General features: G+C 36.0%; 1 protein-coding gene across 1 annotated transcript; it reads left to right on the top strand.

Moving 5' to 3' along the window:
• Nucleotides 1-11,601: 11,601 nt before the first annotated feature.
• LOC150084971 (transcription termination factor 5, mitochondrial-like) lies at nucleotides 11,602-51,224 on the top strand. The gene is made up of 5 exons (XM_090375678.1): nucleotides 11,602-11,834; nucleotides 22,092-22,211; nucleotides 30,195-30,616; nucleotides 39,441-39,783; nucleotides 50,468-51,224. Exons 2-5 carry the CDS (start codon nucleotides 22,200-22,202, stop codon nucleotides 51,149-51,151), a joined length of 1,461 nt encoding a protein of 486 aa, XP_090231804.1. The 5' UTR covers nucleotides 11,602-11,834; nucleotides 22,092-22,199; the 3' UTR covers nucleotides 51,152-51,224.
• Nucleotides 51,225-72,089: the final 20,865 nt, after the last annotated feature.

Below are 72,089 nucleotides of genomic sequence, written 5' to 3'. Positions count from 1 at the left end.
CCTGCTCAGCTTCAAATTGTCCAATAGACTGCCATCCCAAAAGAATGAACTAAATGACGATGATTTGCTATCCTGAGTACTGGAGATGTGACTGTCCCACTGAGCACACCAAAAAAAAAAAAAAAATTGACTGAAGTAATGCACACCATCCCGGTGTGCCTATTATTATATTAAATATTTGCATCCGGGGACAGTGCGAACAGTGTCGCAGAAGGCAAATAAAATGTTCAGAAAAAACATTTAATAAAATGCTTTGTGAAAATCCTTTTGTTCTGTTAATTTTGTTGAGCAGCGTATTTCCTATTATGTATAAAAATCAAAAAAACTTAATATTTAAGAAATTTTTAGAATAGCCCACAAAGGTTAGAAGACTTAAATGTGATAGAACATTGTATTGTAGAATTTGATTCCAGAACGTAAATGGTTCTAGAACAGGCCCGGGCAAACTATGGCCTACGGGCCACATGTGGCCCGCGAGCTTTAATTGTATTTTCTCAAAAAAAGTTTACTTATTTTATGCCTTTTGCGACGCCTTTTTGAAAAATAAATTTGTATATATAATACATTATAGAATTTGTCGACTTGTAAATTGTTTTATCATCTCTGTTGTTCAAATTGAGATAGAATTTGCAATTGTGCACGAACTGGAGCGAGCTAATGGGCGCTTTTATAACGGTATAATTTGCAGTTATAAACTAACCGTGTGAAGCTATGGTAACAGACAACCGGTGATGACGACAACAGCTTTGCTGCGGTGTCGGAGTAATAGGATAGGATTGCTGACCGACCGCAGTTCCAATCTGTTTTCTCTGATGGTCATCCCGCAGTTAGTTTTTTTGCATTATATTCGGTTATATTGGTGCCAGTAGCGATAAAAATAATATTTACGCCCTTTTTAAAAATGAATAAAAAACGAAAAATTCAACAAGAGCATCATGTCTTCAATGAAGAGTGGAACACAAAATATATTTTTCCTAACAAATAACGAGACTATTTGTCTCATCTGCCGGGAGAGTGTCTCAGTGTTGAAAGAGTACTGTATTAAAAGACATTTCACTACTAAACATTCCAAATATGGTGCCAATTTAACTCCGGAAGTGAGAAAGAAAACTGCTGATGGATTGATTCAAAATTTATCTAGACAACAAAATGTGTTTACACGGCTAACTAAGGAACAAGAAGCTACTGTAGAGGCAAGTTTTGTTATTTCCCATATAATTGCAAAAATGCAACGAGCCTTTTTCTGATGGAGACTATATTAAAGAATGTATGACTGAAGCTTGTGGAATTATATGTCCTGACATTAAACACAAATTTGAGAATATAAGTTTTATCTCGGCGAACCGTAGTAAGAAGAATTGTATGTATCGATACAAATTTGAATGAGCAATTATTATCAGTATTAGAATCCATAACATGGTACTCAATAGCTCTTGACGAAAGTAATGACCAAAAGAATACTGTGCGGTTATTAATTTTCCTACGTGGATGTACCTCTAATTTGGAAATTATTGAAGAGCTTCTTTCAATGGAATCTTAAAGACCAAACAACAGGAGCTGATATATTTGAGAAAGTCGAAAAATGCTTGACAAGATATAATTTACAATGGAACAAAATGGTAAGTTTAACAACTAGCGGAGCACCAAGTTTGACAGGTAAAAACGGAGTGTTAAAGAAAATTCAGGATAAAATTTGTGAAAATTATCCTGATTATAATTTAATTACAATTCATTATTATTACACATCAACAAGTATTGTATAAAAATGTGTTAAAAGTTGAACATGTCACATCTTGTATTATTAAACTAGTAAATTTAATATGATCGAGGGGGCCTGAAACACACAATTCATTAATTTTCTTCAAGATATTGAATCCGAGTACACAGATATTCCTTATCATAGCCAAATTCCATGGCTTAGCTTAGGAAATGTTCTTCAGCAAGTGTGTTGTGGCCTCTCTAATCACCTAACTTAAACGCAGTGGGGTTTAAGTTAGGTGATTAGGGGACATTTGTGGGATCATCTAGACTCAAGTCTGCCCAGCTGCACAAAATTTATGAACAATGTTAGTGAGGACACTATAAAATTAATAGTCAGAATGCCACTGCTGTGCAAGACAACAGTGAAATCTTGTGGAGGATATTTTCTATGTTATTACACACTCAGCTAATTAAAAAAAAAAAAATTGAACGAACACTTGTCATACACTGATTTCGAACTTTTAGGTAGAAATGTATAGCTAAAGTTTTTTATCTGAGCAGTTTTGGAAATGAATAATTATTGTTTATTTAGAACTATTCATGTAGATACCTGTCAGATCCAGCTTGACTACGTTACTGTTTTGATTATTGCCTCAATGTAGAAACCCTCGTGGGTAGTATAGTTGGTAGGATTACCACTCTCCCCAACACTGGGTGTCAAGGACCTGAGTTCAAGTCATGTCGATGATGTGAGGATATTTTATGGGCCTTTTTCACAACATGGCTGAGTTAGTGGTCTCAGGCGAGGGAAGCATGGTTTTTTTGTCCCTGTAAACTGGCTTTTTGTTCAATATACATGGAATATGGTCTTAGTCAAAGATTATCCTAAAACCCCCGATTACTGCAACTTTCAACATGGAAATTTCATTTTTAGTGTAGTTCAAACAGCTACAATCTCCCTCCATTAGCTGATGTATGTGCTATAGAAATTCCTCTTATGTTTAATTCAGTGGTGATCTAAGAAATGGAATCTTGTCAGCAAACTAAAATAGAGCCTTATGTTCTGTACTTATGTGTTTATAAAGCAACTAAGGCTATGAGGTGTAAGTATATACCTGTGTAAATTGCATGTATTCTATGATAAATTTCCCTCTTTACTGGACAAAACACCATGGAACCGTTTTGAGACCGACTAACAGCCATAATAACCGATATATGAAGTTCTTTATCGGTTATGTAATCCCTTGGGCTTACATTGTGGTGACAACCACTCTCCTACCTGCGAGGGTTTAAGGCATATATCTTTACATTCTTTAATTTACAACTGGTGTGCCCAAGTTGTTTTTGTTATGAGGGAGAGCTTATATGTTCCACTGTTGTAGTAGGGTTTTAGGAGCATCAGCGACTAAGGCCATATTTCCCTGTATGTTATCTGTAAATTGCTTACGTTCTGAGGTCTGTCTTTCTGGTCAAACTCTTGAATTTCCGGGAGAAAAGACCATGCGTCCCTCGCCTTAGACCGACTAATTAAGCCACTGTGAAAAAGGCCCATAAAAATTACATCATGGATGTAACTCGGGTCTTTGAATGTGGTCTGGGGGAGGATTGTGATGCTACCAACTGTGCTACCCATGAGGGCATATGTTCCGCGTTGATGCTATCACAATCATTGAAAAGTGACTGCAATTATATGTTCTTTGGGATCTGTAATCTCGCCCTCCTGTATTGCACGTATGATTTATGGCATGGTCAGAAGTTCACATTGTCCATTGCTATTCGAGGCAAAATTAGCGAACCATTGACAATTAGTGGTGGGGAACTCAAAATAGTTTCTCAATTCAGTTTAATACTTGAAAGGAACCATAAAACTTAAAAACAGATTATTAGAAACGCAAATTTGAAAGCATAGCTCAGTTTACAAAATATTAAAGTTACTTTGAAACCATTGATTTGATGGACATAACAGGTGCAACCTAAACACATTTGGATGCCACAGGTCATCTGGAAATTGTTTTAGGAGTATACCTTCATGGAACACCGTCGGCTGCCGTAGCCGAGTGACGGGGTTCAAGCCCGTGACTGCTGAATACGGTGCTGTTTGTATTCTCTGTCTTGTGAACTCCTCTGACTATGTGGTTGTCCTGGAGTAAAACAGAAAATTTTATTTCATAACTGCAGTGTACCTATCTGAATGGGTTTGTCCATTCAGATGGGTAAACTGCAAACCCATTTTATGGACAAAATGGTTTCGTGAACATGACAGTGAATTAAGCCTACTGCTGCGGCCTTCCAAATCACATCTGAATCCAGCTAAGCTCCTATGGAGTGAAGATCTGCAACCGTCCAAATTGCAACAATTATGAGATGCAAATGAGCGAAAATTGATCATCCCTATAGCACTTCAAACACTGCTGAATCCATGCTATGATGATAATAAAATTCTTTATTCATAGAAATGTAGGACACGATTCCCGCTACAGGCAACCAGAGGAATCTTACAATTAACTGTACACATTACATTCAGTACATAAAAAAACTACGTGAGTACACAGCAAATACATAAAATATATAGACAGTGCAATATACACAGCTAATATTGGATTAAATAGATTTTATAGTTATTATAATAGATTGATCATAAAGCTTATATTGCATTATATCGATTTTACAGTTATTATATACAAGCTGCAACACATTGAGACAGTCTGGAAACTTTCACGGGGAGTTCATTAGGTCCGCTGACAATTGCAGAAATGCTGACCACTTCACTATGGATTTGCGCTTTTCTCTTCTGTAGGCAGAATCTCTGGACCACATCCAAATCAACGTTTGCGGAGTTCAGCGCGCCGATGATGCTGTTCGGAAAGTGCCGCTTAAAGGTCAAGAGCTTCTGCAGGTTATAACAGAGCACTGGACGGTTTCTGAGGGCTCTACCAGGGATTTTCCAGTCTACGATTTCCCAGATGTTAACCAAGTCGAGAGCAGTGGAGTACAGATTAAGTGCAATTGTGAGCTTCCTCGCATATGCCTAGCATGATAAATCCAAGCTGTCCTCAGGACTTGCTCTATTTACTCAGTAAGTGTATGACTAATATGGCCAGGATCGCTGTGGCCCTATGTGCCGCCAGTAAGCGAAATCAAATTTGTCGCCCCAAAATATTTGAATTAAAAAATAAAATAAGGTGTAAATAATTATACAATTACACGTAAATACTTACGTACGGAAATAACCATATGAAATGAAACAACAAACAAATATAACAAAATCATTCTGAAAATAAACTTTTAAATTCCAAATCATAGTAATCGTACCCACAATAATAAAATAAAAGGAAAGTTATACAAATTTGTTTCCTTGCTTTAAGAGATGCGAATTTATTAATTAGTTCACTTATGTTTATTGATCCAAAAGATCATTTTCTATTGCAATTACAGCAGAGTCTCTCAGTTTACCGGGATATGTTTAACTGGGACACTTCAAGACTCCAAATTAAGCGAACGAGTTGCGCAACAAAAACTTCAAATCATTCAAAAGTTTGAAAACGGTACATCCGTTAAATCTTTAATGAACCATTATAATGTTGGTGACCAAGCCATCGTAAAAAATAAAGGGAAGCATCATATTGGACACGCGAGTAGTGCGTGGTAAGTTTTGTTATCCATCGCCATATTTTTTACGTACGTTTCTGAACATTTTTGGATACAGCAAGTCCCCGACTTACGTAACTTCGAACTTGCGTTAATTTTTTTCACTCATTTTTTTTTATTTTTTTAGGATTGTAAAATTTAAAACAGTAGAATAATAATTATTATTATAAGCAATGAATAACGACGATCACGGCACGCACAAATTGTACAAGTGAGATATGGAGTAACAAGCTTAAAAATAGGAAGAAGAGAAGATTCTTAAAATTTATTTAGGTTTTTTTTTATATATATGACTGAAGATTTCAGCGAAAATCCCACAGAATTCCAGCTATTTGTATTATGGCAAATGCAATACGATCGAGTTTACTACCCGTTTATAATGAATTGCACTAACAGAAAAGCCCAATAAACCAGAAAGTGAAATTTGTTTTTGTTTTATGGCAATAACCTCCAGAAATTGAGCTTTAGTAAAATGTGAGCTCGCATGGGGTGATAATAGTGAGTTTTCGCCTTAACCCTGTGAAGTTCTTTTCAGTAAATTTAATTTTTGACCGTTATCATGGTGCGGACTAAAAGTGACAGCGTACTAGTAAATCTACCAAGAAAAGGGAAGCGATTGAGTTGGATCAGAAAATTAAAATAATAAGGATGCATGAAAATGGTCAAACATTAATAAGTATCGCGCGGAATTTAGATTTGTCAGTGTCAATAGTGAGCACAATAATAAAGGACAAAGACAGAATGCGAGAAGCGAAGGGATCGGCACCAATGAAGTCAACTATGATAACCAAGGCTACAAAATACACTATACTGCCACTTTATTAGGTACACCCCTGTTGTGCACAAAATGGTTTGTCCCACAACGTTGCAAGTCACATGACCACAGTTATGGATATAAATGCAGCAGAACAACCTTTATAGTATAAATTAAGTATGCAAACTGTAGCAAGAATGGGGAAAAGGAGTGATCTTACGGACTTCGAACGTGGCATGGTAGTAGGTGCAAGATGTGCTGGACAAAGCATCGCTGACACGGCAGTTCTCCTGACCTTTTCATGCACCACAGTTTCAAAGGGTGTATCGAGAATGGTGCAACGAACAGAAAACATCCTCTCAACAGCGCTCCTGTGGAAGAAAATCGCTTGTTGATGAGAGAAGTCACAGGAGGATGGCTAGAATTGTGCAAGCCAACAGACGGGCCACAATGTGGCACATCACGTCAGAATACAACCTTGATGGGCAGAGCAAAATAAATATCGCAACGGACCACTACTCGCACTTTGTCGCGAATGGGCTACAACAGCCGACGGCCATATCGCGTACGTTTGTTATCAATGAAAAACAAGAGAGCACGCCTCCTGTGGGCACAGCAACACCAGCACTGGACTATCGAGGATTGGAAAGCAGTTGCTTGGTCTGATGAGTCGAATTTCCTGGTGCATCATGTTGATGGAAGTATCGCGCGGAAGTGTCATGTTGTTTTCGCCAAATTCTGAAGGCTCAGAATTTGGTGAAAACAACATGAATCCATGGACCCGCCATGTCTGATGACTACTCTGCAAGGTGGTGGGGGCAGTGTTATGGTGTGGGGAATGTTTTCTTGGCACAAGTTGGGTCCATAGATTCACGTCTGAATGCCACATCGTACCTAAACATCTTCCTGACCAAGAGCCTCCGTTCGTGTTGACAGTTTGTCATCAGCCAGATGGTTACTTCCAGCAGGATAATGCACAGTGCACAAAGCCCGAATCGCTATGGAATGGTTCCAGGTACGTGACAATGACTTTTCTTTGCTGCAGTGGCCCGCTCATTCCATAGATCTCAATCCTATTGAACATCTTTGGGATGTGCTGGATAGGGCTGTTTGCTGCAGGCCTACACCTCCGTCGAATCTTAAGGAACTGCGTGATACACTCATGTCTGCATGGTAGTGTACTCCATTCCTGCACAACGTTTTCAGCATCTTGTTCAATCCATACCTAGAGAAATTCAGGCTGTTTTGAAGGCTAAAGGAGGCTCAACAAGCTACTATGTAGGTGAACCTAATAAAGTGGCAGCACAGTGTACATATCAGTTTTTACTATACAATTTCTTCGTTTTATGCTTTCTTTTCTTATGTGCCACTCCAGCTACTTCACCGCTGTCCTCGGATAAAGTTTTTAATTGAACTAATTAAAAATATATAACTTTTTCTATATATATATATATATAACTAATTTATAAAAAATATTAACTAAGTAATTGAAAAATGTATAACTATTTTTCTTCCTTCTTCTGAGGATATTATGTGGTTTTTGTAATTTCGGCATATCACGGATATAGGAGTAATATTTTATTGGTCATTTTTTTTTTTTTTTTTTTTTTACCCTGAAAATCCAGAGTCTACTGTATTACCAAATTAGAGTCGCTGTTGAGACATTTCGATTGTAAATTATGTTTGAAAACTCCGTTCACCCGTTCCGTTCCGTGGAAACTGAAACTGGTAAAGTTAGAAAAATTCTTGATGCAACTGCTACATTTAGAGAAGTATTTGTAAAATAGTTTTTAAAAATATATTGAAATATACTAAAAATATATTTGAAGTACTATAAGTTCTTCATAATGCTAAACCATCAATATAGCCATCGATAATGCTAGACCATTAATTTCGGAGTCTTTACTATGGGAGCACTAGTTTAGCAAAAAGCTGTGAATCCTTTGTAAGGGTGGTTTTATTAAACATAAGATAATACATTTTTAATTTTTGGTTTCGACACCACAGGATTTTACAGATGTTCTTTCTAACACCCTTTTCCTCAACATCAGGTGTTATGCTTCTGGGCCTACCTGCTCGTACTCCATGTGCGAATTGCCCATGTTCTCTAATGTACGCCTGTTGGGCTGCCTTCGTCAGGGAAATGCTTCTTGGTACAACGTGCAGTTTCGAGTGCACTGCCGTTGGCTTTACCTACATGAAGTGCGTGTCTGCATACTCTTCGTTGCTGTAACCTCTTTCCATGTTGACTAATCTTTGACAAGTACTAGTATGCCTGCCACGTCTCAGAGCATTGAGAGAGGGGAAACGAAGAGAATGAGTATAACCTAACCTAAACAAACAAGTCAGTGGTGGATCCCAACTCTGTACAGTTCACCTTGTCAGTGGTGGATCCCGGCTAGAAATGTGCAATATTTCGAAAACGATTCACTGAAGGACCCGTGTTTACTAGGCTTTTTTTGCATGTTGTAGTCTGTACAATTCACCTTTAAATTATTGACCATCACTTTTGAAACACCCTGTATATCAGAATCGTTTTTTTTTTTCCGAGCATTTTACTTATCGGATTAATTTTATTTAAAATATGAGGCCAAATTATAATTGAACAAAGAAACTTATAACTTGTAAGGTGTTATATTTAATTGATTTAGCATGATTCCTTGTATCCATATTTTTATTTTCATCTTCAGTGATTATAGCAAAATCGTAGCAAAATACTAGAAATTACTAGCTTCTATATTCATTTCTAGTATTTTATCTACAATATTTTGTGAAATTATTTCAATAATTTCATTTTGTATTTGATCACTCAAATAATGTCGATATTTTTCGATTCAGATTTCGGAATATGGCGAATATGTTCTGCCATAACTGAATCAAATTTCGAAATTGTTTCAGAAAGTTTTAAGTTACCATTCTCATTTTCCTATAAATCTTTTGAAGATCCCCTGATCGCTATACATTGCCTTGCTAAAAGTACTATCGTATATATTATTCTGGCTGAATTCCAGAACATGGGTATCTCCTTTGCGGGCGTGGCAGAAGAATGGAGTTATTGTCCGGTCGAGTTCTGTGATTGGCTGATTATTGGGGATGTGTAATTTACCTCAATATTGCGTCTCTGATTGTTTGATTAGATGCAAATTCGCTTCTGATTTTAGCAGGAAATGCGAAATTATAGTGCTGTTTAGTCGTCGTTGTGCTGCTCTGCTGCCCTCGGTTATGTGTGCTGTTGCTATTCCGTTTGCAAAAGGATGGATGAAAGACTGTAACTGAATGTTGCATCAGTGTAAATTTGATATCTTCAAGAGTGGATGCTTGATGAAGTGTACTGGCATGTGAGGACTGATGAGGTTAATTTTTTTTTTCTTTCAAGTTGTTTCTTGACGATTTGATGTTTTTTCGCAGTACTTTTATGTATGAGTTGTTAGTATTAGGTTCTGTTTATATTAGCGGGGATGTGGGGGCAGCAACCTCCAGAACAAAAGGGGGAAAAAAGGAAGAAACATTTCTGTTGACGTACATGAGCAATTCTCATTGTTAATGCATATGAAATCGTCTAGTAATGTGCGGAGGAAAAGAATCTGTGGTAGCATGTGCTGGTAATTCTTATTAGTTGTTTAAAAAAATTGCCGTTTCTTTTCTTCATTTCAGCTCCGACATATTGTGATGTCACGTGACATACCCAGTAACGTGCATGCGAGGAGGAGAGGTGGGATAACAGTGAGTGGGAATTGCCTTCACGTCATATCTCTGCTTTCTTGTGCTCTTTCCCGCCGAAGAACGGGGCTGCAATCATGTTCTGGAGTGCAATGCGAAATATAAATACGAAACAGACAGCTCGGACCAAGGTATTTCCGCGCCCTGAGCAGAAAGATTTTTTGGCGCCTCTTACTCAGGATATACTGTATATATTTTTGCCTAATTGTTCTTCTGCTTTTGGTGCCTCGGGCAAGATCCTTGCTAGCCCGTACCTTAATCCGGCACTGAACACAGATCCAGATAATAAGAAAATTAACGTAAGTCTGCAATTTCATGTACTGAATTTATTTCAAATGAATTATTTGCCTGTTGTGTTGAATACTGGTAAACGTTAACCAATCAGATGACCAATGCGACTTTTGGGTATGTGGAACAAGGGGCTAGATAGGCTTTACGAGTACCACTGATTTACAGAATAGTAATCCCTTTAACTCTTAATTCGTGCTTAGTAGTAGCACTAATTGTCTCAATTGCCTGAAGGCCAGAGATGCGAACTGTTAATCGTTCCCAGTAAGCCTCTCATAATCCGTCGTTATATGAAAATTTTCTTATCTACAGAAACTATGTAATTACCAAGGGGAAATTGAAAAAATATCTTTAAATAGAAAATTTCGTTTTAAAGAAGTTCGTTAAACAGAGGTCCGACTTGTATATGTCAAAAAAAATTTTGCGCCTTCCTGAACTGCCGCCCGTAAGCGACGCTTACCTCGCCTACCACTTGCCGCGGACCTGGATATGGCTACCCATTATACGGAAATCCCAAGATCCAGAAATGTTAATCTTCAAAGGTTAATTGATAAATCGATTAAGGATTCGGAAAAATTAATCTTTAAATCTGTCACAGTTGGGTACCACAATTGGTAAATTCGCCGTCCTCCTTCACATCTGGTGGAAAAGATCCGAGTTCAAGTACTGTCGATGACGCGAGGAATTTTTATGGACCTTGTTCACAACTTGGCTGAGTTAGTCAGTTTCAGGCGAGGGGTAGCATGGTTTCTCCCCATGAGACTCGGGTTTGTAGTCCAGCAAACAGAAAATCGACAACAGAACACAATTTATAGTTATTGTTGTATTTTAGGAGCATCAACGACTAAGACTATATTGCTTCGTGTATATTGTCTGAAAATTGCGTGTGTTCTGAGATCCATTTTCTGTTTGCTAGACGAAAAATTCGAATTTCCGGGAGAAAAAACCACGCTACCCTTGCCTGAGACCGGCTAACTCAACAAGTTGTGAAAAAGACTCATAAAAATTACTTCCGTCATGGACGGGATTCGAACTTAGGTCTTTTCTACCTGGTGTGCGGAGGACCACGATCGTAACACCTTGGTTACCCAAGAGGGCGCAAATTACAAACAGTATGCACGGAGCAATATGACGTTAGTCGCTGATGCTCCTCAAACCGTACAATAACAACACAGAAATGTGGCTCTAATGATGGTCCTAAAAAACTCAACAACAACAACAACCAACTATCATATAACTGGTAAAATTAAAAATATTAAGCAGTAATGGAGCTGAAATGTTGTTGAAAATCGGAGTTAATGCAGATATTCAATTTGAGTGATGGCGCCACTAGTGTCAAAACACGAGCGCAGTACATACATTTATAATATGTGACTTAGTACGTCTGCTGCAGTTTCACTTTAAATACGTGTGTTTTGGTTAGAGTAACATGCAGTAATGAAATTTTTTAGTAATCTTTTAACTTTAAGATTAAAGTCAAAGATAATCCTTTAATCAATATGATCATTTCTCCCAATTGAATGGCCGATGATCTTTGCCTTCGCTATGGGACCAGATGTTCGGGAGAGTAAATTAATAGCTTGTTCATATCATTTCTAAAGATGAAAGAATAAAATTTTAAATTTTGGTAAAAAAATGAAAAAGTAATACTTGGTATATTTTCATGAAAGAAGTAACTCTCCTTCAGCTGACCGAACAATCACGATTTAGATATTGTAGAACGGTAAGGCTTTTCCCCAGTAACGTTTTGATACACCGAGACTCCAAAAGTTGTGTAACTGTTGTAACGTCTATTGTAACTATTTGTTTACAATGCTTTTTATATAACTCCACCCAAGGGGCTCACATTTGTTGAGTGTGGGCTTGGTACACCCAGGGTCCTGAACTGGATATCATCATTCTTCTCTTTCTTGGTGATTCCCTTCTACTTTTGACTCTCCCTCTCACAGGGTAACTAAGGATTTTTTTTTTTTTTTTTTTTTTTAGCTGGTGGAGCATAAGCCTCAGGCTTCCTTGCATCATATAGCCAATAATAATAATAACGTCCACTGTGATGAGTAATTGTATGCTATTTAGTATTAAACAGGATTATTTATTTAAGTTATTGTTATTATTATTAGTTATGTGGTGCAGGGAAGCCTGCAGCGTATGCTGCACCAGCCAAAAATTTTTTTTCTGAATTACCCTGAGAGAGAGAGAGAGAAAAAGAAAACAAGAGTCAGAAGTACAAGGGAATCACCAAGAAAGAGAAGAATGATGATATCCAGCTCAGGACCCTGGGTGTGCCAAGCTCATACGCACCAGATGTGAGCCCCCAGGGGGGGGGACAGATCCAGCATTTTTCCTACCCCAAGATAATTCCTACTTTTGGAATTATCTTAGGGTAGGAAATGGAATTATCTTGAGGTTGTGGGGAGTGAAGAATGAGTACTCTCCTTGTGGATCTATCCTTGTATACCTTTTTCATTGATACGTGCTTGGTTTCTAGAAGATTTTATCCTTCGTGAATCCTTTACTTTTGGTCTTTTCCAGTAATTAAAAATGAAGGAGTTGGAAAAATATTTTGTACAAACATAATAATAAAAATGACCTAATGAATTTAATCTTTTAATAAATCTGATCAAAAAATGATATTGAATTGTTATCTATTATGTTATAACAGAGATCAGGTGTACAACATTTCGTTGCCACCTGGCACGAGCAAAAAGAAAAGTTTGTTCATCCAGTCCATTTGTAATTTTTTTTTTTTTTTTTAGCCCAAGTTATTTGTTACCAGTTGCTGAGGTTAGGTGCTGACAGGCACCCAATGATTGAAATTAGTAGGAAAAGGAAGAGGGAAGGAATTGCACTCTATTTCAATTAGAAAATACTGAACTGTTTTTAAAGTAGAAATAGGAAAAATTAGTAATGTAACTTTTATGCATAAAATATTTTTAACTTGCCTATAAAAAGAAAAGACCATATATGAGGCTCGACACATTGGGATATGATAAGGGTGATTACTGATGGAAGAGCAAGATGCAGTGAAGGTGAAAATTGGCTTCAAGAATTGTAATTGACAGCTGCTTATCTTTCATTTTAATTTCTTTATAAGGAAATTCCCCGCATACTGCAAATGTCTCTGTTCACAAAATGGATTCAAAGGGTAAAGCAAGTAATTACAAGTTTGACTTCTGTGAGAAGAAAAATAATGGAGTCAGCAGTGAAGGAAGCATACAAATTCATCTTGACAGAATGCAATTATATGGCAATTGCAGCGTGGATTTGTTAAGACAGTGGTTCCAAAACTACCCAGATCTACAGACCCTTCCAGAAATCAAAAAAAGTTTATGGACCCCTTCAAAAATCAAAAAAGGTTTGCGGACCCCTAATATATATATATATATATATATATATATATATATATATATATATGTGTGTGCGGGGGGGACACTGGGTTTTTTGAAAAGAAAATTCAGTTTTATGTTTAAAACAACTCAACTTTATTCTATTCTTATTTTTACATACATATATAATAACTTTATTTATCGTCAATTTACTATACATAGAACGAATAATTTAGTCAGTTTCAGAGGGTCCATTTCACAGACCACCTGCAAGTGGTCTATGGATCCCCATGGGTCAGCGGATCCCAGTTTGGAAAACGCTGGATTAAGGGAAAATCTTGTCAGATCAATTTGATTACTTACTATGAGATAGCCACAAAGGAACCAGGCAAAAAATAATTTTGAGATCATATACGTAGCTTCAGTAAAATCTTCAGTACTGTTCTATATTAAAAGCTCAAGGGAAAATTGGGACAGTGTAGCATTGTGGGTAAATTACAGCTCTGTGATAAAGGGAATGGTTGAGTGGTAGGTAGGAGTCAAAATGGATTTTGGGAAACAGAGCACTTGTTAATAGAATATTTTATTTTAAATAACAGGGCATTAATGAGACAATGCAATGAACTGGAATAGTATTCCAGTGCATTCCAAGCCCTAGTAGTAGGAGATGGGGCAAAACTGCTGCATAGTCTGCCAATGTGAGGTTGATTGGGGAGGCCCTAAACTGTTGGCTTGGTATAATTGTTAAATAACATGGGAGGGGGTTTCATCTAGGAATCTTGGGGTGGGGGAATTTGTATTTCAATTAATGGCCACTGCACTTTGTAATGAGTGGGGCCCCTAACTGTGTTTAATAATTATTAATAATTAGCATTAGTAAAGGGACATAATGCAAGAAAGCAAACTTATATAGCATCAGCCAAAAAAACAAAAAACAAAAAAAAACACCCTTCTCATTTTACCCATCCACTCCCTCCAAATGTTTGTCTAGTTCAGCGTTGAATCTATTTAAATCAACTTCTACAATGACAGATGGAAGTTTGTTCCAGCAAACAACTACCCACTTGTGCTAAAGGCAAACTTCTCAATATCTTTCCTACAACTGCCTTTCCTCAATTTGAATTTATGCCCTCTCTAGCGATTGTTCTGAGCAAGAGGATGAATCCCAACAGCATTGAGCATGCTCAAACCATTCAAGGCTTTATACACCTCAATCAGATCACCTTGCAGGTGCCTAGTCTCCAGACACTGTAATTTTCAAAACTTAACCCTTTTTTCATAAGAGCAACCCTTTGTTCCATTCACTAATCTTGTTGCTCTTCTCTCTACTCGTTCCAGCAGCTCTACGTTCTTCTTAAAATGAAGCCTCCAGAACTGTATACAGTACTCAAGGTTTGGCCTGACCATTGCCATATACAAGGGGATAATCAACTTCTTATCCCTGCTAGAAAAATCCCTGTATATCATTGACAAGACAACATGAACTACTCTTGCAGACCATCTGCACTGCTCAGAAAACTTCATATCTGCCTGCACAATTACCACCAGCTCCTTTTCATTCTCTACCACTGTCAGTGTAGTACCACACAGGTGATAATTTACTCTGGGGTTACTGCTTCCCATATGCAGTACTTTACATTTGTCAATGTTAAACTTCAGTTGCCACCCCTCAGCCCATCTGCTCAACTTTTCTACATCCTGTTGCAGCAGCATACTGTCATTAATAACCCTGCCTGAAAACTTAGACATTTAGCTTGATATACCATCATCAATATCATTAATAAATGCAGAAAACAACAATAGACCCAACACTGAACCCTGGGGGACTCCATTAATAACATTAGTCCACAAAGAGCAGTGTGCATTGATTACCACTCTGTCTTCTCCCACTCAACCATCCCTTTATTTGGCTTCAATGCCACAATGCTCCAATTTGTGCAGCAGTCTTCCATGTGCAACAGTATCAAAAGCCTTTCTAAGATCCAAATATGTGATATCAAAATTATTCTTTGCATCCAGTTCCTCTGTGACAACATCATAGTATCCAATCAAATTGGTTAGACAAGACTTCCCCTTAACAAAACCATGCTGTGTCCGAGCTATAACTGAAGTCTTGTCTAGATGATCCTGCAGTGCTGCTTTCACCAGTGCCTCCATTAATTTCTCTGGAACAGAAGTTTAACTAACAGGTCTGTAATTACTTGTGCCACCCTTTGATCCTCCTTTGTGAATTGGGATCACATTTGATTATCTGCAGTTCATGGGTACCTCCCCTAAGTCCAAGGAAGCTCTCATAATTATGGCTAAGGGTTTGCTTACTTCCTTTGCTGCCTCCTTTAATATAACTGGAAAGATCCCATCCACCACAGGTGCCTTTCTTATGTTTACCGGCTTGGGTAAAGAAAGCCTGCACGAGAACGACGACAAACGTCGGATAACTTACGCGGTAAATTAGTTTGCCGATACGGCACTCTAGCGCTGCTCACTCGGTAAACAGACGGTAGGTGTTATCGGACTGGAGCAAAGTCGAGAACGATATACTGATTGACAGGTAGGCGTGGCAAACAATGAAATGATTTATTAATAAACAATTTATGTGCTAGTCCACTCATGATTCTAAAGAAAAAAGGTTAGGTTACCCCCTCCATTTCGGGAGAGGTTCAAGCTCCCATGGGATTCAAGTGGAGGTAACCTGACCTATTTTCACCATTAGGGCATATTATTGAACGAGAAAATAAAAATACGGTCATAAAAAAATTTATTTTTTTATGAATGTATTTCTAAATATGACTGATTCTAAAGAAAAAAGGTTAGGTTACCCCCTCCACTTCGGGAGGGGTTCAAGCTCCCATGGGATTCAAGTCGAGGTAACCTGATCTTTTTTCACCGTTACAGTAAATGTTAGGGCATGTACGATTAGGACAAGTTACCATTAGTGCTGCTACAGTGATACTAAACCGATGTTATCGTGTGTTGTGTTCGCGCACCAATCAGCACGTCGTTTGCCACGCCTACCTGTCAATCAGTATATCGTTCTCGACTTTGCTCCAGACCGTTAACACCTACCGTCTGTTTACCGAGTGAGCAGCGCTAGAGTGCCGTATCGGCAAACTAATTTTCCGCGTAAGTTATCCGACGTTTCTCGTCGTTCTCGTGCAGGCTTTCTTTACCTTCGCCTGTTTACCTTCAACAATTTCTCCTCCACATTCCTCTCAGTTATTACAAAATCATCTAGCTCACTGCCAGAGATTAATTCACTTTTGACATTCCCCTCCCTAAATAACTAATCATGTGTGAATGTAGATGCAAACTCATTAATTTATTAGCTACCTGAGCAATATCATTAACAGTTGAACCATCAATATCAAGTGGACCAATCTGATTCGTCGCCTTCCTTCTAGAGTTTACATAAGTAAAGAACTCTTTGCTGTTTTTCTTTGCATCCCTTGCCAAAGATTTCTTGTAATCTGCCTTCGCCTGCCTAACCTCCTTTGTAACTTGGTTACAGATCAACTTGTATCTATCATAGGCTTCTGTGTCATGTGTTAATTTGTATGTATCCCATGCATTTTTCTTCTCTGCCATATGCCTCATTAGTTCATCTGACATCCATTTAGGCCTAAACCTTGAACAATATTTCTTAGTATGAAAAGCCTAGTAGCTTCCAAGATTAATTCTTTGAATGCTTCCCATTTTGAATTTTCTGTTGGTAACATCATCAATTGGTCCCACTGTATAGAATTTAAATGCTGTCTCGGACAACCATAGTAACCTTTACGAAATCAAAATCCCTTCCCTTTACTAGTATTTGAGGATGGTAGTTACCTCTTTGAGTAAATCCCACTTCAGTACACTGTGATCACTGCCACCTAGTGGTTCCTTTATCTGTAGATTCTTATTGCATGAAGAATTACTACTGATAATCAGATCAAGAGTATTACTCCCTCTAGTTGCCTCCTGAACATGCTGCTGTAGAAAACAATCATCCAATAATTCCACAAAAGGCTTGCTAGTGTGTGAGTGACCAACCCACAAATTCCAGTCAATATCTGGGAAATTAAAAATCCCCATTATAAGACACTCTGATTTACTGGCTCACTCTATTTCTCTGTAGAGTTGTTCATTGTACTCATTCGAGTTATTAGGCCTATAGCACACTCCTACTCTCAATTTTGCTGTCCCAGTGCTTATGTTGTACCAAACTGACTCGACACTGCACAGTCGATCCATGTCAAATGGCTGTACTTCCTTGGATTTTATGTGTTTCTTAACTAATAGCATAACCCCTCCTCCTTTCCTATCCTGTCTGTACACATTGTACTCCCCAAATTCCAACTCTGCACTGCTTATGTCTGTGTGACACCACGTCTCTGATATCCCAACAGTATCTGCCTTTGATGTCTTGACTAGCACTTCAAGCTCATCAAATTTATTAACTGTACTCCTAGCATTGGTGTACATGTAAGTATACATGCACCTGTTCCTATTTTTAGCTACCCTGACACAGCCCATGTATTTACTTGTTCTGAAATGACCCCAACAGTCTCTGGAAACCCCTGCACCTTGTTTTCCAGGCTGCTGCTCATTCCAGTAGAAGCAGTGCAAGAATCACTTTCACCTCTGCCAGCATGTACTGTTAATCTATTAATCCATGTATCCCCCCAAGCCAGCAGTTTTCTGACCCACCTAACACTTCCTCGATAGCATCAGCAATTATTCTTGCACCCTTTCTATTTAAGTGTATCCCACCCCTGTAGAAGTAGTCCCTCTTGTTAACAAGCACAGACCATGCTGAAAAAAATTCTACCCCACAAGTCTTGCACAATCTCTCCAGGGCCGAATTTATTGACATGGCTCTCATCATATACTCCCTCCTGTCATGTCTGGGCAGAATTGCAGACACTTTCAAATTTCACCCTAACTCACTGCTTTTTTTTCATCATTGACCTGTACCTGTTAAGTAATTCCGCCGGTCTTCTACTTTTAATATCATTAGTAATATGATGTGATATGTTAGTACTGTATATCATTAGTATAAAAAAAAAAACTTCTTTATTGCTGCTAAATACAGTACATGTACTAGTGAAAATAATTCTCATCACAGCAACATGGCCAGGAGTTTTACATTATATATGTGATTAATTGGCAAAAATTATAGTTACATGGGAAATTGAGTTACACAAAATTAAACATGTAAAATTGAAATTATAATATTAGGAAAATATAAAGAGGAACTGAACATCGTAACCCAGTTTGGAGAAATATATCCCAGTTCCACAGATGTAATCCACTCGAGGAGCATGTGACGGTATTTGCAGTTGGTTGCCATTTTCTGTAGGTTGACTCCAAAACGGAGCAGTGCCTGAATTTTGGGGAGTGCCTGGGCAGGTAGGAACTGACTACACAATTTCAACCGGTTGTATTGGAGGATTAGTTTGGGGTCTGACCTAAAGGATGGCAGAGGATTGTGCCACTGACAGAAATCCCAGATGTTTGGGGCATTTATGACTCCTATGTACATTTTTAATGTAGTCATTAAATGCCTGCTGTCAATTAACTTCAGGAGCCTGGGTGTAATTAGCTGCTCAGCCATGTCAGTTGTTCTCAATTGAGGGGGTCGACGATGCTTATTTGTGGCCCATTTCAGGGTCCAGTATTCACACGAGAACACCGGTTTTTGAAGTGAGGGTGACACAGGTGCCCAAATTTCAGCAGCATATAAAATAACCGGATAAACAGTGGTTTGAAGATATCTGGTAGTGGTTGCGGCATCGTTGGAATGAAGTGTTGTTTCGCCCTCCAGCGTAGGGTGTTAAATCGCTTCCGGAGGTATTCTATGATATTAATACAAGCATAATAAAGTTTAATGCTAATGTTTTGTGATGTTGCAAATGTGGGCAGGGTTTTTAATGACAGTAATCAGGGTATGCTACGTAAAAAGACCGGAGAAAATTTGGCAAGATGAACTGAAAAATGGCAGTTGAAATTTAATAGTATACCATTTATGTAGTACCAAACTCAGAGTAGTTGAGAATAAAAAAGACCTTGTGGGGGGGGGGGTATCATACAGTGTAAATTGTGTAAGCAGTGCAAGCAGGCTTCTAGGACTAGTTATGGGGGTTCTGTCCATGATATATGGGCACTTTGCCAACTGTGAAAAAGGATTATCTCATTATATAAGGCAATGGTTAGGCTGCATCTTGAAATACTGTGTTCTAAAATGAGGTTTGCCAAACCTGGCAACCTCATTTTAGAAAGGATATACAGTGGTTGATATGGGTGCAAAGAAGAGCAACATGATTTGTTGGGGAAACTAAATGGTTATCTTATCAAGAAAGACTTGGATTCTGTAAATTGCAGTATCTAGAAACTAAGCATCTACAAGGAGACCTGATTAATGTATTTAAGGCTTTAAATGGGCTGAGTGAACTAACGTTGATGGTATCCTTTCTCTCTATTGCAGCTGTTCCCAAACTACTGAGATCTATGGACCCCCTTCAAAAATCCAAAAAGGGTTTACGGATCCCTTCAAAAATCCAAAAAGGTTGCGGACCCCTATATATATATATATATATATATATGTTTCTGTGTGTGTGTGTGTGTGTGTATTATGTATGAACACTGGGTTTTCTGAAAAGAAAATTCCAAGTTTTATGTTTATGTTTAAAACAACGTTAACTTTATTCTTATTTTTGCATAAATATATACTAACTTTATCATCAATTTGCTATACATAGAATAAATTATTTGACCAGTTCCAGAGGATCCGTTTCCTGGATCCCCCTGGAACTGGTATACGGATCCCAGTTTGGGAAACCCTGCTTTATTGGATGACACGTACATAAGGGAAGGGACATAAATTTTGTTTAGAAAAGAATGGTTGCAAGGTAGATCTGTCTTCGGCCAAAGAGTAGTTTTGATTGTTAGAATAAATTTCCACTTGGTGTTGTAGAGCTGGATAGTTTGAATAAATATAATGGAAAATTAATAGAAGGGATAGGTAAACAAAGTGTTTTTATTTATTTTTTTTTATGACTGATGCTGCATAAGTTTGCTTTTTTTTGTCATTTTGCCAGTGCTCATACTAAATTATATAATAATACCAAATACTGCTTAAATAATAATTATATAATAATACCATGTACTAATGTTTTGGGTTTATCATTCCCACAGAGAATGCAAATCATCCTATATTGAGTATGAGCTTGGTGCACCCAGGGTCCTGAGCTGGATACCATCATTTTTCTCTTTCTTGGTGATTCCCTTCTACTTCTGAATCTTGTTCTCTCTTTTTGTGTGTTTTTCTGGGTAACTCAGAAATTTTTTTTGGCTGGTGCAGCGTAAGCCTCGGGCTTTCTTGCACTATATGGCTAATAATAATAATAATTAAAAAAACCAAGTGAACCAGCACCAAATATGATCAAAGCAGGCAATGTATCAAAAATTTCAAAAACAAGAACCAAAATAAATTTGTCTTTGTGCTAGCACATTTTAATAAATTTAAGAATAATGTAAAATATCAATTAAAACTCTTGATTATATTTTCAGTAGGTCTTATTGTGTGGCCCACCGGGAAATTTATTTGTGTTCCATTGGCTCAACCACCATTTGTCTGAAAGTGCTAGTCACTCAGTTTTATTTATCCCTTTTTCCTTTCTCCCATTGCTTCCTTCTTCACTTGCGTGCTCTTCCCCCCTCATCTTCTCCATTGCTTTCTTTAATAATTTATATCATTGCTCAGCCCCTGTTAAACATTTTTGGACTATAAAATTATCCTCCTGTGTATTTTTGCCCACCAGTATTCTCTAATTGATTATATCATATTTTCTGTTTTCATTTCAATGTACTATGAATTATGAGACATTGAATTTTTGTTTACTATTTAACAGATGCCAGATGAGCAAAAGCATCTATCTTTCTTCTAGGCAACTACCATTCCCGTGTGGCATCTTATCTTGCCATAGAGCTTTGATTTAGCTAGTTAAATATGAACAGCTAACAAAAATACAGATGTTCATATTCAAGGTCACTGATCCAGGCACTTGATTGAAATCCAGACACTTGCATAGCATCTGGATTTCAGTCTGTCGTAACAGTGTGATCTTGAGAATTCTATAAAATATGATAAAACTGTTATTATTATTATTTGTTTCTCTCATTATTTTTGTTTGATATTTTTTAATTGGTTTAGCAAACCGTAATTAATAGATCACCATATTCAGTTCAGTCAAAAGCTAAAAATTAATTTTTATAATTAATTTTTAGCTTTTTAATTTTATTAATTTTTTATAATTAAAATAAAAAAGGGGGTCACACAGATGTCATATAAATATTTTGATTAAAATTGGGATATCAGTGATGGAAGATTAAATAAATAGTTAAATTTTAAAGTTGTCTATATAATTATCTGGTCTTCTTTATTTCCTCCCTCTTTGCCATTGCTTAATTAAATGGTAAAAATATGTCTGGTGGTCATCAATTACATACCAATAGTATAGTGTCATAACCAAAAATCATAAAATAGTCAACATTCAAAAATAGAAATAAATATTTAAAAAAATAAAAATTTATTTATTTAAAAATAATTTTTTTAGCACAAAGTTCTTATCTTCATTCTAATCAATCTTTTTTTTTTTTTTTTTTTTATATTCTAGAGAAGTGTGTTGCTGCCTATTTTCGAATGTAAATTATAGGAGATAATAGCTAGTTTTCCCCTCAAAAGCTTTCATGTTATATGCAGACCATAACTAACAACCTGAAAGATGACTTATCAGGTATGGCATTAGTTATAAGTTTTTTTTTCTTTATAAAATATGAGATCATATAATTATCTAGGAATTATGAAGCATACTTAATATAGAATCTAAAATATACAAAAATATAAAAACCTTAATATAGAATCGAAAAAAAATCTCATTTTCCTTTTTGAAATTTTAAGGAGATCAATAAAGACCACCTTTCTATGAAGTGGTCGGAGAAAGAAGGATAACTATAAATATCAGTGAAATAGTGATCTCCTTTCAGACATTAGCATTAGCATTAGCATTAGTAGAGGCATTTGATGCAAGAAAGCAAGCTTATGCAGCATCAGCCAAAAAAAAAAAAAAAAAAAAAAAAAAACCACTTCCACTTCACCCCTCCGTTCGTTCAAAATACCTGTCCAGCTGAGCCTTAAACTTATTTAGGCTATCAACCTCCACCACAAGGGATGGAAGTCTGTTCCACCAACCAACCACCCGCTGGCTAAAGGCAAATTTCCGCACGTCTATCCTACATCTGTCTTTCCTCAATTTGAATTTATGCCCTCTCAGGTGATTATTCTGAGCTAGAGGAAGAATCCCATCAGCATTGAGCATGCTTAAACCATTCAAGGCTTTATACACCTCTATCAGATCACCTCGCTGGTGCCTAGTCTCCAGACACTGTAATTTGCAAAACTTAAGCCGTTCTTCGTAAGAGCACCCCTTTGTTCCATTCACTAATCTTGTTGCCCTTCTCTGTACTCGTTCCAGCAGCTCTACATCCTTCTTGAAATGAGGCCTCCAGACCTGTATACAGTACTCTAGGTGTGGCCATAAATTATCCTAAATAAATTACAAAACTGACTAGAAGAGAAACAGAAGAAAATATTCTCTTCTAGTTAGTTTTTTAATTTATTTAGGATAAATTTATATGTGAAAGGAGATTTACTGTCTCACTGATATTTATAGTTATCTTCTTTCTCTCGTCTAAAACTTTGGAATGACAACAGTTTACATTACTTTTTGAAATTAGCTATGATAATGTAAGGTTTAATATTAAAAAACACACTACAAAGTATTATAAAATACTGAAATATATTAATAATATGATAATAAAAACATTGAAATGATTAATGATTGAGACAGTTGGGTATGAGAGTAGAAGTGTGTAGACAAAGAATTTTTGAGCTCATGGGAACTGATAAGTTTATTGCAAATTTTTACCATCCTTTTGATTAATTAACATATTAAATTGCATTTGATAGATATTCTCTCTTGTTAGTTTTGTAATTTATTTAGGATAAATTTATGTCTGAAAGGAGATTTACCATCTCACTAATATTTATAGTTATCTTCTTTCTCTCGTCTAAAACTTTGGAATGACAATAGTCTTTAATAGTCTTAGTCATTTTCATTATCTTATTTTTAAATTTAGATTGTGATTTTTTTTAAGTTGTACCACATAACTAGTAGTGCAGTGGAATATTAGGGTTTTAATTGTGATAAATAAGTGGGCTCTAATTACTTGTTAGGCATATATATATATATTTTTTTTTTTATGTTAGGCAGACCTGTTAGCTAAGAAGTTTTATTTTTGGCAAGAATATAACTAATTCAAAACTGTGATCATAACAGTATAGTATAACATATATCTTGAACTTGATAGCATAAGGTATAACGTAAAATTTAATAACATAATACGTATCACTGCATTTAGAGATCTATTAGCTTAGATGATTTATAGAGCTTCTTAATGTACCGCTAATAATCACTTAATAATGAAAATAGCAATAAGAGCTTAATTGACGGTACTCACCTCAATTGGTCTGCTTAGTTACATGTATTGAAGTGGAAATGAGTTAAAACAGTTAAATTAAATAAATATGGAATTGTTAAAACCTGTAATTAAAATTTGCTCAAGGAAGAAGTGCACTACCTCGTCCCTGGTTGTCATTTATAAAATATTAATATATTGCACTTCTTCTTCCTTGAGTAAATTTTAATTACAGGTTTTAACAATTCCTATTTATTTAATTTAACTTATTTTAACTTCATTTCTACTTCAATACCATGTAACTAAGCAGATCAATTGAGATGAGTACCGTCAATTAAACTTTTATTGTTATTTTCATTATTAAGTTGATTACTAACGGTACATTAAGAAGCTCTATAAATCATCTAAGTGTCATAAAAATTGGCTTCACCTGTTCTCATTAATATTTTATAAATGACAACCAGGGACGAGGTAGCGCATTTCTTCCTTGAGCAAATTTTAATTATAGGTTTTAACAATTCCGTATTTATTTAATTTAACTTCATTTCCACTTCAGTACCATGTAACTAAGTAGATCAATTGAGGTGAGTACCATCAATTAAGCTCTCATTGCTATTTTCATTTTTAAGATCTATTAGCTTAGTGCAGTATTGTCAATTAATCGATTAAATTGATTAATTTTCATTTTCATTTATTTAATCAATCATTAATCGTCAATAATTAATCATCAATCATTGATTTAATCAATTAAATTATATTTAAAGGGAAATTTTGCCCCAGACTAGAGCAACAAACCAACAGGCACAAAGTAGCGGGAGTGCTGTGGTGCAGGGAGAACCGAAGGAGGCGATTCTCTTACAAATCATAGCCTAACAAAATGTGCAACTTATGCAATGTTTGCAGACTTTCGAAGTATGATACAGAGAGTGTGAAGACATTAGGTGCCAACTCAGCATTCTTCATGATGGACATTTATGAGAGTTTGAAGAGTAGTGTAGATGCTCTCAAAGGAACTAAAATGGGGCCCACCAAGCTTTCAGCTGCTCAACTCAACACCAGGGCTCACACTTATGCATCAGGCAACACAGTGGCAATCTCTAGGGCAGAATGCGCTGGTTCCACAGGAGGTAGTTATTGTCGGTGACTCTATTTCAAGTATATGGAAAATGTTGTAAAAGAAGGATAGGTGAAATAGCACCAGGGTATGTCTGCCAAGGTCAGAAGTAAATGACATAAAGCAGATATCATCTTTTAAGGGCACAAAAGGTGATATTGTACACATTGGCACTAATGATGTTAATAGTATGAGATCTGAGGGCCTGTTTAACAAGTACACAAAGCAGTGTTGGAAAAAAGTCACAAGTTAGGATTGAATTTGAAAGTGTCTGCAATTCTGCCCAGATACAATAGGAGGGAGTACATATTAATAGTTTTGTCATTCAATTCAGCCCTGGAGAGAATGTGCAAGGCTATGGGGTAGAATTTTTCTCAGCATGATCTATGCTTGTTAACAGGAGAGTCTGTTTTTACAGGGATGGGATGCACTTAAATAGAAGGGGCAGAAGAGTATTTTGCTGATGTTATTCAGGCAGCATTAGGTGAGGCGGAAAACTTCTAGCTTGGGGATACACTGACTAATAGTTTAGCTAGAACTGCAGGCAAAGATAAAAGTGATTCTGTCACTGCTTCTATTGGAAAATGCAACAGCCTGGAAAACAAAGTGTCAGGGATTTCAGGACCTGCTGTAGGTCATCATGGAACAAATAAATACATGGGCTGTGTTAGGGTAACTAAGAATAAGAACGTGTACATGTTTACTTGCATGTACACTAATGCTAGCAGCATTGTAAATAAATTTGATGAATTTGAAGTACTGATTAAGTCATCAAATGCAGACATTGTAGGGATAGTGGAGATGTGGTGTCACTCAGAATAGTAATGCTGAATTTGAATATGGAGAGTGCAATGTATATAGGCGGGACAGAAAAGGTAGAGGGGTTATGCTCTTAATTAAGAAGAATATTAAATTTAAGGCAGTGCATCCTGTTGACATAGGTGACTAATGCAATGTTGAGTCAGTTTGGTGTAATAAACACTGAAAAAACAAAATTGAGATTAGGTGTTATAAGCCTAATGACTGTGATGAGTATACCAAACAGCTATACGGAGAAATAGAGTGGGCCAGTAAATCAGAATAACATATAATGTGGAATTTTAACTTTCCACATGTTGACTGGGATTCATGGGTTGGTCACTCACACACTAGCAAGACTTTTGTAGATTTATTGGATGACTGTTTTCTACAGCAGCATGTTAGAGAGACAACAAGAGGAAGCATCTTGATATAGTTATCAGCAGTGATACTTCATGCATTCAGAATCTGCAGGTAAAAGACTCGCTGGGTGGCAGTGATTACAGTGTACTAATGTGGAATTTAATTAAAGACATAGCTACTGTCAAGGGTAAAGGGAAAGGCTTTTGCTTTTGTAAGGATGGCTACAGTAGTCTCAGACAGTTTTAAATTCTATCCAGTGGGACCAACTGATGATATTACCAACCTCAAATTCTAAATGGAAAGCATTCAGGGAAGTAATCATAGCAGCTACTAGGCTTTTTATACCAATGAACAAATACTGTTCAAGGCTTAGACCTAAATGGATGTCAGATGAACTAGTAAGACATGGCGGAGAAAAAAGTGCACGGATTGCATATAAATTATCAGGTGATACAGACCTATAGTAGATATAAATTAGTCTATAGTCAAGTAACAAAGGAGGTTAGGCAAGCTAAGGCAGATTACAAGAGGTCTCTGGCAAAGAATGCAAAGAAAAGCAGCAAACACTTCTGTGCTTATGGTAACAGTAGAAGGATGGGGTTGAATCTCATTGGGCCACTCGATGTCAATGGGTTAACTGTTGACAACCATGCTCAGGTTGCTGACAAATTGAATAGCTATTTTGTATTTACATTCATAAATGAAGAATTCTTTAGGGGAGGGGATGCCAGAAGTTTATCAAACTCTGACAGGGAGATAAATGACTTTGTGATAATTGAAAGGAAAGTGGAAGAGAAATTGTTGGGGATGGACATAAAAAAGACACCTGGGGTGGAATGGATCTATCCAATCACATTAAGGAAGACAGCAAAGGAGGTAAGCAAACCTGTAGCCATAATTATGAAAGCATCCTTGGATTCAGGGAGGATCCCTATGGACTGGAAATGTACGAATATAACCCCAATTCCTAAAGGGGGAATCAAAGGGTGACATGAGTAATTATAGACCTGAAAGATTATTTTATGCATGGTTACTGCACTTGCATCATTTCTACTACCCAGATAGTATGAATGCATCATTTAATTATATCTCATATTGTGAATCAACCTTCACAAAGGGTTGCTGAGGTATTGCACTGCTTTGAATAAGTAATGCTTTATCAGTGGAGAAGACTAATGTTACTTATGGGCAGATACAAACCACTCAGACAGCACCATTTCGAAGCTTGTTGGCTTACTCATTGGTGGGTGGGCAGGTAGTCTGTCCCACCCATCGATGGAGTTATACTTCATAACTGGGTTGTCACTATTGCAACAACAGGGTACCTGCTGACACACCGATGAGTAAGTCAACAAGCTTCGAAACGGTAACGTTTGGATGGTGGTATCTGTCGAGAATAAGTAACAGTCTTACTTATTCAAAGCAGTGCAATACCTTGGTAACTCGTTGTGAAGGTTGATTCACATTATGAGATATAATTAAATGATGCATTCATACTATCTGGGTAGTAGAAATGATGCAAGTGCAGTAACCATGCATAAACAAATCTTTCATACTCTTAGGCATTTAGCCAAGAAATATTTTCAAATTACAGACCTGTTAGCTTAATGTCTGTTCCATGTTCCAGGAAAAATAATAATGAAGTTAAAGAAGTAATGCAGGACCATCTGGACAAGAATGCAGTTATACTGCAGTCACAGCATTGATTTTTTAATGGGTTGTCTTGTCTAACCAATCTGATTGGTTTTTATGATGCAGTGACCAAGGAACTGGAGGCAAAAAATAATTCTGATTGCTTGTTTAAGACAATGGTATTTGAAGTTTAACAATGTCATATATTTGGATTTCATGAAAGTTTTTGATAGTGTTGCACATAAAAGAATGTGTACAGACTGGAGCAATGTGACTTTAAGGGCAAGTTACTGCTATGGATAAAGGGATGGTTAAGGAAGATAGAGTGATTATCATTGGGCACTGCTCTTTGTGGAATGATATTACCAGTGGAGTGCTCCAGGGTTCAGTGCTGGGCCCATTGTTGTTTTCAATATTTATTAATGATATTGATGAAAGTATATCAGGTTTAATGTCTAAGTTTGCAGTTGATACATAGGTTAGCAGGAGTGGTTAACAACAGTCATCAGGGTGAGCTACTGCAACAAGATCTAGAAAAATTGGGTCAATTTTCTGAGAAATGGTATTTGAAGTTTAACATTAACAAGTGCAAGGTACCTCACATGGGTTGCAGTAACCCCAGAGTAACTTATCAGTTGTGTGGTACTACACTCAGGGTAGTGGAGAATGAAAATGACCTGGTGATAATTGTTCTGTCAGACATTAAATTTTCTGAGCAGTGCAAACATGTGTGCCAGGACATATAATAGTCTAATAATAATCTTGACTAACATTATTTCAACAAACTGCAAGGTTCCCCATAAATTTTGTGAAGATGGGCAGACTTCACAGTCTACATAATCCCATTGCAGTGGCACACCATAATTTGCAATACACCCTACTGTTGATCAGTTGCTAGAAAGTCCCTGCACTGCTTTCAGCTGTGCTTTGGTTCATTGTCTTGTTGTAATATAAAATTTCTTCCACAAAGTAAAAGTCCAGAGGATACGTTCAAGAATGTTTTTATAGCCTTCTTTTCTTAAAATTCCTTTAATTCTGATGTCCTTCACTCCAGAAAAACAAGCGACCCCAGATTGTGATGGAACCACTGTGCTTGACTGTAGACACTAAACAATGTGGCATCAATCCCAAAAACTAAAAAAAACACTTGGAACCAAAAATTTTAAATTTGGATTCAGCCGTCCACAGTATATATTTCCACTCTTCAGCTGTCCAATGTTGATGGCTCTTTGCCAAGAGAGCCATTGCTTTCAATTTTCCAATTTTAATAAGGATTTTCAGACCACTACATGACCATGAAATCCTGCTTGTTTAAGACAAAGTTTTACAATGGATCTAGACACTGGAGTTTCTCTGTTCCTATATAACTTTTCTTGGATTTCAGTTGCAGTTGGATTTCAGTCATTTATTGCATTTAGAACTCAGTGTTATGGTCTTATATTGTACTTCTGTTGTTATGCACAGTTATTCTGATTGTGGTTTGCCCTTTAAACTGCCAGTCTCTTTGAATCATCAAATGGTAATTTGTAATCCTTTAAATGAAGCTCCTAGTTTTTGCCAATACTTCTCATTGGAATAACCTTTTTTATACAGAGTTGTAATACCATTTCTTTTTTCAACACTCAGTTCCTTATTTCTTGCCATGTTTATCACGAAATACAAAAAAATTACACCAGACACTCTTTCTGAATGATGGATGTTTGATTTTATAAGTTAAAGCTCCTATTCCTCAATTTATATAATTGCAAAACACTCTAAAATCATCTATAACATTCTGGAATCTTCTGCAGTGTTCTATCAACCACATTCATGAGTCTTCTAACCTTTGTGGAATATTCTAGAAATTTCTTTAAGTTTTTTGATTTTTATATATAATAGGAAATATTTTAATAAAAATTGGTAAACAAGTTGGTTCTATTTTAATAATAACTTAGAAAATGAAACATGATTCCAAGCTTTTAGGCGGGAGTGTATGTTTAATTTGGTGACCGAGTGAAATTAAATTCTAAGAAATAAGATAAAAGCATCCTTTATTATTGGTTTCTCTCTCTCACTTATTTTTGTTCAGTTTTTCAAATTCAGTTAGCAAATCACAATTGATAGAACCATTTTTAATTTGGTAAAAAGCTAAAAATTAGATTTTTATAATAAATTAATTAATGTGTTATGATTGAAGATGCCACTACTGTTGGGTTAAGGATTTTTTTACCTAAATCTGCAGTATATATACATCCTTTTCAAAATTAACTGCTTCATTCAGTAAGTGAATTATTTAATTAATTTACTGATTTTTATGTAAGATTTTAATTTGTTGAAAATGTTTATTTATTTTTAGTCATTCTGTGTGTGGAGCCAACCTTTTATAATGCTTATAAGAAATATGAAGAAGCATAAATGGAAATTTGTCTGCAACTTCAATCGGATTACATGCAACTTTGTGTCGTCTTTGGCCAATCAGAGATCTATTCTTTCTAAAGTAAAAGTTGAAGAACTTGCACATACTCAGACACAAATGCTTGCAAATGTAATAGGATGTTCACATCTCAGTGCTTGTATACTGTTAATGAAAAATAAGCACCTCATGAATATTAAAAAAGATGAAATTAAAGACACTTGGCACATTTTAAAAGAATTTGATTTTGAAGATGTTTTAGCTTGTCCTAAAATTATGTCCATTCCTTCAGAAATTATTAAAGAAAGAATTCAATGTTTAAAGGAGTTGGGGTTCTGCCTTATTAATTTAGATGCCATAGACAGGTAAGAAAATTTCTTTCTTAAACTATATGATTATGTTAATACACTATCAGATGAGCACTACAGTATTCATAACAACTAAAGGAATCAAACTTTTTTTTAAGTTATCAGTAATATACTTTGGTGTATTGAGAAAATGGAATACAAGGCATGTGATCATCATCAGCCATTTTCAATCCAATGCAGGATGAAGGCCTCTCCAGCAACTTTCCAGTTCCTTCTGTTTTGAGCACTGGCCATCCATTTACTACCCACAAACTCATGAATTTCATCTGTCCGTCTTTGTCTTCCAGGTTTTCTTCTAGCTCCTCTTGGATACCATTCTGTTATTTTCTTAGTCCATCTGTCATCATGTCTTCGAGCTGTGTGTCCTGCCCAAGACCATTTTAGTTCTTTAGTTTTGATAAGAATGTCCTTTACTTGAGTTTGCTGCCTAATCCATGTGCAGTCTGATTCCCAATATAATTCGTTCCATTCTTCGCTTTGTAGTTCTCAGCTTCTCTTCTATTCTTTTGGTGAGTGCCCAAGTTTCACTTCCATAAGTCATAGTGGGAAGTATACATTAGTTCATTATTTTACGTTTCAGACAAACTGGGATATTGCTCTTCAGTATGTGACTATATTTCCTGAATGCTATCCATCCAAAATTTATTCTTCTCTTGACTTCTAGCCATTTATCATTATTACAGCTAATAACTTGTCCTAGATAAGTATATGACTCCACCTTTTCAAGTTGGCGCCTCCGTAGCCAGGTGGGAAGGAGTAGCAGTGCGTAGCACACGCTTCTTGATTAAACCGGGGTTCGAGCCCATTACCACCAAATACGAAGGATGCGGAAAGGTCAGAGAATGACCACCGCATATCCCGGAGCAATATGGCCTTAGTTGCTAATGCTCCTAAAAACCAAACAACAACAACAACAACCACCTTTTCAATTACTGCTCCTTCAATCATTATTTCTCTTTCTGTGGCATACTTGTTCATCATTACTTTTGTTTTAGCCATATTCATCTTTAGTCCAAAATCCTTACTAACTGTGCATAACTGATTAAGATTTTCCTCTAATTCTTTGGGATCGTTGCTTATGACCACAATGTCATCTGCAAATCGTAAATGGTTTAGGTACTCTCCGTTCACATTGACTCCTTTCTGCGACCAGTCTAATCTTCTGAAAGCTTCCTCAAGGGCAGCAGTACACAGCTTCGGAGATATTGTGTCTCCTTGTCGAACTCCTTTCTCGATTTTAAATTTCCTACTGTCTTTGTCTAGTCTAATTAAGGAGGTAGCACTCTCATATATTTTCTTCAAAATCATAATATATGGGGTATCTATGCCTTGTCTTTCCAGTGCCCTAAACATTGCCTTATGCTGTATGGAGTCAAATGCCTTTTCATAATCCACAAATGCCAGGCATAATGGTGTTTTATATTCATTTGCTTTCTCCATTAGCTGTGCTATTACGTGAAGGTGATCCATAGTTGAGAATCCTGTCCTAAAGCCAGCTTGCTCTTTCGGTTGATTCTCATCAAGTATTCTTTCTAATCTGTTAGTAATGACCTTTGTGAACAACTTGTAGATGTGGGATAACAAGCTAATTGGTCTATAATTTCCAATTTCTGATTTATCTCCTTTCTTATGCAGCAAAACTATGATTGCATTATTCCACTGCTTAGGCGTCACACCTTTTCGAATGCACTTTGTGAAGAGCCTTGCCAGTTTTTGTGTTATGTCTCTTCCTCCCAATTTTAACAACTCTACAGTAACTTCATCTTCCCCCGGGGCTTTCTGATTCTTCATTTTCTTCAATGCATGTTCTACCTCATCAGGAAGAATATCGGGTATGTCGTATGTGTTGCTACTGTGCAATCCATCTTCCCCACTGCTGCCGTCATTCCCTTGTTCCTTGTATAATTCTCTATAGTAGTCTTCTGCTATTTGAATTATGCCTTCTCTGCTGTTTATAAGTACACCATCGCTATTCTTCAGTTTCAGTATCATTTGTCTTTCTGTATTACTGCTCATGGTTGCTGATTTAAATCCTTTGTTTTCCCTTAATGCTTGTTCTACTTTTCTTGTGTTAAATCTTCTTATGTCCTCTCTGAGTCTCTTTCTAACGGCTTTGCATAACTCAGTATACTCAATTTTCTCCCTGTCAGTGTTTTTCTTGCTTTTCATTTGTCGTCTTCGGTTCATCATGACAAATGTTTCTTGACTAATTTTTTCTTCTTTGGATTTCTTTTTCCCTATAGGTTTCTTGGGCTTTATCACTTTCAGAAAGTTGTAATATTCCTTGTCGATATCTTGGTCCTGAGCAGTCTGCAGAAGCTCAAACTTGTTCTTAAGTTCCAGTACATAGTGCTTTTTCTCCTCTTCTGTTATCTCAAAGACCTTTGTATTATTTACTCTAGTCAGTTTTTTCCTTTCCTGCATTTATATCAAGTGTACATTCTGTGATCACTTCCAACATTTACCTTATTCAGGACGGTAACATCATTCACAATATATTTTATGTTAGTGAGGATGAAGTCGATTTCATTAGTTGTTAATCCATTTGGACTCTTCCATGTCCACTTTCTGTTCACCCTTTTCTTGAAAAAAGTGTTCATTACTGACAGTCCTTGAGATTCTGCAAATTCCACAAGTCTTTCACCTCTTTCATTTCTTTCACCAATTCCAAAATTTCCTATAGTTCCCCTTTCTGCGCTGTTTTGTCTTTTTCCAACCTTAGCATTGTAGTCCCCCATAATAATAGTGTAGTGGGTTTTCTGCTCATCTAGAAGACTCTCAATTTCAGTTTACATTTCTTCAACCTCTTCATCATCATGGCTCGATGTTGGTGCATAAATCATTATAATCTTTAGCTTGTACCGCTTAGAAATCTTGAGTATTAGTCTTGACACCCTTGGTGATGTACTTTTGAATTCCAAAAGGCACGTGATAAGTGACTCCTATTTCTAAGTTATTGTAATTTCATTATTTTTTGTGATTTTGATGAAACCAGCATTAAATGATTCATTGTTTCCTGAGGTTTAGAAAGTTAATGTTACTTTCTTTTGCAGGTGAATCATGCCTCCAGTTTTGAGTGTGCAAGAGAGGACAACATTGCAGCCTGCTATGAGGTTTAGACCTCATAGCAGGCTGCAATTCAATCTCATACTCAGGAGCAATATCTTAATTTGTCTGAAACGTAAAATAATGAACCAATGTATACTCCCCACCATGACTTTTGGAAGTGAAACTTGGGCACTCACCAAAAGAATGGAAGAGAAGCTAAGAACTACACAGCGAAGAATGAAATGAATTAGACTGTTAGATAAGAAGAGAATCACACGGATTAGGCAGCAAACGTTCTTATCAAAACTAAAGAACTAAAATGGTTTTGGGTAGGACACATAGTATGAATACATGATGACAGATGGACTAAGAAAAAAAACAGAATGGTACCCAAGATGAGCTAAAAGAAAACCTGGAAGACAACAACTTTGATGGACAGATAATTCGCAAGTTCATGAGTAGTAATTGGATGGCCATTGCACAAAACAGAGGGAACTGGAAAGTTGCTGGAGAGGCCTTCATCCTGCAATGGATTGAAAATGGATGATGATGAGGTTTGGAGATCTGTTATAAGAGTTCAAGAGTAATGGAAGGCTGAACATGGGAGTCCATCCAACACTGGACACAAAAGCAGTAAAAAATTACAACATCAGACGTTAATGACAACAGACTGTGTTATCAGTAGGAAGACTATCAATATTATGGACTATAGATAACATTACGGCAGTGACTGAGATGTTCTCGAGAAGCCTACAGAAATTGATGCACGAAGGAGCTCATGAAAGTGGACCCTTATGTAGTTGTGACCATCCTCAAGAAACAACTGTCTTTCAAAGTGTGGAATCGACATCATGTTCAGCAGTTGTTTCTTGATGACTGTGACAGAAGGATGAAATTTGCAGAAATTATGTTGGGCTGGAATGAAGAATGACCAGAGCTGTTTGATAACGTTGTTTGGAGTGATGAGGCTGTATTTCATGTTGGCAGTTTTGTTAACTGACACAAATGACATTATTAAGTAGTAGAAAATCTAGACATGTTGAAAAGGCTTGGAGTAATCCAAAGATAAGTCTAGTGTGGTAACACATCCACAGTTATTGGACCTTTCATTCTGCAAGACACAATGAATGCCTAAAGATACCTTGAATTTTGTGTGGTCAGTTATTTCAGTGGGACAACATCAAAACTCTTAATTTTATGTAGGATGGAGCACTCCCCTCATTTTCAAATGATGTCCATACCTTGCTGCATAATCATTTCTCGGGGCAGTGGATTGGCAGAAGTGATATGCATGAATGGCCAAGCTGGACTTACCCAGCTTGTGATTTTTTTGGATAGGGGAGGTAGGCCAAGGGAAGAGGTTTACTCTGAAAATACATGAACTGGAAGCTTACAAAAATTTCAGTTAACTTTGTGCAGGTTGGAAGTAACGAACATACCAGTTTGTATTGAAAATTCTTAGGCCCATGTGGAATTTTAAAATATGTCAAAAACCTTAATAAATTATGACTCATTTAACATTAGTTTCATTAAAATTGCTTATATAAAGTTACAATTAATTTAAAAATAGGGAGTGATTATCAGACACTCTGTACATTAGGACCTGGTATTGTTATTCTTAACTAACTGCCTCATACTAATATTGCCAATGCTACTCATGGCTACCTATGAATATTTTTAATTGATGTTAATTTTCATGATAAATTATACAGGGAGGTTTTGAGGACTGCACACAGATGTACAATAAAGGACATTCTTTATGTCAGTGAGTGAGCGACACAAATGTCATTGTGTCGCTCACTCATTGGTAGTTTTGCTTGATCAGCTTCAATGATAGCAAAACTGTAGAAATGCAGTATAACAATACTTTAAGAAATGAAAATTTTTCATTTCTGCACTAACTATTATTTTTGCATGGAAGTAATAGTTCTCAAAATTAAATATATACAGGAACTCCCCAACTTACGTAGTACTCAACTTATGCAAATTCAACTTTACGTACGTTTTTGCTGGCCAATGCAAACTGAAAAAAATTTTGGAAACTTATTTTACCATCTGTAGGGATAAATGGAGGTATTGTGAAAATATTGTAATGTGAACCCAATAACATATTGTTTTTTTTTTTTTTTGTAATTTGTTGCAAGTCTTTGAAAGTTGAAAATTTCGCTATATATCTCTCTAAAAGGTCATATTTATAATGGAAATTGCACTGCCCTCTCATATGTTCCCGTTATAAGAATCAATTTTGAATGCCTTTGTGATATTTTTCTAAAGCACGTTTTTGGAGGTCATGACCAAAAAATAATAAAAACAATTTGAACTTTCCGGTTTATTGGGCTTTTCTGTTAGTTAGTGCACTAAGGATAAGTATAGCAAACCCCAAGCCAAGTTCATGGCAAGCAACAGGTGGTTTAATAGGTTCAAGCATTGCACTAGTTTCCAAAACATTAAAGTATGCAGTGAAGTCGCCAGTGCCGATTCTGCAGCTGCAGAGAAATTTTGTGATGTGTTGGAAAAAATTGATGAAGGCAGTTCTTCAACACAGCAAATTTTTAACGTTGATAAGACAGCTCTGTATTGGAAAAAAATGCCGGATCGGACATACATTGCCAAAGAGAAAAAGACAATGCCAGGTTTTGAAGCATCAAAAGATAGGGCCACCCTCTTGCTTGGGGCTAATGCAGTGGGAGATTACAGATTAACACCACTGCTTGTGTACCATTCTGGAAATCCTCGTGCATTTAAGGGCATCAATAAAGCCACCCTACCCATGCATTTCCGATCAAACCAGAGTGCATGGATAACAATATCTCTTTGAGGATTAGTTTAATTGCTGCTTCATTCCCGAGGTTGAAAAATATTGTAAAGACAATGACGTTCCTTTCAAGATTTTGCTTCTGTTAGATAGATAATGCTCCTGGACATCCTACACATCTAGATGATTTCGATTCGAACGTGAGAATCATATTTCTACCACCAAACATGACTCCACTCATCCAAAGTATGGATCAGGGTGTTATTTCAAATTTAAAAGCATACTATTTACGCACATTTGCTCAGGCATTGTCTGCAGTAGATGGTGAGAAAATATATTACGTTAAGAGACTTTTGAAAATCTTACAATATTTACCACGCCATCTTAAACATTAATAAGGACTGGGCTGAAATTACTAAAAGTTGTTTAAATGGTGCATGGAAGAAAATATGCCCACGGCACGTAGAAGAGTTTGAAAAAGACTAATCATATGAAGAGGTCACAGAGCTACTTCAGTTAGAGGTTGTTGCCAAAGACATGGAGGAGTTAATAGAGAAAGAAGAGAAGGAATTATCTAACAAGGAACTTATTGACTTGCAGGCAGCGATAATGAACGAAGAATATGCTGATGAAGCTCAAGATGAACCAGATGAGGAGCTGAGACACTTCATCACCAGAGTGATGGCAATGGCATTTCGTGAAATTGTATCAGCAATGGCAAGGTTTGAGAAGATGAATCCTGACAGCAAATGATTCTTTAACAGAGGGGTGAATGATATGCTTACTTGCTACAAAGAAATCTACGATGAAAAGAAAAAAGTCACCATCCAGTCATCCATTAATATGTTCTTTCGTAAGGTTGAGTGGCCAACCCCTTCTAAATCTCCAAGCCCTCAACCTCCACAGTGGCATACTTATCAGCTGCAGATGTCAATTCTGGCAATGATGCTCAAAAGGTAAAAGTTACTGATGTTATGCCTGTCTCCTCTCTTTTTCTGTAATTTTTAAATTGCACACTTTTGTAATTTTTCTTGCACGTGAGATAAAAAATTGAATAAATACAATAAATAATTCTATTTACATGTTCATTGAATATTTATTTTTTGATTCAATCAATTTGGTGAGCACAGTTGCGAATGCTGCTGCACAAGCATGAGGGAAATTCCGACTTACGTAAAATCCCACTTATGTAGAGTTCTGCAGAACACAACACTTATGTTAATCGGGGAGTGGCTGTATAGTAATATTTCTTAAAGTAAGAAGTATTACTTTTGCACCTGTTATCTTCATTATTTAATAATATAATTAATGCCCCCTCATGTTTGTACTCTCAGCAAGAGGAAAAATGCCATTCACATTCAGCTTACTCAATCCATTCATGGCCTTGAACACCTCAGTCAGATCACCCAGCAGATGCCTAGCCTCCAGATGCTACAATATGCAGAACTGAAGCCTTTCTTGGTAAGAGCACCCTTCACCAATCTGGTTGCCCTTCTCTGCATCTGTTCCAGCAGATCTACATCCTAAAGTGAGGCCTCCAGACCTGTATATAATACTCAAGATGCAGCCTAACCATGGCCTTGTTTAAAGGCATAATCACCTTATTGCTGCTGACAAAATTTCTGTATATCATTAACAAAACCTGATGAGCAGTTCTGGCAGCATGTCTACACTGCTCAGAGAATTTCATATATCTGACTGCACAATTATCCCTAGGTCTTTTTCATTTTTCACTACTACCCAGAGTGTAGTACAACACAGTTGATAAGTTACTCTGGGATTACTGCTACCCATATGCAGTACCTTGCATTTATCGCTGTTGATGCATTTCGTGGACATTTGTCCGAACGGGTCAAAAATAAAATTGTGCAAAATGTGGTGACTTGGTTGCGATTCCTGGTGGCATGACTAGCCAACTGCAGCCACTTGACATTTCAGTCAACAAACCATTTAAGGATTACTTGAGAAAGGAATATGAATCCTGGCTGTTGACCGACCACCTTCCGGAAAAACTAAGAAAGCTTCGGCATCAAAATTGGCAGAATGAGTATCAACAGTTTGGAAGCTGATTCCAGAAAGAATAGTCAAGCATTCATTTAAAAAATGTTGCATCACCAATGCTCTCAATGGCTCAGAAGATGATATATTATGGAAAAATGAAGATAAAGATGGCTCAGAAGAATCTGACTCAATGTGAAGTAGACTCTGATATTGATTCAGATGGAAGTGATGAATAACATACCTACTGATAAATACCAGTACTATTGTTGTTAGTAAATTGAATTCTATTATAATAAAAATATTTGTTAGATATAATTTAGTATTTTATTTTATTTATTTGTTTTTTCTTAGAATCAAAGCTTTTTTTCTTAAATTAAGGTTCACCTTACAATCAATGGAGTCTTAAAATCGAAGAAATACGGTAATTGTAAATCACTGTCTTGGTATGTGAGATTGATGGTGTCATAAGGAAGCCATGAATACTTATATTACAGGAATGTAAGTATTCATGGCTGTCTATTTACTTAAGTTTAATTTAATTTTATTTTATTAAAATTTTAATATTATTAACTGATTTAAAAATTATTTAAGCTGCTAAAATTAATCTTTACCAGATGTTTACTAATAGCTCTGCTGACTAATTCATATTCTGTTAAACATTAAAACTTAAGGCTAAATATTTACAAGTAATAAATGTGTAATCAGATTAAGAACTCTATGTAAATGAAGTCACCATAATTTATCTGGGTCTAAATGGTGGAGGATGCTGACTCACATTTCAATAATAGTACCAGGTAAAAATTTAAGGAACTTCTGACATTCTAACAACAATAATTCTGATCTTTTGTTTTTGGCAACCATTGATGGAGGGACATTCATCAAACGTGTAACAGAAGTTATATATTTGAACTTTGCTGACGTTTTAATGCTTAGCTTCTCTTCAAATATCTTAAGTAAATAAATGTGATGTTTGTATATTTTGTTATATAACACTATATAATTGCTTTCTTTCTTTAGATTTCATTCTTTGATTAAAAAGACACCAAATAAGCTCTCTCTTAATTTTCTTTCTTCACCCTCAGCATTGTATATTGTTAAGCATATGTTGTCTCATCTAGATTGTCCAGTAGAAGTAAAATCACAAATTATGGAGAAAACTAAACGTACTAATTCAAATACAAGTTTAGTGCTTATTAAAAATGTATTCTTGAGTGAATTTTTGTCATGGCAGCTGAGATGTGAATCAACACATTCAAGGGACCTGGTTTTCAAATCTCCTTCATTATCAGGTAGAAGCTTGCTATATTTACAGAGAACCCTCAGAATCTTAGTAGAAGACTTTGGCTTTAAAATTTCTGAGGTAAGAAAAAAGTTGGAGTATCACTTTCTTTTTATTGATACCATTAATATAATTAACACTCTGATGCATGGCATCTGTCAGATGCCACTTTTTATTATTAATAAATGACAGAGCATCAAGGTTCAATATGTCCTATGTTATTTATTAATTTAAAAAATAATGAGGAATTACCTCGATATATATGAATGCAGGACGTTTCTTTACTAACACTTTCCTTGAATTAAATGAATTTTAAAATAACTAAATGAATTCTAACACTCTGAGGCAAAACGTTAGTGATCCAATGCACCTGGAATACTTGGCACCCTATGTAAAAGACTAGGAATCTGAAATAGGGTAGGTGCACCATTTCAGATTCCTAGTCTTTTATGCGCATGCTGCGTGACAATAAATAATCTCTCATATATAAATTCAACAGTTCATTTCATCTTAAGTTTACTATCCTGTGATCACGACCAAAGTCGAAAAGTGTAGTCCACTTAAGGAAAGTAAATTTTTTTTAGAATTTTAGGACATTCAGAAGATGTTTATTTTTAATATATAGACAATGTCTTCTCTTACTCGTTGACATTTGTTGGGATTCGGATGCATTTTGGTGACAGGTTTAGAGCTCTCAAGCCCCAGATTATAGGTATATTGGATCACTAATGTTTTGCCTCAGTGTTAGAATTCATTTAGTTATTTTAAAATTCATTTAATTCAAGGAGTGTTACTAACAAAAATTTGTTAGTAAAGAAATGTCCTCTGTGCATATTTTTGCACTTACCCATTGAGGTAATTCCTCTCATTATTTTGTAAATTAAATTTTATTTTATATTTAGAATAAAAACAAATCTTTGTAAGTGTCCTTCCCCACCAGTATTCTCAAAATGATTACACTATTTTCTGTTTTTTTTGATATAGTATGTATTACAAAAAATTAAATTTTTGGTTTGCCATTTAACATCTGCCACATGAGAAATCATGCCTGTGTTTCTTGTATTCCACTCTTCTCTTTTTGTGGCATCTGTTAGTGAGAGTTGTGCAATTTTCCTTAGTGTTTTGGTTGCACTGGCTACTCTGATTTGTCATCTGCTAGTTAGGAACACATTTCTTCGGATAACAAGGCTGATGTTACTAAAGATATTTGTTTGTATTATCCAATATGGTGTTAGACTTGAGCACTAATTGGTATTGCACTGCCCTTCATGATAGCCTTATTTATCTGTAGTGTTCAAAAAAAGGGAAAACAAAAATTGTTTATTCTCTAGACAGCCAAGGCCAGAAGTGTTTATAAATTCATTGCAATTGCATACATATTGAATTATAATTAAGAGCAGCCAGGTTTTCATGCCAGCAAGCCATACTCGTGGCAGCATATGGGCTCAAACCTGTAATCACCTTATTTCGGCTATGCATGCTAACCATTGAAGTACAGCTCATCCAAGAAACAAATTATGACAGTTATGGCATCTATCAGCTGCCATGTGAGCATTCATGTTTCAATTTAACCCCAGGGGCTCACATCTTGTGAGTATGGGCTTGGCACACCCAGGGTCCTGAGCTGGATATCATCATTCTTCTCTTTCTTGGCGATTCCTTTCTACTTCTGACACGCTCTCTCTCTCTCTCACACAGGGTAACTCGGGAATTTTTTTTTTTTGGCTGGTGCAGCATAGGCCTCAAGCTTCCTTGCACCATATGGCTAATAATAATTTGGGGAAAGGGATCTTGTAAATTCCAAGGACTATCATGAAGGTATTATTACTAATAGTTTCTTTCGTTTCTTTTTTTGTATGGTATTTTTAATTGAATTTTTGTTAAATCATAATTAATATAACACTGTTTTCAACAAAAAAGCTGAACATTAATTTTTAAAATTAAAAAAGTCTTGTGCAAATGGATTTGAGCACTAGTTGAGCGATGGAAGGTCAGGTGAAAAAGCAGTAAGTAATTGGGCTGAAATTTTTGAATTGATGTGTTGACATTAAATTCAAAATTATAATTTGAATTTTTGAACTGTTATGTGTTGTGTAGTTATGTGTAGCATAGCCTGTAAGGGTATACTACACATAACTACACTTTTACAGCTAGCTGTTCTACTTAGCTAAATGCACATATTGAAACTAAATGCACATATTGAATTACATACAACCATTTTCCCCCTTCTTTTTTCTTCAAATAAAATTGATTAATGTTCATTTCAGAAGTATGCTGATGATGTTTTTAGACTAATCTGAGGACAGGAAACAACTTTCCTATTGAGAGAAAAAAAGCAGTTGATTATACAAAATTTTTAATTTATAAATCGTGAAATTGGACCAAATATTTCCATTTACTTAAATAGTAATACAGTAGAACATCAGCTATCCGGAATGTCAGTTATCCTGAATAATTTGAAAGCTTGAGTTTTCTTCATGGTAGTATTTGAGACAAATGTTTATTATGCTACGAGTGTATTTCTGTCTGTTTTTTTTACATCGTATATCTGGTGAAATGTTGGATTAGGACTAATTGGTTTTCTCCGAAACCATGAGTAATAGAATTTAGTCTTTTGCTTCGGTGAACCCAATTTTCCATGACATTTTGTTCTCTTCATTTCATATGTTGGCCGGGTGGGTAAAGCACCTGCCTGGCAACCCAAAGGTCGCGGGTTCGAATCCCGCCTCGGGCTTGGATCAGAGTACTGCAAAAACCTTGGGAGGTGCATTATGGCCACAGAAGCCGATGCACCAATAACTACCAAAGAGAAGAGAAAGATTTCATATGTTTAGTTTAGTTCCAGATTCGATAAGAATAATATCAGCTCGAAACTGTGCAATTTATTATTTTTTTTTCAGTAAAATGTCAATGAAAAGAAACAGCACTGAAATGGGTAGAAAACCAGGAAGAATGCGATGTAATCAACTTGATATTAGGGAACTTGGGAGATTTAGCAACAAAAAAAAACGTCACAGCAAACGAAACAAAAAACAATCAAACATTATTTTAAAATATTACTTTAAATTTTTTTCTACATAAAATTAGCAGTAAAATAATGTATCCGAATATACATGCATATGTAAATGTGCAAATTTTTTATGTATAAGTTATTTCTTTTAATTAAATAAATTAGTCCTTTTTACCTTAAGACATAACAGAATTTATTTAATTTTATCTTAGTTCGATTATCCATAAAATTTTGCTATCCAGAAGAGGTCTTACATTGATTATTCCAGATAACTGACACTACTGTATTTGGTCCAATTTTAGCAAAATCTGAATTCCAGTTAAAACACTATGAAAAAGGTCTGGTATGGGAAATAGCTTAAACCTAAAATTAAGTGATATACCCTCATGCCTTCATTGAAACACCCTGTATTTACTTGCTGGGTTTAATAGTGATATACAGGGTCATCAAAAAAAAAAAAAAAAAAAAAAAAATAGTTTTCATTATCTGTATTTTTCGGACATGTTACCATTAGTAGAGGCACATGATGCAAGAAAGCAAGCTTGTACAGCATCAGCCAAAAAAAAAAAAAAAAAAAACAACTCCCATTTCACTGATCCAAGCTATCAACTTCCACAACAACAGATGGAAGTTCATTCCAGCAATCAACTACCCGCTGGCTAAAGGCAAACTTCTACACATCTATTCTACAACTGTCTTTCCTCAGTTTGAATCTATACCCCCCTCAGGTTTATTTTCTGAGGAAGAATCCCATCAGCATTGAGCTTGCTCAATCTATTCAAGGCCTTATACACTTCAATCAGATCACCTTGCAGGTGCAGTCTCCAGAAGCTGCAATTTGCAGAACTTAAACCTTTCTTCATAAGAGCACCCCCTTTGTTCCCTTCAGTCTTGTTACCCTTCTCTGTACTTGTTCTAGCAACTCTACATCCTTCCTAAAATGAGGCTTCCAGACCTGTACACAGTACTCAAGGTGTGGCCTGACCATTGCCTTATACAAGGGGATAATCACCACCCATTTTCCCTGCTCGCAAAATTGACAAGACCCCATGACCTACTCTGACAGCCTGTCTGCATTACTCAGAAAACTTCATATCTGCCTACACAATTACCCCCAGGTCTCTTTCATTCTCCACTACACTGAGTGTAACACCACCCAATTGGTACATTTCTCTGGGGTTACTGCTACTCATAGGCAATAATTTGCATTTTTCAATGTTAAACTTCAGTTGCCACTGCTCAGCCCATCTACCCAACTTTTCCAGATCCAGTTGCAGCAGCATACTGTCATTACCAACCCTGCTAACATTTGTATCATCTGCAAACTAGGACATTAAGCCTGATATACCTTTATCAATCCCATTGATAAATATACAAAATAACAATGGGCCCAACACTGAACCCTGAGGGATACCACTAATAACATTAGTCCACTGAGAGCAGTATCCATTGATTACCACTCTGTCTTCTCTCACTCAACCACCCTTTTATCCGTTGCAGCAACTTGCCCTTAATGCCATATGGCTCCAATTTGTATAGTAGTCTTCCATGTACAACGGTATCAAAAGCTTTCCTGAAATCCAAGTATATGATATCAAAATTATTCTTTACATCCAGTTACTTTGTGACCACATCATTGTATCCAATCAAATTGGTCAGACAAGACTTCCTCTTGACAAACCCATGCTGTGTCTGAATTATTGCTGCTGTCTTGTCTAGATTATCCTACAATGCTTCTTTAACCAGTGACTCCATTATTTTCCCTGGAACAGAATGTCAAAATAACAGGTCTGTAATACTCGTGTCACCCTTTGATCCCCCTTTGTGAATTGGATACATTTGCACATCTCCAGTCCCATGGGAACTTCCCCTGAGTCCAAGGATGTTCTCATAATTATGGCTAAGGGTTTGGTTACTTCCTTTGCCAGCTCCTTTAATATAACCGGATAGATGCCATCTATCCCAGGTGCCTTTCTTATGTTTAACTTCAATTTCTCTTCCACTTTGCATTCAATTATTACAAAATCATTTTAACTCCCTGTTAGAGTTTGATAAACATCTGTCCCTCTCCTCCTTGAATAACTCCTCATGTGTGAATGTAGATGCAAAATACTAAAGGAAGGGGATGAATCTGATTGGTCCCCTTGATATTGATGGTTTGACTGTTGATGATCCTGCTCAGAATGACTGAGCAACCAAACTGAATGAGTATTTTGCATCTACATTCACACATGAGGAGTTAAGGTTTGAAAATGCCACAAGGTTATCAAATTGTAACGGGGTGCGTAATGATTTTGTAATAACAGAACAAAGTGGAGGAGAAATTTTTGAAGTTAAACATAAGAAAGGCACCTGGGTGGATGGGATCTATCCTGTTATATTAAAGGAGGTGGCAAAGGAAGTAAGCAAACCCTTAGCCATAATTATGAGAGCATCCTTGGACTCAAGGGAGGTCCCCACAGACTGGAGATGTGCAAATGTATCCCCAATTCACAAAGGGGGGATTGAAGGGTGACACGAGTAATTAGACCAGTTAGTTTAACTTCTGTTCTGGGTAAAATAATGGAGTTACTGGTTAAAGATGCATTACAGGATCATCTAGACAAGACTGCAGCAATAATTCAGACAGCATGGGTTTGTTAAGGGAAAGTCTTGTCTGAAAAATTTGATTGGTTATTATGATGTGGTGACAAAAGGAACTAGATGCAAAAAATAATTTTGATATCATATACTTGGATTTCAGGAAAGCTTTTGACACTGTTGCACATGGAAGACTACTGTACAAATTGGAGCAGAATGGTATTAAGGGTAAGTTGCTACAATGGATAAAAGGATGGAAGACAGAGAGTGGTAATCAATGGGTGCTGCCCTTTGTGGACTAATGTTATTAGTGAAGTCCCACAGGGTTCAGTGTTGGGTCCACTGTTGTTTTGTATATTTATCAATGATATTGATGAAGGTATATCAGGCTTAATATCGAAGTTTGCAGATGATACAAAGGTTGGCAGGGTTGTTAATGACAGTAATGGCAGTGTGTTACTGCAACAGGATCTAGAAAATTTGGGCAGATGGGCTGAGAAGTGTTAACTGAAGTTTAACATTGAAAACTTAAGTACTGCATATGGGTAGAAGTAATCCCAGAGAAACATACCAACTGTGTGGTACTACACTTAAGGTGGTAGAAAATGAAAAAGACCTGGGAGTAATTGTGCAGTCAGATATGAAGTTTTTCTGAGCAATGCAGACAGGCTGCCAGGGCAGGTCATTGGGTGTTGTCAATGATATACAGGAATTTTGTTAGCAGGGAAAAGGAGGTGATTGTCCCTCTATATAAGGTAATGGTCAGGCCACACCTTGAGTACTGCGTGCAGGTCTGGAGGCCTCATTTTAGGAAGGATGTAGATTTGTTTGAGCGTGTACAGAGAAGGGCAACAAGATTGTCGAGGGAAATGAAGGGATTCTCTTACCAGAAGAGGCTTAAGTTCTGCAAATTGCAGCAGCTGGAGACTAGGCACCTGCAAGGTGATCTGATTGATGTGTATAAGGCCTTGAATGGGTTGAGCATGCTGAATTGTGATGGGATTCTTCCACTTGTTCAGATTACAAACTTAAGGGGGCATAAATTGAAATTGAGGAAGGAGAGATGTAGAATAGATGTGCGGAAATTTGCCTTTAGCCAGCAGGTGGTTAATTGCTGGAACAAACTTCCATCTATCGTGGAAGTTGATAGGTTAAATAAATTTAAGGAGGAACTGGACAAATATTTAGAGGGGATTGTTTTGTAATTTTTTTTTTTTTTGGCTAATGCTGCATCACATGCCACTACTACTACTCATTTAGTTCAGCAGCTATCTGAGAATGATCATCTACAGTCAAACCATTGATATCAAGTGGACCAATCTGATTCATCCCCTTCCTTTTAGAGTTTATATAAGTAAAGAAGTCTGTGCTGTTTTTCTTTGCATCCTTTGCCAAAGATTTTTTATAATCTGCCTTCATTTGCCTAACCTCCTTTGTGACTTGATTACAGACTAGCTTGTATCTACCATAGGCTTCTATGGTAGATATTCAAAATATGGTAGATATTCTTCAATTTATGTGCATCCCATGCATTTTTCTTCTCTACCACGAGTCTCATTTGTTCATCTGACATCCATTTGGGCTTAAACCTACAGCAGTATTTCTTAGTTGGAACAAAAAGCCTAGTAGCTTCCTAAATTACTTCCTTGAATGCTTCCCATTTAGAATTTTCTGTTGGTAGCATCATCGGTTGGTCCCACTGTATTGAACCTAAAAAATATCTGAGACCACTGTAGTTGCCTTTACAAAAGCAAAAACCCTTCCCTTTACCCCTGATGGTAGTTACATCTTTCAATAACTCCTACATCAGTACACTGATCACTGCCTCCTACTAGCAGGTCCTTTATCTGTAAATTCTTAATGCATGAATAATCACTGCTGATAATTAGATCAAGAGTGTTACGCCTTGTTGCCTCTCTAACAACATTGTTTTGTACAACAGCATCTCTTGATGCTGTTGTACAAAACAATCATCCACAAAAGCCCTGCTAGTGTACAAGTGACCAACCCACAAGTTCCACTCTATATCTGGGAAGTTAAAATCGCCCATTATAAGACACTGATTTACTGGCCCAGTGTTTCTCTGTATTAATTGTACTCATCAAGAGGCATTAGGCCTATAACAAACTCCTACCCTCATTTTTGCTTTCCAAGTGCTTATGTCAAACCAAACTGACTCAACATTGCACTGTCCATCTTTGTCAACTAGATGCGCTTCCTTAGATTTTGTATGTTTCTTAACTAACAGCATAACCCCCCCTTCCTATCCTGTCTATCTGTACACATTGTACTCCCCAAATTCCAATTCTGCATCCCTTATATCTGAGTAACACCACGTCTCTGATATCTCAACTGTATCCGCCTTGGATGTCTTAACCAGCACTTCAAATTCATCAAATTTATTTACTGTACTTCTAGCATTGGTGTACGTGCACCAGTTCTTATTCTTAGTTACAGCCCACGTATTTACTTGTTATATGATGACTCCCGGCAACCCTTGAAATCCCTAGCACCTCGCTTTCCAGGCTGCTGCTCATTCCAATAGAAGCGGTGCAAGAATTACTTTCACCTCTGCCAGCGGCTACTGTTAATCTATTAGTCTGTGTATCCCCCAAATCTATCAGTTTTCAGACCCACCTAACACTTCCTCAATAGCATCAGCAAATATTCTTGCACCCTTTCTATTTAAGCGTATCCCATCCCTGCAGAAGCAGTCTTTCCTGTTAAAAAGCACAGACCATGCTGAGAAAAATTCTACCCCATAAGCCTTGCACAATTTCTCCAGGGCTGAATTGATTGACAAGGCTCACATCATATACTCCCTCCTATCGTGTCTGGGCAGGATTGCAGTCACTTTCAAATTTAACTCTAACTCGTGACTTTTTTCCAACATTGACCTGTACTTGCTAAGTAAATCCGCAGATTTCCTACGCTTAATGTCATTAGTGTCACCTTTTGTGCCCTTAAAAAATGATATCTGCTCTACAACATCAATTTTTGCCCCTGGCAAACATACCCTGGTCCTATTCCACCTATTCCTTTTTGCACAATATATTTCCTGTTTTCCTGACAGTTGAGTCACCAATAATAACTCGCTCCTGTGGGACCAGTGCATTCTGCCCTGAACTGTTGCTGCTGTTGTTGCCTGGTGCATAAGAGTGAACTCTGGCATTGGAGTTAGGTAGCTGAGAGCTTGATGGGCCCCACATTAATTCCTTTGAGGACATCCACCCAACTCTTCAAGCTGTCATAGACACCCATCAGAACACTGAGTTGCCGCCTAATTTCTTAGACTGTGATGCATTGGAGAATTGTCCCTTTCGGTTCTGCCACAAACCACAGCACTTTCGCTACTTTGTGCATGTTGCTTTGCTGCTCTAGCCTGGGGCATGATTTCTGTTTAAATACAGAATTAACAATACAAATTAAAAGGATTTATAAATTTAATTTATTAATTCTATAAATCCTTTTAATTTGAGATATACATATCACTACTAGACAATGGCAGATAATTTCGAACTGTACAAGTTTTACTGATGCTAAGTAATAACCCACAAAATCTAAGTTCAAAATAAACTAGGAATATAAAACTACCTCTAGAAAATAAATTAATATACTAATTTAGTCAAAATGGTAAAAATTTAAGAAAAACTTTTCTATTAGCTAGAGCCATAAAAACTTTGCCCACACCGAGCTAATCTTGTTCCCACCATATATGCCTCATGCACCTATTGACTCTCCATCATTCTGTCCACATGTTGGCTGCCAATAGACAGGTTTTCATAAAATTTTACATTTGGGCTTTTTTAAAAAGTTTCGTACAACATTCCAAATTTCATAAAAAATCAGACCAATAAAAATCTGGCAGTTATTATTTCCCATCCTCATTTAATAACTTGACTCAGTGGATGGATTTTCATTAAATTTTATATTTTACTCTTTTAGAACAATTTGTGAAGTCTTCTCAAATTTTATTAAAACTGAATCAATCTAAATTCATATTTATTGTTTTATACAATCATATAGGCTATCTCCATATACTGGATATTATGGTTATTGCCATGCATGGCAGAATGAATGGGCAATATGGCAGATAAAATATTCTGTTTTCACATGTCTGCTTTTTGTTAATTTTTTTTTATTATTTATCAGGAATTATTACTATTTGCTAACACACCTGAAATATGATGCACTGCATATATTAACTAGTTGATTTATTGGCTTGGCTTTGGTGTCATTAAACATGTAAGAATTTTTTTTTTTTACTAATTAGTAACACCCTAGGGGCAAATTCTGTTAATGAGATGAATACCTTACTGAGCAGCATGTTTTTTGTGAAAAGGATTTATCAAATTGATAGTTCTGTTATTATGCACCATGAGTTTATAGTGAGATTTGATTGTAGAGGTCTGAAATGGTAAACAATTTCATGGTTAGTGAAGAAGTATGCTCCTGCAGGAGCATACAATTCCATGCAAAAACATATGCTCCTGCCAAGAAGTGCATTGTTGGTAGATAGGATTCCACGTGTACAGGAAGTGATTATTCATAGCCCAGTGTTCTCCCCAGAAAATTTTGCTAGCCAGGTGACATAATGAAGTAGCTGGGCAGGGAAGTGTAATACTTTGCAATATTATAAAATTTTCTATTATTTAACATTATATCCTCCTGTCACATTGACTTCATTTGAATTAATATTGATCGAGATCAGTGAGCAGTACCATATGGTACCACAAGAATCGCTTAAATTTTAGCTGGGCAGTCAGTTAAATTCACCGGGCAGTGCACCCATTTGATAGATCCTGGGGAGAACACTATAGCCTAAGGAAACTTTTGTACTAAAAATATATCCACTTTAAGCATTGTTCTACAAAATCTAAAGCAGTTTTTCTTGTAAATCTCTAAGGAAAGAGTATCTCTGAAAAATTCTGGTTGCAGTTATGGTAAACTTCAACAAAAGTGTGTGAATTTTCTTGGATGCACAGGGATTATATGTTTTTGCTTGATTAATGAACTTATGTCTTACATGTTTAATGACACCAAACCACCACAATACATTAAAAAATATATAGAATTCAGAACTGTTGCATCTTTTCTTGATGATCCTGTATTTGATATACATATAAAGTGCCTTTTGTTATATATGAGGATTTGATACATATTATCTCATTTCAGATCTGTGATCACTATTACCTTCTTAGCTGCCTCCCTGATAACCTTGAAGCCATCCTTAAAATTTCTGTTTATGATAACCTCGATATTAGAGAACTTGCCATGAGATATCCTCGACTTCTACTTAAACCTGCCAGTAATTTGAGTGCAAATATGCAATGCTTCAAAGAGTATAATATTCAAGATTACCAGATTGAATGCGATGTTAGAATATTGTGTCGTTCAACTGAAACACTGAAAGCACGAATGAAAGAAATTTTTCAGATACCTGAATTAGAAGAAAAGAGTCCGTATCGTAGATTTCTGTGTTTAGTTCAGGAATACTCACAGGGGAATACAAGTTGTTTTTATTTGGCATCTCGTTTAAATAGCACTGTAGCAAAAATCAGACAAAAGCTTTGTGTGCATCCTTTTGCATCACGTATTGTGTTATCAAATGTTAAAAAAGTTGTTGAATTTCTTTTGTCAAATGGAATTACCAGAGAACAATTAATTAACGGATTGCCTGTCGTGTTGTATCCTAACAAAAAGGTTGAGGAACTGTTTCAGGAATTGCCACAGTATGAAGAGATTCAACCATTTTGTGAGTGGAAAAGTCATTATAATTTTGTGCAGTTTTTGTTATACTATTTAGAAAAGGATACTTTTTTTACTGGGACTGGCATATATACATTACGAGAAATATGAAAACCAACTAATTGTAAATAACTGACAGTATACAAAATTTTTATAGTAGTGAAGATCAAAATCTACACCATTTGATGATAATTTATTTTTTGAAATAGCAGAACTCTTGAAGTGGACTCCTTAGGTATGTAATAAATCTTTGTAAATTGAATCTATTCTGTGGTTAGTTTTCTGCTTGCAGGATGAAAATCAAGAATTTCATCAGCATTGAGCATGCTCAAACAATTCAAGGATAGCAATGTATATATGGGTAGAACCCAAGAGAAACATACCAACTGAGGTACTACACTCAGGGAAGTGGAAAAGACCTGGTAGTAATTGTGCAGTCAAATGTGAAGTTTGTTGGTCAGTGCAGACAGACTGCCAGGGCAGGTCATGGCATCTTGTCAATGATATATAGGAATTTTGCTAGCAGGGACAGGGAGGTGATTGTCCCGTTGTACAGGGACATGGTCAGGCCACACCTAGAATACTGTGTACAGGGTCTGAGGCCTCATTTTGGGAGGGGTGTAGAGTTGCTAGAACAAGTACAAAGAAGGGCAGCAAGATTGGCAAGGGGAACAGTGGGATGTTCTTACCAAGAAAGGTTTAAGTTCTACAAATTGCAGTACCTGGAGAGCAGGCACCTGCAAGGTGATCTGATTGAGGCGTATGGTGCCTTGGATGGGTTGAGTGGGCTGAATGCTGATGGGATTCTTCCTCTTGCTCAGATTAAGAACCTGAGGGGGCATAGATTCAAATTGAAGAGGGACAGTTGTAGAATAGATGCGTGGAAGTTTGCCTTTGGCCAGCAGGTGGTTGATTGGTGGAACAGACTTCCATCTTTTGTTGTGGAAGTTGATAGCTTAAATAAATAAGCTGAGCTGGACAGGCATTTGGAACAAATGGAAGGGTGAAATTGGAGGGTTTTTTTTGACTGATGCTGCATAAGCTTGCGTTCTTACATCGTATGCCTCTACTAATGCTAATGGCTTTATACACCTCAATCGGATCACCTCACAGGTGCCTAGTCTCCAGACACTGTAATTTGCAAAACTTAAGCCGTTTTTTGTAAAAGCAACCCTTTGTTCCATTCACTAATCTTGTTGCCCTTCTCTGTACTCGTTCGCAGCTCTACATCCTTCTTAAAATGAGGCCTCCAGACCAGTATACAGTACTCAAGGTGTGACCTTACCATTGCTTATACAGGGGATAATCACCTCCTTATCCCTGCTCGCATGGTTAAATGAGCAATGTCAAGAGATTGAAAAATATGAATGCTCAGTCAGCTACAATGTACAGGAAGATTAAGGAGTTGGTGGGATATAAGATCTGTCCAGCGTCGGGCTGTATAAAAACGAAGGACGGAACAGTAATCATGGAAAAAGGCAAAGTTATGAACAGATGGACAGAATACGTCAAAGAACTCTTTCAGGATGAATGTGGGAAAAACAACAAGCCATAGGACCCCGAAAGGTCCGGAAATACTGAAATTGGAAGTCAGGGCAGCTGTATCCTGATTGAAAAGTAATAAGGTGGCCGGACCAGACTCCATCGTGACAAAAATGATAAGGGCTTTGGATGATTTGGCATTGCGATAATAGCTGAAGTGTTATATGAGAGTGGAGTGATACCAGAGGATCTTAGTAAATCCATATTCATAGCTCTGCCAAAGAAACCAGGGGCTATTGATTGTGAACTACATCGCACCATTAGCTTAATGAGTAATATATTCTTCTAAGAATAATATTGATGAGGATAAGGAATAAAATAAGGCCGGAGATAGGAAGAGAGCAATGTGGATTTATGCAAAATACGGGAACAAGAAATGCTAACTTCATGCTAAGGATAATGTTAGAGAGGGGTATTGAAATGCAAAGAGACCTGTTTATGTGTTTCATTGATCTTATGAAGGCATTCAACAGGATGAAACATGAACTCAACATTCTATATTGTTTAGACATAGATGGGAAAGACATAAGAATACTCGGGAACTTATACTGGGAACAAACAGCCAGCCTGAGAATTGGAAAAGACAGGGGTGAGAACATAAGAATTCTGAGGGGTGTAAGACAGGGCAGTGTTTGCTCTCCCGACCTATTCAACCTCTACAGTGAGGAAATTGAGAGGAACACATGGAATTGGAGGATTCGCATTTGGCAGACAGAATGTAAACAACATCAGATATGCAGATGACATCACTCTCATTGCCAAGACAGAAGAACTACAGGAACTTCTAGACAAAATAGTGGAATAAAGTAGAAGGAAAGGCTTAACTATAAACATTAAAGAAACAGAGTGCATAGTTTTCAGCAAAAAGAAAATTGTGCCCAAATGCATACTGAAAATAGGGAACAACATCATAAGACAAGTAGAGAAATACAATTATCTAGGGAGTTGCATTACATGAGATGGACGATCAGATAATGAAATATTTTAAAAGACTGATTGGTATGGCCAAGGCCACATTTCAGAAACTGGGGACCATACTAAAAGATAGGAAATTGTCAATGAAAACAAAAACAGAATTTTGAACTGTTATTTTATACTTGTCCTTACGTACAGTAGTGAATTCTGGACAATCTCCCAAGAAATTGCAAAGCATTTTGAAGCAACAGAAATATGCTTTTATAGATGGATGCTCAGAATATCCTGGACTGAACATATCACGAATGTAGAGGTACTACAAAGAGCAGGAACGCAAAGATCATTACTGAGGAACATAAGAGAAAAGCAGCTGAAATTTTATTGGGCACATCACGAGGAAGGAAGGTTTGGAGGAGATCATCATGACAGGCAAGGTGAATGGAAAGAAAAGCAGAATATAAACTATATTAGTAGTCTGACCACCTAGATGAATGTATGGAGTCTACACCTGCTGAGAACAGCAAAAGATCAAGAGATTTGGAAGACCATGATCACCAATGTCCTTAACAGACACAGAGAGATCCCTGCTTGCAAAATTCCTGTACATCATTGACAAGGCACCATGAGCTACTCTTGCAGACCATCTGCACTGCTCAGAAAACTTCATATCTGCCTGCACAATTACCCCCAGGTCCTTTTCATTCTCTACCACTGTCAGTGTAGTACCACACAGTTGATACATTACTCTGGGGTTACTGCTTCCCATATGCAGTACTTTACATTTGTCAATGTTAAACTTCAGTTGCCACCTCTCAGCCCATCTGCTCAACTTTTCTAGATCCTGTTGCAGCAGTGTACTGTCATTAACAACCATGCCGACCTTCGTATCGTCTGCAAACTTGGACATTAAGCCTGATATACCATCAATAAATATACAAAACAACAGTGGACCCAACACCAAACCCTGTGGGACTCCACTAATAACATTAGTCCACAAAGAGCAGTGTCCATTGATTACCACTCTCTTCTCCCACTCAACCATCCCCTTTATCCAGTGGTGGGATTCAAATAATTTAACAAACCAGTTCGCTGCCCTAATGACTGTTCTAAATATAAAAAAACTATATACCGAAAGGTAGTTTATTATTTTATGCAGTTAATACTTAAATAAGAACAATAAAAGAGGTCCACAAAACTAGATTATGTTATAAGAAAGTTTTAAAATTTTAATGAAAAAATATTAAATAATACCTGACAAAAAACAAAACTGTTAAGATATTTCCATATTGCTTCTTGATTGGTGTCCTCACTTGCAATTTTCTTCGCTTTTATCCGAGCATCATCGGCTGAGTGATTTATCCTTAGCCATCTTTTCACTGTAGGAGTAGGATCCCATTCCTTTAGAGGTAGGCCGATTAGACTAATAGTAATTGTGTTTGATATATTAGAAACAGTTAGGTGACTTCTCTTCTCTGAACATATTATGTTCATCTCTTAAAAACCCATTTCCACTTCTGTTGAACTTACAGCAATTGTTCTGCCAATATTTTTAGCTCTTTGAACATTTTCAGGAATTGCATAATTCTGGGAATTTTTTAAAACATTTTCCATGAAATCTTGATAATCATTAATATCAATTTGGTAATTAAAAATGTCATTAAATACGAGCAATTGTTCTTCAGCTGCTTTCTGTGGAACTAGTACTACTTCAATATTCCAGTAATCTGGCTCCAAAAAATTGAGAAATTGTAATTTATTCAAATTGGCTACAACTTGCTTTTAAATTTTCACAATCCATTAGTCTTTTTTTCAGATTCGTTATGATGTTTTCTAAAAGTCTTTCCAGAGGAAGCCCAACAAATCAATGATTTTCTACAAATTTTATATTTTTGAAGGTTTCTGAAGTAATTAATTCATCAACTTTTTTTTCATATGGACCCTTTTCCTTTCCAAGCATTTGAAATGCTTTAATAGATCTTATCACGAGTTTTTCAGCCTTTATTATGTCTATATTTCTTGCTTGCAGTGCATTTGAAAGAAATTTTGTTTAAAATATCAATCAATGCCAAATCAGTTATAAAATATATTTTCAAGACAGACAGCCATACCCAAGTACTTTTTATTTGAATAAAAATAGTGATGTAGCACTGGATAAGCACGCCACACAGCTAGGGTTGACCTTAAACTACAGGCAGCCCATCTTGGTCCCAAAACTCTACCAATCTTTATAATTTAAATTTCAAGTTGTTCAGATATTTTGGAAAGTTCAATTTGGTTCTTATTGGATTGATGAAAAATAGTATATATCTTATCAATAAATATTTTTAAATGATTTACTTGCTTTATTTCCTTTATCGAATCATCTAAAGATGGAGGCGATGATTTAAACAGTGCCATATTATTATGTTTGGAAGCTCTTTTGCAATCGTAGTGCTCACTCCAGATTTTCTCCCACGCATAACACTGGCACCATCGGAGCAAAATCCTATTATTTTTTTTCTAGGTAGTTCTTAGTAAACCCAACATTATTTAAACTTTCCATAACTGAAGAATATATTGCCTCTGCATCTTGTTTTTCCAATTCAACTAGTTCAATGAAAATTGGTGATGTAACTGAATCCTCAACTTTTCTTAAAAGTATAACTCGTTTGCAGGATATTGTTGAAGCTTTGTCAATAATCAAACGTATTTTCAGATTATTTTATTGAATATTTCTTTTTTAATTTCCTTTTCAATGAAATCAACTACTTTGACAGCAGTTTTACAAGAATGTAATCCTATTCCCATATTTAATCCATTTTTAATTTGCACTTCTATCTCTGAAAATGGTTTACATCTTTTTGCCAGGCTGTAAACTGTATTAAATACTCTACAAGTAGCACTTAAAATGTTTTTCATTCATCGTACCTATTACTTTTGTTATTAATCCTGCTCACATTGTTTTAAGTTCTCTTTACAAATGTTGACATTTTGATGAAAAATGTTCTTTCAATTTTTACCTTAGAGAAGCTTGTTGTACCTCTATTTTTCCCTGATGCCTCAATCTGAAAACATTTCTATTCTTTTGACACATGAACACTTTTCTCTTTTATGAAGTCATATTTTGCACAATACTCTCAACCTAACTTTTTGTTAAAAGTTACCAGTCAGTCATTTTTCTTTAAAACTGTTATATTGTTGCACCTTCAAGCATTCAGGAAGATTTGATTTTGGTGTTATCATTTTTTATTTCAATAATTGATGTGCTGCTTTCTTCAAGTTGCAGTGGTTGTGCTTGTGACTGTTTTGTACCCTCCAAGGCAATTCTGATACAACAAATTCTGATTTTGGTTTTTTATTGAAAAAATCTGTCAAACTCTGTTGCCTTTTCATCCTTTTAAGGGCTACTGCAAAAAATTAAAAATGTTTTATTTAATATATTATAGAGCAGGAGCAGATATGGGCCTATATATTTGAATATTTTTACTGGTTCTGTCCACGTGTGGTCATATCATAAACTTTTATAAACAAAGCACTGTGCTTATACCATTGATAAACATCAGTCAGAACATACATTTTCTTCATTTTATCGATACTAAACGAAAATTTCTTGATGAATTAATAAATGGCATAGGTTATGCAGATTAAATACGATAGAATGTGTACAACAAACCCGTTTGTCACGGGAAAGTTGTGATAAAAATGTCTTAATTACCATGTGTACCCTGGCATAAGGATTCAAACATGGAAGAACATTCTTCCACGGCTTCTGAAATGGGCAATAAGATAACCCTTGAAATCTATATTTCTATTGGTTTGTTGTGTCCTAGCTTTCTATTGTTTTTACTGATCGGGGAACACCAATGCACTCATAATATCTCGTGTGAATTTAGGGCATAAAACAAAGCTGAAACAAATGACAGTGTGTCACCCTCTGGTTGTTTGGCACTTTTTCTCTTTACGTTATGTTTGTTTACTTAAGTAAACAACGCAAGGGAATAAAAATGTAGTATTTCAAAGGTATAATGAGTTTTATGAAATGAATAAATAAATATTACAAGCATAGTTCCGTCTAATTTTTTTCACCTATGGACGGAATTAACGTTACTACGGGCACTTGGAATACGCTGTTGCGCAGATGAACTTTAAAAAAGAGTAAGAAATGTAAATTTGTGATTTCCACATTGGGTGGCTGCCCAGGCAGCCACCCAATGTGGAAATAATACCTTAGAGAGAACCCTGATCACAAGTGCCATTTTAACAACCGGTTCACAAAACTCAGCAAAAAATTAGTTATTGGTTCTGCCAAACCGGCTGAATCCCACCACTGCCTTTATCCCTAGCAGAAATTTGCCTCCAATGCCACACTGCTCCAATTTGTGTAGCAGTCAAAAGCCTCTCTAAGATCCAAATATATGATATCAAAATTATTCTTTGCATCCAATTCCTTTGTGACCACATCATAGCATCCACTCAAATTGGTCAGACAAGTCTTTCCCTTAACAAACCCATGTGTCCAAGCTATAACTGAAGTCTTGTCTAGATGATCCTGCAGTGCTTCTTTAACCAGTGACTCCATTATTTTCCCTAGAACAGAAGTCAAAATAACGTGTCTGTAATTACTTGTCATCCTTGGATCGTCCTTTGTCAATTTGGGTCACATTTGCATATCTCCAGTCCATGGGTACCTCCCCTGAGTCCAAGGAAGCTCTCATAATTATGCCCGAGGGTTTGCTTACTTCCTTTGCTGCCTCCTTTAATATAATTGGATAGATCCCATCCACCACAGGTGCCTTTTTATGTTTATTTTCAACAATTTCTCCTCCACTTCGCCCTCAGTTACTACAAAATTATCTAGCTCACTGCCAGAGTTTAATTCCCCTCCGTGAATAACTCCTCATAGATGCAAAATATTAATTTAGTTTGTTAGCTACCTGAGCAGGATCAACAGTTGAACCATCAGTATCAAGTGGACCAATCTGATTCATCCCCTTCCTTCTAGAGTTTACATAAGTAAAGAACTTTGTTTTTCTTTTGCATCCTTTTCCAAAGATTTCTTGTAATCTGTCTTTTCCTGTTTAACCTCCTTTGTGACTTGGTTACAGACCAGCTTATATCTCTCATAGGCTTCCATGTCACCCATTAATTTATATGTATCCCATGCATTTTTCTTCTCTGCCATATGTCTCATTAATACATCTGACATCCATTTAGGCATAAACTTTGAACAATATTTACTTGGTATGAAAAGCTTAGTAGCTTCCTATTTTAAATTTGCTTTTGGTAACATCATCAGTTGGTCCCACCGTATAGAATTTAAATACTGTGTCAGACCACCGTAGTCACCTTTACGAAATCAAAAACCCTTCCCTTTACCCCTGATGGTAGTTACCTGAGTAAATCCCACTTCTGCACACTGTGATCACTGCCACCTAGTGGTTCCTTTATCTGCAGATTCTTAATGCATGAAGAATCACTACTGATAATCAGATCAAGAGTGTTACTCCCTCTATTTGCCTCCCAAACATGCTGCTGTAGAAAACAATTGTCCAATAAATCCACAAAAGTCTTACTAGTGTGTGAGTGACCAATCCACAAATTCCAGTCAATATCTGGGAAATTGAGAACCCCATTATAAGACACTGATTTACTGGTCCACTATTTCTCTGTAGAGTTGTTCATTGTACTCATTTGAGTCATTAGGCCTATAACACACTCCTACTCATTTTCCCTTTCCCAGTGCTTATGTCAACACCACACTGTCCATCTATGTCAACTGGATGCATTTCCTTCGATTTTGTTTTTCTTAATCAAGATGTTATTTCAAACACTACTAAGCTAAAAAGTTTAATTTGGGATGAAAAAAGTAGATATATCCATTCTGAAAAAATGAAGTGGAAAAAAGAAGGCAGAAAAATGGAAAAGAGGAAGTAGTCTAGTGTGGTCAAAGGCAGAAAATGCTAAACCTATACAGAACGTGGACAATAAAGTGAGAGGAAAAAAAAACGGAGATAGAAGGTAACAAAAAAAAAAAAAGTATAATAAAAGATAATTAATAAAATAAGGATGTTTGTCACAACTTAAAAATGTAGGCTACATTTACTATGTGATGTATGATATTTTTTTTTTTTTTTTTTTTTTTTTTTTAAGTTTACTACTTTTGACAAAAAAATTTTTTTTATCACTAAGTGCCACTGTTGCATAACTTTATATCTCACTGGCACACATTCATTTTGTCGATTCCAGTTTTTAAATTTGTCTTCATAGTGTCAATTGTGAAGTTCACAAGCCATTTCAAAAACCCTCCTTTTAATCCTTGTAAAAAAAAAAATTGTTCACAATTTTATTTTCACTTATTTCTGCAACAACTTTCTCATTTTTGAATATGCATTTTATCCTTTGGCTTGTGGTTTACATCAGAAATGAAGACACATTGCTGTTTTTATTTGTAATCCTGGCTGTTGACACCTGATGAGAGGTTGGTTTTGTAGCAACATCCTTATTTTGTTAATTTTGTAATTATTTCTCTCCCTATATATATATATATATATATATTTTTTTTTTTTGAATAATGACATTAAGAAAATAAAATGAAATAAATATGAAGCTATCAATTAGGATTGGATTTTTAGGCAGCAAAAATACACATCCTCCACATGATGCGCATTACATAACTGATAATAAATATAAAATTAAAACATACCAGTAGTATGGCAAAACTGTAGATCAAAATTTAACATAAAAATTAAATGAACAGGGAGGGGAAAGTAAAGGTAAGAAGACAAACTGTAGCCGAAAGCCTTTAAATAACTTAGAAATTCAATTAAATCCAATTAATAATAAATCAATATTAAAATAAGGCAAATTATATAGAAATTTAGCAGCACCCCATGTTCGTAGAGACGTGAAATATCACCAAAAAGGGACGAACTACTAAAATAAAACAAAGTAACAGAATAATAGACTGACCATTATGCCCCATATTGATGGAGGACCACGAGGCCAATAATGGTCATGGAATCTCTGCATTTCAATCACTAGACAAATTGTCACAAGGGTGAACCGATCGAAGGACCAAACCACCCCTTCATCCTCCGATTGAACCACAAATGCAGAGGATTTTCATAGTGGTGGTCCTTATGCAGTGAGAAATGAACTATAGAACAGACCAGCACCCCACCACTGACATAATGTAAGCTTAACCAGCTTATATAGAGAGAAAAAGGAAAATAAAAATATAGATGGCAGTATAGGTACAGCTTTAGCATGTCAAACCCACTACTACCACCTGATTTACATATGTTTGAATGACATTAAGAAAATGAAATAAAGCTATCATTAGAGGCAGCAAAAATACACATCTTCCACATGGCACCCATTACGTAAGATAATAAATATTAAATTAATTCTTATTTTCTTAATGTCATTATTCAAATGTGTGTGTGTGTGCGTGCGCAAGTGAGAGAGACTGTCATAGGCTGGAAACAATCTAGTTTACAGCCTTATTTGCACTAGTTTTAACAAGTTTTTATTCCTCCAGACAAGTGCTTCCCAACCTTTTTTGCACCACGGCACACTTGGGAACTTAATTTTTGTACAGCACACAGAGATAAACTAGAGCAGATTTTGGGGTATCCATAGGGACTTTGTGAAAAAAATGTATTACGTTTGCATTATATATAATTATGATAAGAAAAGTAAAATATAAATACTATGGATTTTATTAAATATTTAATACTAAATTCATACAAAACTTCAAAATAAAATCTTTTCAAAGATTTTTTTTTGTGAACAATTTTTATATCAGGTTTTATTCTTGAAATGAATGCGTGTAGCGCCTGATCCAGACTTTAATGATGATCTGTTTGAATCCTTGATAGTCACCATTGACGAGAAACTTTGTTCGAGCAAATAGGTGGTAGCAAATGGAAGAGTGCTAATTGCTTTTTATCCGATCGCCATTAACCAAAATTCGGATAACTCAATTTCTTTAATTTGTACTTGAAGGGTGTGATCATTTCTTAAGTCTAACAGCTTTTCTTTTTCTTTCATTGATAAAAGGTAATGCTGGAATTTCTAGGGATAATGCAAATGGATTGTAAATCCAATCAAATTTTTTTACAAAGTATTTCAAAAAAGCAATGAAGTTTTTCCTGAAGCAAGCAAATGTTGCTCTACAAATCCCAGCAATGCTTTAGGATTTAAATTATAGCACCGATTAAACATTAGTGATCTGTTTTTAACTTCATTTTCCCAGAGTCCAATTTTTTCTTTGAATCCATAAACATTAGTATGTTTTCATGTGATCCTTGCAATTTGATTTAGCTCATTCAGGTGCTGAAAAATATCAGTTAAGTAAGTTAGTTTTTGGAGGCAATAACTATCCTTCATTAAATCAGAAAAGTAAGAATTATTCACAAAAAAAAAAGATTACTCTGATTAAAAAAAAAAAACCCTTCCTTTGGACAGCCAATGTACTTTAGTGTGAAATAGCAGAGTGGTATTCTGATCCCATTTCTTCACACAAAGCTGAAAACAGATGTGACTTAACAATTTGGATTTTATTAAATTCATCTTGATAACATCATAGAATTTGGAATTCAGATCTACAGACAAACTTTTAGATATGAAGGCTTCTCTATGAATAAAACAATGTATAACCTGAATTTCTGGGGGGTTTTCAGAATGAATTATGTAAAACCTTTAACTCTTCCAGTCAATCCAGCTGCACCATCAATACCCAAGCTTAAGCAATCTTTCCATAATATCTTATGTCTCAAAGTATTCATTTATCACTTCGAATATTTCATCTCCAGTAGTGTGATTTGGCAGTTCTTTCAAGCATTTCCCTTCAATGATTCTAACTAGTGCTATTAATTGAGCACTGTTACTAATGTCTGTAGATTCAATTTGCAATGAAAATTTTAGAATTGATAATTTCTGAATTAATTTTGTTTCGATGTCATCTGATATGTCTTCAATGCATCTACTAACAGTGTTAGTTGGAAGCGGCACTTTTCAATTTCCTTTGCTTCTTTTTCCCCAAGCATAGTGCTAACAATTTTGATGCAGGCTGGTAAAATAAGTAATTCTGCAATTGTATGAGGCATTTTTGATTTGGTGACCTTGAGTTCTATGATACTGTTGTAATCTAATTCATACAACTTTGCCTCCTATTTTGCATTTGGAAACTCTTAAAAGAATTCAAATCTTTTTCTGCATGTGATGGATGTTTCATGGTAAGGTGCTAGCATAGTTTACTTGGAACCATTGCTTCATTTGATAACTTTTCTAGGCAAATAAGACATATGGGTTGAGGAAGAAGTTAATTATCAGAGCATACAAATCCATATTTGATATTTCCTCATTATATTGCCAAAACACCACCACCTAAACACCATAAACATTATATTGTCTTTCTTTGCACTACTTTGTTTGTCCCTTGAATCTGAGGACTTTCTGGCTCTCTTCAAAGTTTTCCATTACGAGTGGAAAATATCTACAAAAATTAAATTTGGTTAAATTTAATAAATATTCTGAATAATTTAATAAATATTTTGAATAATTTGTGTTTAGATATAAACATTGATTTTTATTTCTAAAAGTAAGCAATAGAAAAATGAAAAGGCTGGTCCAAAATAATTCGAAAAAACCAATAGGCAAAACAAATCAACTAAAGTAAGTGAAATCCATTTTTTTGGATTTGATATCAAACTATTTTCATATAAAAAAATTTATCAAAGATAAGAGAAAACATTATTTTTAAATTTTAGAAATTTTTGCTGCATAAGAAATTATTTAAAATTGTTTGCCTTCCTTTAAAAATATTCTTAAAATTTGAGTTAAAAAAAAAAGTTTTTATACTTCCAACAAAGGTCAAACTGGATCTGGTTCAGGTGGACTGGAGGGATTATATGGTCTATTTTTTCATTCCTTCAATTTTCTTACTGCATGTCAAATTCACTGTTTCTTATTCCTTCCCTAACTATATATGAAAATTTTATAAAATGAAATTTCTCGCAGCACACCAGTTGGGAACCTCTGCTCTAGACCAGGGGCATCCAAACTATGGCCTGCATCTGGCTCATGAATAATTTTTATATGGCCTGCACAGAAAGTAAATTAAAACATTTTAAATTTTTTAAAAATATTTCAAGAACTGTATATTCTATGCTAAAATAAGTGGAAATAAACAAATTTAAAAGATTGTGGTGCTCATTGTGGCCAGTATGTGAGAATGTTGAAGTTACAAAGCCACGTGTTGTGAAGTCTATTTCTTTTATGTTTTGTATCAAACATGCAAATGCTTGACCAGAAGCATGTGTATATACGAGATGCTATCAAAATGTTCCAGGACTCCAATTATGGCACACCTTCTGCTTGACACTTGGTGGCTGCACCAAAGTATATGCAGTACACTTCATTGAAAACTTAACTAATTTTATATTAAGTTTGAAACTAACAAGTTTTTTACACCAATTTTTCTTGAATTAGTCATTTGTTTTGCAGGCTGCACTGCAAAACAAATCTAACTTCAAATATGCCCTGTATGGGAAAAGGTCAGACACCACTGCTCTAGACTGAAAGGCCAGAAGGGATTACAAAATTTATGTTAACCGCATACATCAAGTTCAAACAGCAAAGCTTAATAAAACAGTACTCACCTTAGATAATCTGCAGTTGTTACAAGAGGTAGGATAGATGAATAATTTTGGGGTTTAAGAGGTTTTGAATAATTTAGAGTTTAAATGAGTTAATTAGTAAGGATATGGAATTAAAATGCCCTGCTCAATCAGCTTAAAGTTCTTAAATGCCGATCTCCAGGTAATTCACCAGTGGGGTAAAGACAACTTAGTTGATTTCAATACTTCTAAAACTCAGTCCTGTCTTTTATCTTGCAAATAAACTGTTGGTGTATTAATTTAATTGCTTGTGAATATGGATTCTCCCAACATCATAGGCCTATTTGAAGATATAGTTGTGCACTTCAACTTCCTTCAGCATATTTTAATTCCATATCCTTACTAATCAACTCATTTAAACTCTAAATTATTCAAAACCTCTTAAACCCCAAAATTATTCATCCATCCTACCTCATGTAACAACTGCAGATTATCTAAGGTGAGTACCGTTTATTAAACTTTGCTATTCAAACTCTAGTCCAATCATACCTGTACTTTAAGAAATTCTATAAATTATCTAACTGCATACATATTGCATTATTAATGGTGGCCAGATTTTCAGTGCAGTCACGATGGGCTATGCATTTGTTGAAGCAGTATATAAGCTCAAACCCATGCCCTCTTTACTTGTGGCCATGCACACTATCCACTGGACCTGAACCAGCCCAATATACATAATTAATATTGGGACATCTTGATTTTATAATTGCTCATTCATTCACAACTCAATAAATCTATTCAGTCATGGTAGACTGAACTTACAAGGAGAAAACTTAGTTTCTTCTGTTCAGTCTTAAAACTGCTACTGTTAGCAAATTAATAGATGGTAGCACATCCCTGTATAGTTAAGACAACACACAGGGCAACTTTTTCATTGTACTATTTCTTTTCTTTGCAAGCTTCAAATTTTTCATACTCAAAGCCAACTATCATTAGGAAGGCAGAGAGGACTGATGAATCTAAGGAAATCTCATTGCAAAGGCCGATGAAGAGTTTGCACAAACTTTCACAACAGATTTTTGGATGTCATTAGATGAAATTCTGGACAACAGGTTGGTCTCTAACTGCTACCCTGAGATGTATGGCAAAGGAATGGTGTGACTTCCTGGCCACTGATTTAAACCCATGGGATTTTTCTCTGGGGTTCTCACAGTTTCAGAAGAATAATCCCCAAGCCATTCATGCACCAAAAAGTAAAGATGAAATTTGTGTCAGAGGAAACTGAAGCATGTACTATGCAACTTCATGTTCTGACAGATGTTATAAATAAACAGAGGACATTTTTCATGCTTTTCCAACACTGCTATATATTTGATTCAATCCCTTAAAGGGATTAGTTTGGTATTTTGATTTAGTACTTCTATAGACATTGCCTCGGTGCTACTCAAGATAACCTTATTATTTCCATTCAATGTGGGACTGCAGAGAATTCTTGTTCATTTCAGGCATTAACCTGAAAATAAAAACTTTTGGGATGGAAAGTCTGTTTTGAACTTGGTGAGAAGGTGAAGTAACTTTATAAACAAGATTTTACAATGTTGTAGGAAGTTCAAATTGAGATTATTTCATTACTAAATAAAAATCTTGATTTTTCTGTTACTTCTAAGTTCATACCAATTTTCTTTTATTTTATTGTTACTCTTCTGTACTTTAATTTGAAATCTTTTCTTTCTTTTCTTTGTATTTAATTCTGGGAACAAAGAAATTCATTAGGACATTGCACAGGATTAGGTGGTACAGAAGGCTGTCCTTCTGTAATCCAAATTATAGAAGTTCCAATAAATTTAGTTTAAAAAAAAGTTAGTCTTGAAGGGAAGCCACTTATTTCATGTGATCTAGTCTACACATGCAATAAGTGGCTCTTGGGTCTCTAGTGTAGAGAGACCTGATAGTAATAGGATTCCAATAAATGAACAGCAAGCTAGCTAACTTAGAACTGCTCACAGTTGTCATGATTTTGACACCATCAAAATCCTAATAGATTTTGACAAGTACATGGTTTGATACTCTTATAAAAATCCCAAACTAGAGGAATTAGAACCTATAGTACTTAATACCATGCATGGGTTGGTGGTTGAGAAGACAAAAAAGGTATTTTTTTGACATTAGACTAACTTCTTTAGACTGTAATTTTCAGGAAATATGTACGAAGGAGGTTGTTCCAGAAAACGGCAGTTGAATAAATAAACGAGGAAGATGAAAAGTTGTTCAGTGAGTTTGAAGTTGGACAGTAAATGGATGTTGGCTGGGGCCGACACACATTTGTACTGTTTTGAAAGAGCAGGAATTATAGAAGCCAATTGAGAACAGTGCCTCTGGAAGTATCTAGTAAAGCATGCAGCAAAAACAGTCTGTGAGAGAGTGGAGAGACTGTTAAGGATGAGTCATTAACTGCCCTCTTCTGGAATATAGAAGCCTGAACAATATTCCATGGTAGGGCAGATTTAATTTGTGCAGAGCAAACAGCTGTTTGGAAGGAAAGTAATGCCAAGAGCAAAAGGGAACCAAGTTTTTTAGATGCAGAGGAAGCAATATTTGTAATTGTGTTTGTGCCAAGAGAGATTAGAAGTTAGGGTAATCCCAAAAGGGATATATCATCTTGCCTAGAAATCTGAGTGTCATCGAAGAAAAGCATAGGAGCAGAAGAATCCTTTTTGCAAGATAAAAGACAGGACTGAGTTTTAGAAGTATTGAAATCAACTAAGTTTTCTTTTACCCCACTGGTGAATTACCTGGAGATTGGCATTTAAGAAATTGGTAGTGAATATTTAAGAACTTTAAGCTGATTGAGCAGGGCAAGGTTTCTCAAATTGCTGATGATAGTACACTGCAGTGTACTATCATCAGCAAAACTATGGAAACATTTCCAGTAAATGGAATGTCATTAATATACAAGAGGAAAAGAGTAGGGTAAAGAACTGAACCTTAGGGGACACCAGCATTAGTGGAAAAGTTAGAGCCATCTACCATCACCCTCAGTGAGAAAACTGGATAACCATAAGATGGAAGCTTGTTTATAAAGACCTTTATATGCCAAATAATCGAAAGCCTTTCAGATGTCAAGAGCAACTGTTTGTTTCACCAAAAACTTTTCCATTGAATTTGTCCATAGACAGGTAACACAAACCAGAATATCACCAGTGAATCGACACTGATGGAATCCATACTGGCGATCGTTGATCAGATGGAAAGTTTCTAGGTAGTTTAAGAGTTGGCAGGTAATTGATTTCTCCATTACTTTAGAAAGAGAAGTAATTGCAATGGGATGATAATTGGATGGGGTGATTTGTCACCTTTTTTGGAACTGGCTAGATATGAGCAAATTTCCAAGCAGAAGGAAAAAAAACACCTTTGGAATAAGAAACTGAAAAAAGACAGCAAAGAACAGAAGTAAATTCAGGAGCACAGGTTTTGAGAACAAGTGGAGAAATACCTTCAGGACCTGGAGCTTTCTTAGCAACAAGATTTGTCAAAGTCTTGATGACATCCTTTTGACGGAAGACCACAGGAGGCGTTGAATGGGGCATGTTGGGAGGTGTTTTACCAAGATCATTAATACATGAGTTTAAAGAAAATGGGATGCTAGTGGGTGAGCTTTATCCTTGGCTGAAGTGACAACAGAACCATTTGGTTTTGATAGAGGTGGGAGCAGAGATGGGCAAAAGTTGCAGCCAATAGCTTTGGCAAGAGACCAGAATGCTCTGCTACCATTAGGGCAAGAAGGCAAATTTTCTACTCTTACTGTTCAGAATCTAATTTAATTGATTAATAACTGCTTTACAATTGTTGTGAGCTCTGATGTAGGCAGAAAATAAATTATTTTCTGAAATCATAATATGCAACATTTTCTTGAACAGCCTTAGCACATTTTTTGGAAAACCAAGGTTTAGGTAAAGATGAGAATTTAAGGTGGAGTGTGGAATAAAGGATTCCATTCCCACAAAAATAATTTCACTCACATGAACGGAGCAAACTTTGACATCAGGAGTTTTGAAACAGTAATCAGACCAAGGAAAAGAAATCTTGCAGGTCATCCCATTTTGCATTCTTGTAATGCAAAACAAGAGGTTGGGAATAGCCATGTAACGGCCTCTGTAGCAGAGTGGGAGTGCAGTAGCACACACACTCTCTGAGTTCACCAGGGTTCAAGCCCCTGACTGCTGAATATGGTCGATCTGCCAACCCGCACTGGACCAGCATGGCAGATTATGGTCCATTTCCCTCAACATGAATTGTTGAGGCTTCCATCCTGCAGTGGGTTGATAATGGCTGCACTTTACCTTTACAAGATGAAGGCTCCATTGGAGAAGAGACCATCATCAAGTTGTGATCTGAGATGCTTAAACAACCACTCACTTTGACTGTGTACTTAGAAGGGTTGTTTGTGAGAAAGATCAAAAAGGTGTTTGGCTGTATGGTTAGGATTGTCCAATATTCTGGTAGACAAATGAACATATAAGATAAGACTGACAACAATCCTATTAAAAAAAAATAAATAGATAAACAGTACCTTACTGAATGATTTGAGCAAGACACTTTACCCACATTAAACTTAGATAACACTAGTTGGCAAAAAAATTTTTTTGCTCTGTTAAAAATCAGGGCGATTCTTGCAAATTTGACTTTGCTGAATTCAAATATAGCAACCATAGTGCTGTAACACCCACTAGTTAAGGGATTAAAGTAAAACTTAAGTTTCCAGTAAAAACAATTTCATATTTTTTAAGAAAGTGTTATATACAATACTAAATATTGAACAATTAATCTAATTTTATTCTATTTACAAAAATATTTATCTAATAACAAAATACTTTGTCATTTTAATTGTCCATTGGTTTCTCCCACTCTATTTTCCCTGTTATCTTTTTGCCATTTGAGAAATATTTTGGCAAAATCTTTGTGTTCATTGGACACCACACCCAAGTTTTCATGGAAAAAAGTCTAAATGGGAATGTAGGAAATGAAACTTACTACAGGTCTTGGTTTTCAGTCTTAACTTATATTTTAAAAGTGGGGATGATGAGAACTTTAAGTAGGAAATGTTCTTAAACATTTCCTATGGAAGTGTCAAAATTATTTCAGGGAGGAAATCTGTTGGCCAATGTAATTTAAGAATGGCTAATATTTATTCATTAGAAACACCAGTAACTTCCTTGGTTTACTGCAGTCTGTTATGTTGTATCCACTTGATTCACATTGAATATTAACTATGTAGTGCAAGAAATTTGCAGGCCTTTACTGCACAAGAAAAGTAAATAAATAAAAATCAATATATAAAAAACAAAAGAAAATTAACAAATAAAACTAAAGCTGTCAAAACTAAAGCACATCAACTACTTCTGGAGATAAATTTATTCCAGTAATTGAAATAACCTCCTAAAATCCAATCTAAACACTTTATAATTTGTGTTTTCCTTTACATCATGGAAATTTAAGATGCCTGGTTCAACCCCTTTTGCAGATCTTACAATGCCAAAGTTACTTTGGACTTAAAGATTTTTTTTCCTTATGGTCTCCATTAATAGAAAAAAAATATTTTTCACAAATGTTTATTAAATCATTGATAAGATACTGTAGGCTATCCTTGCCATCTTTCTGTTTTTAATTTAACTCTACCCTGTGGGCAAGTTATACTGGGGTTTCCATTCCTGAAGACCTTGCATTTTGTTGCATTCAAACATAGCTAAAAAACTTTTGACCATTCTTGAAGAATGTCAAAGTCATCCCAAAGAAACTGGTTAATGATCACTTGAAACTGATCATTAACCACTCTTTGCATCATCTGCAAATGTGGCCATTGCACTCTCTCTTTGATGTCATTTATGACAATCAGAAACAGTGGTCCATCTTAGAATCTTACCTGTAATCCCGACATGTTCCAGTTTATATAGTAATGTCTCATGAGTTTACCCAGTGTCATGACTTGCTCAGAATGCACTGGTTAGTCAATAAGATAAATTGGAAACATTCAATTAATTTACATATTTAAGAATAATATAAATTAACTAGTGATAAAGTTCCCATTTAACATGAGGAATGCATTCCTGGAAACTATTAGGCAAGAATTAGTTTGTCAGGAACTAAAGGAACTTTTTTTGTAAAACTAATTTGTATATTTAAAGTAAATAATACACATTTATATAACAATCAGCCATTTTAGTTATTCTGGAGCTTTTTTTCTTAACTCCATTGGGAACCAATGATTCTGTATTGCCTAGGTCACAGCTGCTATTTCATAGCTATTTTCACCTCTGCTAACCTCTTTTCACACAGCAACTACAGGTTGATAGTGAATGCATAGAACAACTTGTAGGAATGCCCAACTATCTTTCTCATCTACAGCTCCCCACCCAATTTTTGCATAAAATTTACATTGGCCAGAAGGCATGCTAAATAAGAGCTACTTGTACATTAGCTAATTGTTTCCAATTTGTGAAACTTTTAAATTAAATTGTCCACTGGGAGAAAGTCCCACTAGAGATAGGAACCACCCTAAAATTTTAGTAGTTGAGAGTTTATGTACTTTGTTGTGGGTAGCTATATCTATATATATAGAAAGATTAACTATCTAATAAATAGTTTCTTTTAAACAAATATAAAGAAGAGTACATGACATCTCTAGAAATAGTTGTACGAGATAGCTCCCTCTATCAAAAATTGTTGGTCTTAATAAAGACCATGCTGCAGCACATCACATTGCCATTGATTATCAAGATCCTTTAAGCTGGAAAAAAAGAAAATACACAAATTACCATAAGTGATTTTTTAAACCAGATATACCAAAATTAATTTCAAAGTAACCATAAAAAAAAAGTCAGAATTTAATATTTTGATGTACTTCCTACTTTATAATACACATTCAATATAGTACTACATTGAATCTTTAACCAACATTCACATTGACAGACAACTGCAAGAGTTCACATTCCAGTTTACATGAACAGAAACTCAGAATACCTCCAGGAACCTACTCCCTTACCAGAAATTGACAAACTGCAGGATGTTTCTCAACATCCATAAGACATGAAAAAGCAAGCTACCATGGTCACTGGAAAAGCCATTTACAGAAGGAACCTATAAATGGCTTTTCCAAAAAAGGAGGAACTATGGTACAAATGGGGGGGGGGGCTCATTTCTTTGACAAATAAGTGGGATAGAAATTAGGATCATATGAGAGTTGTTCAATAAAGAATGATCAATTTTTCCCTTGGAAATAAAAAATCACAGGGTGCAAGGTCAGGGATGTAGGATGGATGAGGAACACATCTGACAATGCTGTCTAAGTACTCAAAAACAGTATGAGCAACATGAGATCTGTGATGCAGCATCCACCTACCTGTGTGCAATTGGTCATTTGTGACAAATTGTGATCCTGCAACATGTGCAGGATACTTCTGTATTAAGTGAACTGTAATAGTACAGGACCAATATGGCCCTAGTAGCTCTTGTTCCAGAAATAATATTGAAACAGTTGTATGATGTGGCACAACATACTGGTAAACCACTCCTTCAATGTCAAAAAACAACCATAACCTTTGGCAATGATGCAGACTTCCAAACAGCTTTGTTGCTTACTCTCCAGGTTGAAATGAAGTCATGTCTCATCTGCCATTTATCACCTTGTGTAGAATCTCACCATCTTCAGTAACTATCTGTTATAGCTCCTAACATCCTCCAAACTTACTACAAAATTGCTGTTGCTCAGGTGTGAGTAGCCTTGTAAAGTGCTTGCACAAACATGACATATGCAAATGGTCATTGAGAACACCATGTGTGCTTCCTACTGATATTCTTAAAATCTCTGGCAGTTTCCTTACTGTGTTCTCACAACATCCATCTTTAAACATTCTAAACCAACTGCAAAGTGTGCTATATAGAAGCACAGATTCACCATGAGCATATTTTAACATGCTCACACTTTGGCTAACATT

This window comes from Mastigoproctus giganteus, chromosome 6, assembly GCF_048544385.1.
Source record: "Mastigoproctus giganteus isolate SK-2022 chromosome 6, ASM4854438v1, whole genome shotgun sequence".
Taxonomy (NCBI): Eukaryota; Metazoa; Arthropoda; class Arachnida; order Uropygi; family Thelyphonidae; genus Mastigoproctus; species Mastigoproctus giganteus.
The sequence above is the reverse complement of the archived record's forward strand: the minus strand, read 5'-3'. Positions and strand labels throughout refer to the sequence as shown.

Bases quoted from the DNA above. Each gene is read 5' to 3' on its own strand.
- LOC150084971 (XM_090375678.1), top strand. The intron at 30,617-39,440 runs GTAAGAAAATTT...TTCTTTCTTTAG, and splicing joins AATTTAGATGCCATAGACAG to ATTTCATTCTTTGATTAAAA. The intron at 39,784-50,467 runs GTAAGAAAAAAG...ATCTCATTTCAG, and splicing joins TTGGCTTTAAAATTTCTGAG to ATCTGTGATCACTATTACCT.